This window comes from Aythya marila (assembly GCF_965140915.1).
Source record: "Aythya marila genome assembly, chromosome: 12".
Taxonomy (NCBI): Eukaryota; Metazoa; Chordata; class Aves; order Anseriformes; family Anatidae; genus Aythya; species Aythya marila.
In genome coordinates this window covers 18,358,391-18,430,479 of record NC_139053.1, presented here as the reverse complement: position 1 = coordinate 18,430,479, position 72,089 = coordinate 18,358,391, and the positions used below count along the sequence as shown (strand labels likewise).

The 72,089-nt window shown below is 42.9% G+C and overlaps 1 protein-coding gene across 1 annotated transcript; it reads right to left on the bottom strand.

Annotated features, from left to right (window-relative positions):
• Positions 1 to 41,935: 41,935 nt before the first annotated feature.
• On the bottom strand, positions 41,936 to 71,511 carry CRISPLD2 (cysteine rich secretory protein LCCL domain containing 2). Its single transcript, XM_082769749.1, has 15 exons — positions 71,279 to 71,511; positions 66,924 to 67,250; positions 61,321 to 61,439; positions 59,483 to 59,615; positions 59,261 to 59,376; positions 57,513 to 57,613; positions 55,944 to 56,102; positions 55,132 to 55,192; positions 54,467 to 54,533; positions 53,341 to 53,471; positions 53,152 to 53,195; positions 52,624 to 52,696; positions 51,948 to 52,023; positions 47,437 to 47,570; positions 41,936 to 45,315 (listed from the first exon to the last, which is right to left on the bottom strand). Exons 2-15 carry the CDS (start codon positions 67,164 to 67,166, stop codon positions 45,261 to 45,263), a joined length of 1,512 nt encoding a protein of 503 aa, XP_082625875.1. The 5' UTR covers positions 67,167 to 67,250; positions 71,279 to 71,511; the 3' UTR covers positions 41,936 to 45,260.
• Positions 71,512 to 72,089: the final 578 nt, after the last annotated feature.

The following is a 72,089-nucleotide window of genomic DNA, read 5'->3' as shown; positions in this document are numbered from 1 at the left end:
CATCACCTTGCCTGAAGCTACCTTCAGCTCCCATCAGCCAGACTTGCAGCATCATGCTAAGAGCACCCGCTGCAGGAAACAGAGAGATGTGTGTTTAGTCTGTCTTCCAATAAATGCTTCATACAAAGTATGTGAGTATCAGCTAAAACTTCTAAATCCTCAACACTGCCATACATTAAGCAACTTTAAGGTCCCGGACACAGATATTTAGCTGTTTAAGAACATTTACTGTGGAAAATAAGGCTTGTTTGGCAGCTTTGGCACTTTAATTAAGAGTGGTAAAATAGGACTAATTCTTCAGACCCAGCTTAAAGTAACTTGGCTGACCTCACCTGGGCAGTGGACAGACAAACACGGACCTTAGCATACTTCCCACACATGTTTGAAGACAAACTCCCTCATTGACCTCACTGAGTCTGTTTGTGTGCACTCCCCACATCATAACTGAGAATATTAAAGTCTCTCAGAAAACTACAGACCTCTCTGTTCTTGAGGACGATTTTTCCCATTTGACTGCCCTAAAACTTGGGACTGTATCTGCAGTTTCAAACTGGTGATTAATCTGAAACTGAATGAACTACAGCATTATTGGACCCTTGAAAACTAGACCACCATGTAAGCTTTCATTATATACTTTATTCATACTTACTCTCTAGAGAAAGTCCCCAAACTTGAATTATAACAAAAGGGAGAGTTACTGTAAGGAGAAAGTGCAAGCTAAGTGCATTCTATTTTTTACTTTCAGTTGCTGCATTATGGGCATGAAGCCAAGAACAAATTCTTCAATAAAAGCTCAGCAATGTTATGCTTTTGGTGTCTCACTGCAATGGTTTTCAGATGGACAGACATAAAATAATCCCACATCAAAGACATGTGACATGCTGTTTTTATCCCTTTTTGATGTGCCTGCCATCAGGTATGGTCCAAGAGAGGCAGATATGAAGGAAGTGGTGGAAGGATGGATAAATCATCTAGCCAAAACCCACTCCCATTTCACCCAGTTCATTCAAACGAGAAGTGAAAATTATTACAAACATCTGCACCTTGCCACTCAATGTTATTTTTCAAGATATTATTCAAACAATATTCCCAAAAGGTTGCTACTTGCAGAAGTGCCCTGTTGTAAAGCCTGCCATCGAAGAATTGCAGAACAACCGGGTTTGCCAACAGGACCAGAAATGGGATGGGGAGGAAGATGCTCTAAGAGAGACTTTTTGCACTAAAGATAGGACCACCAGTAAGAATTACTGTTATGCAGAAACACAGGGGAGGAAGCTGCACTTAGATTCAACTAACAGAGAATGACTGAGCTCCTCTGATGCTCCTCTCATTGAAATCCAATTTTTGAAGTCCAAAAGTAAGGCAGAATTGGAAAAACACCATGTAATTTTCAAGCACTTGCTTATCCCTGGAATCAAGTGTATGGCAGACCACCTAAAGACGTGGGAACTGCGTAAAGAATGAGTCCGTATTGAATTTCCTTGATTGATTTGGAATGATAATACATCTCCCTCCCACTGCCAACACAATATATGGAGTACATATGTCAGTGTGAGCTGTCATGTCACCCAGCCACAGTTCACCAGCCTCTGGAAGACACAGTGTTTGGCTTTTGACTAGTACAAATGCCCTTGAAGAGAAGCAGCATCAACCTAAAGTCTGTTTTAAAGAACAGATTGACCTGGAGGAACTGAATCAGAGGAGAGTGAATTCCAGAAAATATCAATGGAAGAACAATGTTCTTGTCCCTCCCAGCTGCAAGAGGTGAAAGCCAAATTCTGAATATTGTAGATCAACCATTTCAACACATCTAGGCAACAAGATACCCATGAAATTAAACAGAACACTCAGTCACTCACTTCCAACCTTAAAAAAAAAAAAAAAAAAAAAAAGGAATTTCTTGCCTTGTATTTCCTGAAATGTGGATCACTGTTAACAGGCCCTCGTAGCTGAACAACAAAACCACAGCCGTACCACACACAATACCTCTGGCTTCAGCAGGCAGGAAGAAGGAAGACTCTGATTTCTCTTCTGTCCCCAGAGAGGTGCCCACTTCTGACGTGTTGTTGCCAGCCACCGGATACACCATAATTCATGTTCTCTACCACTGCCCTTTTAGAAGCGAAGGAGGAAGATGTTTCTCAAAGGCTTCTGTATTCCAGGAATGAAAACATGAGATCAGATTTATTCAGGGGTTTCTTCCAGGGATGGTAAAAAGAAACAGGAGAGTTGGAAAGGAGAGAGCATTCCCAGTAGGTGAGGTCCCTTCTGAAAGGTCCAGTATAACATGTCAGTATTATCCTAGTAGTGTGGCTTGCATTGAAGATTTCCTTTTACTGATGAAAGTGAAGGCTCATACCTGAAGTCTTATGCCCCCAGTAGCTAGAATGCCAGAATAAAAACTCGTCTCCAAACCTGCTTTTTATTTTGCAGGTATAAACATGAAATACAAAAAATTGCAATTGCAGCCAGAAGTCTGACCTTGCTCTAGGTGGCCTTTTCCCTTTTGGGAGTGGAAAGAAGAAGTCACCCTGAAAACCTTCCATTGTCCTAAGTGTGCATGAAGATCAGCAGGTGGACAACATCTCTTTCTTTAGTCTGGGATTTTGTCCTATGTAGTTGTTGAACATGTCCTAGGGGAGGTCTGTTTGGATTGTTTGTCTGGAGGGTTGTTTGTCTCCAGCTGAGAGGCAGGACAGCAGTCTCATGCCTTGCATGCAATACAGGGACACATCCTCCAAGGGGTCTTGTTTAGTCCATGTCCTCTGTCTGGGGAATACGTGGGTCTCTACCCACGTATTGGGGGCGTAGATGGTGGGGCATCTTCCAGCCTGGGCATTTCTCTAACAAGAACAACAGCTTAGAAGAAGCTTTCCTTTGGGTTAAGGAGATTTTTGGAGCACAAACTGCTTCTTCTTACCATACTGTGGATAAAATGAGTCCTAGGTCTCAGCAATCTTCTGGTCACTACAGTCATGCAACACAGAACATCCTCCACGTTATTTAACCTTCCCTGTGGGATGGCAGGAGGCAGGGAACAGGAGGACCACAGTGGGTGTGCAGGAAGAATGAAATGATCTACAGCTCTTCTAATATGTGTGTTTATTACTTTCCCAATACGATAAAGCTGAGATCAGTCCCTTTCATGCCAGCACTACTGAACTGTTATTGTTTCCTGCGTGTGGAGGTGGAAATGTCGTATTTTAGCCTTGATTTACTTTTTTCTTATTTTGTGGTTTCTATGTACTAAAACTGACTAAAAGGAGTAATGCGTCCTCTGTAATGGTCAGAAGCAGCTGCCTTCATGTGATCTCACACGCCATTAAGCAATGCCAGGCTTGAAGGTGTTATTGGAGGAAGCATTTTTATTGCCAGGATTCCTCATGTCTCTGGGGCTGAGGCACCAGAGCAGGCTGATACCACTGCTCAGAGTAACAGCAAAAACCTTTGCACAGCTATTTAGACCAAAACTGGCTGAGTTCCCTGTTAAAATGGATTTCTGCACATTTATGATTTGCATGGGATTTTATCACAGCATGCAAGTCTTGGTTTTCTGTCTCAATGCTGAGAACTCAAGCTCAAGCACACAACTCTCTCTGCTTCATTTTTCTGGAACCAGCATTGGCACAAACAACTCTCTTCCAGTACTTTCCTTACCAGACCAACAAGCCATACCCTTTTTTTGAAACCAACTGGCTTTGGTTTTCATTACAGGCTGACTAATCTGGCACTCACTGCTCCTCACAGGAGGCTAGCGATGACATGCAGTAATAGTGAGAGTCACCAAAGTCAGTGCAGAAACCAACTGCCAGAGATACGATTTCAAACCTCAGATAAACCTAAACTGTTCTTCTGTAATACATGCAAGAAGTCTGGTGAATCTGAGAAATGCCAGGTAAGGGAGAGCTGGCAGACAAGGGCCCTGATCCAGTGAAAAAATCTTGAGCAACTGTGATATTATAATGATATAAGTAGCTCTCATAATTACATCATTAGTTTTATTAAGGAGATAATTTCTACCTGATGTTGTGACAGATGCAAAAGATAGACTTCAATTTTTTCTCCTTCCACTTACAAGCCCATCTAAAATGGCAAGGCATTGAGGACTGCAGTAGATATCCTAAACCGGGTATCTAGGACACGTGTAATTTGCCTAGCAAATGGTCCACAGATGTACCTTTACATAAGCAATTACACATGGCCACTGGGCAACCTGATCTAGTGGGTGGCATCTCTGCCCATGAGTTTAGAGCTAGGTGATATTTAAGGGACAGTTTTGAAACCTTTCTATGATTCTATGATCTGGCCAGCCAAATGTCAACTAGCCTGTTACGAGCACAGCTTTACTCTTGATGGCTCCCCTTTGAGCCTGACAGTATTATGAAAAGAATAAAGTGACCCAAATTGTTTCATTCTTTGTTAAGTGAGGCCATGTTTAACTTAAGAATTGTCATAAAGACTTTAGATTCTTCTAAAATTGAATTATTTTTCTGAACTATGGGATTTAGAAAAATCAGATAAAACAAGATGAGTTTAACAACATAATTTCTTTAAGTGAAGTTTGCAGTGGAGACTAGCATGCACAGGAACAAGAGGGGAGGAAAATAAAAATAAAAAAACAAACAAACAACAACAACAAAAAGGAAAACAAAATGAAGGGCTCAGCAGTGCAGCCACTCTTGTCCTCGTATACTGAGAAACCACCTAATGGAGCAGGGAAACTCAAGCCACTGAAGTCTTTTCTTGCAAAATTAATGCCTGCTTTGAGGAACTCCAGGGAGATATGACATCTCCTCTGGACAAAAAAAAAAAAAAAGAAAAGAAAAGAAAAAAGGAATTAGGAAAATCCCAGCAGAAGTTACCAGACTTCTGAAGTCATATCATGTGATTTAAAACATCTGTTGGGATACTGGGTGGGGAGAAGTCTTCCCTAAGAAATAGATCAGGAATTTCTTTTTTATTCCACTTTTCAGAACTCTCCCAAGAAAGTTTTTTTTTATTATTATTATTATTAATTTTTAAAGCACAATGTACTCTTCAAAAGCTAGAGCATTTATTCTAGATTCTTGTTTTTCTCCAAATAATTAAACTACTGCTGTTGTGTTGTGTTTTTTTTTTTTAAAAGAGGAATTTTGTCTACCTCATTCCTGGCTTCTTCAGTTCCTTTACTCTTCCTGGGAAGATATTGCAGCGTAGTCTACATGTCCTCTCCTATCTTCTTGTAGAAACACAATAAAATAAATAAATAAATTTCTTTACTTTTTTTTTTTTTTTTCTTTCTTAAAACAAAACTGGAAATATCTCCAATTTACCCTCTGTTTTTGCCAAAGTACTTCAGGACCATAAGCCTTCCTACAAACCTAGGTGAGGTGTTAAGGGCAGAACTAAATAGAAATGCGTTTATTACATTGTAAACAGAAATCAAACAGCAACTTGGTGGTTGCCAAATTGTCATTTGTGATGGGCAAATCTCATGACAGCAGCTGCACCACTCAGCTGATGCAGAGCACTCAGCATTGCACATATGGTATAGCCCAAGGGCCTGAAGCTGCGACCAGTACGGTGGTGGTGCATGGTGCATCCTTGAGCCATGGCACGAGGTTTTTGGAGGACACCAGGCAGACCGCACAGGAGGCTCCAGGTCTCAGCGCAATCCCTGCATCCCCCCCAATCACTTCTCAAACTGGGCTTCGTGCCAGCACATAGCTGAAGTCTAACCATCTAAACCACAAGGAATTCCTCTTGGTCTAGCCAGGAGAACTCAAATGTTCCTTTTTTATACATTTTCAGTCTAGAATTTCTCAAGAAAAAAAAAAAAAAAACAACTTTGCAATGACAGAATGCCTATGGGAAGAAAAAGAAAGTTACGCCTGTCTGACTGAGGGAGACCCAAGCAGCTATCTGGGCTGCGAGGGTTTCTGCATGCTCTCCATTCTCCTGCGTGGAGATGATGTTCTTTCAGGAGCCAGCTATGAGTGATACAAAATCTAAGATCAATTGTAATACAAGGAGTTTTAAAGGAAAGTCTCATTTCCACAACCAGTTAAATTAGCATCTCTTAAAGAGCAGGAGAAGGCATCACCACAGCTTCTTTAGGGAGCCAGGCTAGGGAGTATGGCTCTTTGCTGAGGCACAGCCTCTTCCCAACCTCTGCTGTTTCCCTGAAATTACACCTACCAAGCAGTAATCCATGGTTCTTCACTATCTCAAATCCTATGTGAATCTAGGAGGTAAATGATCTTTGGTTTTCCATAAATAGAAAGATAGAAAGGATGGAAACAGAGCATTTATGCTGCCATAGACACTGCCAGAAGGGTTTGCAGGTTCTCTGTGCTATAGGATTATGTTGCTCTGTGCCTAAAAACATATTTACACTGGGAACAACAGCCTCTGTGGAAATGGCATCTTTTTATACTGACAAACCACTGGAAAAATTAAGCCACAGACCTTGATAGACTTTTGGACTGCACTGAAAAATAGAACTGAGGAAAACATAAAGAAGCTTGAATTGGCATCAGTAATGGTGAAAAGCTCTGGCTTTGCTAGCAAGTGGCTTTCAAAAGCAGCTTCCACCATCTGTGTGCACCCTCCCATAGCCCACCACTTGGGTCTCCTCTCTTTCCCCCTGTGGAGATCTGGTGCTGGAAGGACAGGTCTGATCCACTTTTCTCTTGTCATTTTGTCTTTCTGGGTAATACTCAGACACATCCAGATAGTTTTTGAAGGCTGTTGAAGCAAGATTAGGTCTATTAAATACAAGTAGCCCCTTTAGTTGCTTGCAAGATAGTATTATTACTGGTTTTCTATTAAATTCATAGTTCATTCATCCCGGCTTTCTCTTAAGTTCTCCCCAGAAAAAGCCACACCACTCATTGTTTCCAGAAAATTAGATCTATCAGCAAACACCAGTGTGCATCTTTCCTTCTGCAGTTACTCATGGTATTGTTATCTACAGTATTCATCAGCTGATTTGAAAATATCAGATTAATTATATTGGCCATTAATTACCCTGACCATGGACAAAATTTCCATACAGAAATAAGCTTTTCCATACAGGGAAAAGCTTACTGAATCTAGTCTGATATTGCTCCTTTATGGGGTTGCAGTTTTTCCAAAGGGGTCAATCTTCCTCAAAGGTAGGAGAAAAATTTGGCCTGAGGACAGGAAACATGCTGGGTTTTCTTTTTATGTCACATCCTTCTCTTTGAGAACATTTTCACTTTCGAGGGTAGGTCTGACAGTATTTTCCTTCCCGGTTTCAGCTGTAAACCCTCTTTGAACAAGCTGCCATTGCCCTTCACCGGGACTATTCATCCTGACGCTAGTAACTCTTATTTGTCATGGCTGAGGAAGAGAAGTGAACTGAATCACACACATACCCATTTCTAAGAAAGGCTTTTAAAACTCTCCAAGATGCTTTCATCTAAGTGTTCGAATGTATCATCTGAACAGCTGCCAGACCACCAGCCATGAAGCACTATCAAGTGTAACAATTCTTTGTTATTTTATATATTCCTCCAGTTGGAAATCATCAAATATTGCTAGCATTCTGTGGAAAAAGTTTTGAAAAAGCAGGGACATTTTAAAAAAGAAATAGGATTTTAATCACATAATAATAGGCATGATCATCCTCAGATCTGTTATTTCTGCCACTGTTCCTAGAATACCACTGAAAGGAATCAAATTCAAATTTATCTTTCTTGGACTAGACCAACACCACCTTTACTTCCATTACTGATGGATTTGAGCAATGATTTTTCTCTTAGTGACTGGAAAGGATTAAAAAAAGTAAAAAGTTCACAACTTCTGAATGTTTTGGATCATGTTAACTCTATGACCTTAATAAAAGTGCACAGAGTTCCTATTAGCATGACAAAAACTCCATCTCTGCAAGGAAGTAGACAAAAGTAGGCAAAAAAGTAGATGGCAAAGAACATTATTTTATAAACACCTGCCCATTTTCATAGCTCTTGGTGTGCTTCCACTTGTAGACATTTTGCATACATATTTTACCATTTCCTCTGCATACCTCAGAGGCTGCAATCATAACAGCTCTTATTCTAGTGCCTCTGCTTTCAGATAACAATCAGTGACAGACTCAGTGAAATTGTCAGGAAAAGAGGTAATTTTCTTCTGCAGATATACCCTGACAGCCATTGAGGAAGTCTAAGCCAGCACAGGATGCTACCAATTCAACCCTGCATTTGCATTTTCAGGTCACTCAAGTGCTCTAAGACGACTTCTTGGATGAGGGACAAACCACAGGAGTCTCAATAGATTCAGGCAGCTGGTCTTAGCTGGTTGGGGAGATGACCACTACTTATGGCACAGAACTAATGCACAGGTAACTTCTGGCCCTGATGGGCAGTTGGAGAGCAAAAAGTGAGGAACACCAGATTCTGTAATTCTGTAATTCTCTTCTTTAGAATATAAAATACTAAAAGCCACGGCTTCCCTAAACGTGAACTTGCGTTGAACAGAAAGTACTGCCTGCTGTTTTCATTCTTGGCGATCTAACCCATATTAAGTCAATATTATCAAATGAAGGCTGCCAAAACGTAGCCCTCTTCTTCACCCTGAAGAACTTACATCTTAAACTAGATTAGGTTAAAACAAATAATAAAAAATAAGTAATAATAATAATTTTTAGAAAGACATGCATCGCTTCCTGGGGAGAACACGAGAAGGACAATTTCTCAAGATGTTATTTAGAGAGATTTGAAAGAAAGTGAGAACCTGCAAGGTATTACAGCTTTTAGGGAAATGAACTGAAAACACTTCTTCATGCTGTGGAAAAGATTGAAACTTTGTTGAAAAACACAGAGATGAAAACAAAGAACCTTTTGTTTTCAAGCTGTTTCCAAAGCATTTTTAATGGTTTTGACAACCTTTTGAAGGAAAGGGTTTGAAAAATCCCATACTCAGCCTTACAAAGAGAAACATGAGGGCAGGCTGCTGCAAAGGAGGATGGAGTTACCAGGGTACAACAAAGCCAAAGGTTCCTCACAATGTGGAGACACAAAGGTCTAAAAGTCAGTTTTGGGTGAAGATGGCCCAGTCTCTCTTTGCCCCTGACAGCCCATCATCAAAGCAACATGAGATGATAACCCATGTGAAGTGATTCTTGTGGGTTTGATGCAGAGTAGTGAGGGGATGGGCAGGCAGCATCTTGGCTGCTACAAAACCTTTGAAAAGGCCAGGTTTAATAAAATAAAAACCATAAGATAGACTGTTCCTAGGGATGGAGGCTGGGTGTGAGATAAATCAGCAGTGCCTGAAGAAAATCTGTAAGCTGCTCTCTGTGCTGCTTTTCAGGTCGTAAAAAGAAATATGCTGCACATGAGGAATTTGTTCTTAGCTCTGCTCCATGAACTGGCAGTCAAGAGCTTTAAAAAAAAAAAAAAAAAAAAAAAAAAAAAAAAAAAAAAGCCCCTGTCATTTTTATAGAAAGAAAATATTTTAACAAGATGTTCTGTCCTTGAACAGGGGCTGTTCCCCACATCCCTGGGCACTTGATTCCAGAGCCAAACTGAAGCATGTGGGGCTGGAAAACAAGCAATTGAGCAGTGGCTGCCTCCATACAACACACCAGCTGCAAACAGGAGCTGTTGAAATAGACTTTTTGTCAAACACTGTGTAAATCTCTGCTCCTGAAGCAGCTCCCTGAAAACCAGCTGCTCCTACCCCTGTTCTTGGTGAGCAGCTCCACTGGACAGGGAGCTTACTACTACTGACTTCAGGCGGGTTTTGCATTTGATGCACATTTGATGACCCATCTGCAACATCCTTCCATTGTTGCTGCCTCCAAGCATGCTCTTGGTTTAGAAAACAAGGACTACACCCAGGATAAATTGGGCACTTTGACACACTGGAAACATTTTCTGCCTCACCAACCACATAAGGTAAAACTTTGCTGAGGAGCCAGCTGTCTCCATCCAGTCACCATCCTCTAAAGGTCTGATGGACCCTTCGGGGTGCATTATTGCAGCAGGTTTCAGCAATATGCCTGTCTCTCCCCTTGCATGAAGGGTGGGAGATGGATTATTCTGCCACCAGGCTGTAACACGTCCCCCCTGCATGGCCTACTCAAGGCATTATCATTTCCTCTATCTGGTTCAGCCACTCATTTCAGGCTTGATACTGCTACCATCCTTACAACACCCAGGGGAGATGCTTATTCCTCTTTAGGGATTAATAACAAATTTCCACACTATGAGCTCAAGGGCAAGCCTGCAAAAAAAGCCACATCCTGTGTGAGTCAGGTGCAGTAATGCATGTGAAGCACACACTGACCTTGTAGTTAGATCAAGCAGTGATGTGATATCCTGGGCAGCTACCTCTTGTGTCTGCATGTCCGTGTTTATAAATATGCCAGAGGGTAACTCTGTCTTGGTAGCCTTAGTCAGACCTTGTAAGCTCTTGAGAGTGTTGGAAATGAATATAAACACACTTCTGTTTATTCAGAAATAAATATAAATAAATATAATGTTTTGCTTACCATGTCTGGCTTTGACATGTGTCAGACTTTTGGGTGGTACAGGATGATGCAAGGATAATGATGGGACCTTCCTAGGGACCCATCAAAGGCAAAGCATCAGCCAGAACTCTTGGGTAAAATCTGTACTTGTATCCAAGCCACAGAATTTATTCAAAGCCCAGTGTAAAGATTTTTCTTTCCAACAGCTCATGATTTGTTATAGGTTATTGTTGGCTACTCTGCTATTTGGAGATAGTTTCACATCTGTTAGCCTATAAAGGGCGACATTGTTCTCTCCTCTCTCTGTTTCTCTTGCCTGGATTATTTTGGAAAGGACATTTTGTAGGTTAGATAGGCTTTGCCTTGCTCTTTAATCATGTCAAAACTAAGGTGGTCAATTCAACACATATATGAGGACCTGGGTTCACTGTTGGAAGTATTGGTACCAGCCCTCATTCACAGCTATCTATCTCCAGAGTCAAAACCCTTGGTCATTTTCACCAGATTCCCTGTGATGAACAAGAGCCTTTCAAAAATGACTAGAACAAATGTACTTTGACTGCAATAAAGCTTAATTTTAACCAGCAGAAGTTTCAGGGAAAAAATAAAAATAAAGAGAACTTGTTGACATGAAGCATGTGGAGTCACTCATTTAGTATTCTGTAAGGGCTATAAATCTGTCTGGAAATGAGGCACAAAATGCATCATAAAAATGTGTAATCAAAACTATAACATCAGTTTCAAATTTATAGTAGGCAACTTATGGAGAGCATTACATGTCTAAACTTCAAATCAAATGTTCTTCAGCTGTAAATTTCAGCAAGCATTTGTATAAAATTCTGTTCTCTTCTCTCCCTTTATTTGAGAACAAGTCCAAGAATAAAGCAAACAAAAACCCACCATATTTTCTATAAATTTGGTATTAACAGGAACAACAGGGAAAAATATATGATCTGAAAAAACAACACAAACCTGCCACAGAAAGTGAGTTGCAGTAGAAAACATCACTGATTTAAACTTCGTGGATAAGTTTCATTCAATAACGTAACAGAACTCATCCTCTCCAATGATGATTTGATTCACTCAACTGATGTACGTCTTTGTTTTGCTTATTACCTTAAAATATTATTCTGCCCTCACAGTACCCCCACTATGATTATCTTGTTGGTGTTAGCTTCTTTTTTTCCTCTCCCAAAAGACTACTTTCGTGTTTCTGGGAACAAAAGCCAGCTGGGGAGGATGGGGAAGGGACACAGATATGGGCTATCTACTCAAGTTTTGCTGTGCCTGGTGAGTAAGGGGAAACACTAACCAAATTAGATCATTAAATTACTCTCTAAAACCTAGTATAAATCTTTCTTTTGGTTTTAAAATTGTGCCGAGGCAGCAGTAGTCACGATCCTTCTAAACTGCATGGGGTCAGAGCCTTATCTCATCTAAATTTCTCTGCACCATAAAGCAGCCAACAAATTACCCAGCACAAATATACAGGAGCTCTGGTAGTCTGCAATAATTACTCAAGAAAAGGTTACAGCAAACTTTGCAGGAAAGATTCTCCTACCCACAGAAGAAACACCATAGATGAGTAATGTCTAAAACAAACAAAAGGTCCATCTTTTTCTGTTGATATCTTTTGTAGCTGGACTTCTTGATATTTGCATGGTAATTCTTGAAAGAATTAAAAGTGAACCACAGTCCTTACATCCAGTATTTGGGGACATTCATAGCAGGTATACATGGCTATGGTACCATTTAATCTAAATGTTCATTGTAATATATCTGGGATGCTCTTTGACTTTTCCTTGTTTCTGGCTCACAGGGAGATGTGTTGTGCAATCTTTCATATGCAGTTATGATCGGTTGCATTTCTGCCAGTTATAGTGGAAAAGTTTTAGCAAGAAGAAGTTCCTTGGCTAGACACTAAACACACTCAAAAATGAATTTCAAGGTTTTGCTAAGGCTCAGCATTCACTATTAGAAACAGCTGATGTGTCCTAGATAACAGTGAATCAAAGCAGACTGCTGACACTTTCCTTTACCTGAACTTCCTGGGACTGTCTCACCACATGTTTCTTTGCTGGGGTTACCATCTATTTGCCCCTGTTCCCTGGAAGACTACAAGCGAAGCCTGGCTTTGGTTGAGTAGGAGTATTTCTTTACATTGACAACTAATTTGTAGTTTATAGCCTGACGTTATCCTAGGAATGAGTTTATGGTCCCATAGCCCTCATATGGTAGCATCTTCCAAGCAAGGAGAAATACTTTTTATCATCTAATCATCATGTCAAAATTAGGTTTGCAAGCCAAAGGGTAACACAGAAGCCTCCACCAGACCTCATAAAAACTCTGAGCAAGCTAAATCTATGGCCAAAAACAAATATCCATATGAATCAGACAACCAAAAACCTGCCAAAGTCTGAACAGTTATGAACATTTGACATATGAAATAAGTTCTGAATAGCTCCAGAATAAACCGGACTGTGCTGCCACTGGGCCATCCAGATAACTGATGAGCAATCCAAGAGGAGAAATCTGGAATTTATAGCTGTGTAGTAAGTCATTTGCAACCCCTGAGTAAGTGGGGTGGTGTGTAGCTGTGGTAGCTCAGGAGCTGTGTGATCCCAGGACTCACTTTGATGCCCACAGTGCCTTCCTGGACAAGGGGAAGAGACACCTTCATCCCTTGCTGAGCTGCACTAACAGGCATCTCAGTCTGGATACAGAGACAAAGATTTCCCAGCCTTCATCCACCTCCAGCTGCATATGGGAGAAAACAAGGCAGTTTCCCAGAGCCTCTTCTATCCATGACAGTGGAAAAACCTAGGCAGAAGAGAGACAAATGGCCTCATAATCCATTGCACAGTACAGACGGTTACTCTGAGACAGGCCTTACAAAGAATCTGGCATAATGAGCCAGGGCAATAACAAGTTTCGCTCTTCTTTGCAAGGCCCAGGAAATATTAGAAGAAAGTGAGGTTGAAGCACAGAAGAAGTGGCTGGTAGAGCACAGGAACACAAGCAAAAGGCAGATGCAGGGGGGGAAAAAAATCACCCACCAAATAATCTGTTATCTTAAATCATAGTGTATCTTCTTTTATAGACTTATTACATTATCCCGTTATCTGCTCTTCACACCCTATCACTCACTTTCCACAGATTTATGTGATGCATTTTCTCCTCTTTTGTGACACAGTCCTTTGGCATGTGGGCTGGCAGGACAGCAAATATTGATCTCTGAGCAACTCCCAATTCTAGCACATAATGTCCCGCGCTGCAGTCCAAGGCTCCGGCTGCCTCTTCTGCTCCACTTTATCACTGATGTCTTGGCTGCATCCTCTACTTTTTTTCCTCTGCCTTTTTTTTTTTTTTTTGTACTTTTTGTACTTTCATCTTTTTTTTTTTTTTTCAGAGCTCTCCTCCAGAAGTCTGTTGAAATAAATAATCGCCCTACTGAAACGTCAGCTGGAGTAGCAGTGAACACGGAGCTGAGATTTATATGAGCTGATTACTCAGACAGTTGTTCGGGATGGAGACTATTAACCTTCAGAGCCTGCCAGTTGATTTTAAGTGAGCCTCTGTCTAATCTATTTATACAATCCCTCTCACTGTAGCACCTTTACACGTAAATGTTGTTAACTGATTCACCAACAGGCACAAGGAGGTGGTGCAGAGAACAGCAACTAGAGCAGTGAATTTGGGCTTGAGCTCTTCACTGCTTTCACCACCTCCCAATGCCTCAGTTTCCTTCCAGAATGTCTGAACACACTTGGGACTGAACTTTGCAGAATTCAGGCCTGGTTGACACTTTACAATAACTTGTTCCGTTCTATAGGAACTCAGCACAAAGGCAGGAAGTGTTTCAGCACTTCACATCCAGATTTTGAAACGGATCTATATTCAGAATATTTTTAAGTGCCCCAATGAGAGCAAAGTCTTTTCAGTTCACCCCACCTTCACAATTAACCATCAGAACCTGCTGCATGGGGACTGCATGGACCCTTCATCTGCAGCAAACACAAGGGAGCAAACCCACCAGTGAAAAATAGGAGGGAAAGACGCCTGCTGTCATCACTTCTTAAGGTATTTCCATGTGCTTCAGGACCCCTGGCATGTTGGCGTAGGTTCTGGGAAAACTGACACTTACTGTATTCATTTGGGGTTTTTGTTTGTTTGGTTAGTTTTATTTCATTTTGTTTTCCTTTGCAGAGGGTCTTCCTTGCCTTTAAAAGAAAATAATTAAAAAATGGGAGCTATTACTTCCCCATGGAAAAGACACCATCCTGTAAGAATACAAAACTTACTAGAGTTTAAAAATGAATTACTTTTAAGCTATTCATTTGAGGGCTGGTACTTCTCTTGTTACCCTTGAAGCTGGAAACAGCAGACTCAGAAAATTCAGAGAAGAGGCAGGAGGAATAATTACTTCAGCAGCATTCTCCCAGAAGATTATCGCAAAGCCAGGTTACCTTTTCCCTTCTCCTTTCTCAATACAAAGTGCTGGAGGCCTCTTCAAAAGAGAGGATGTTTGCAGGAGAAAAGCAAGAGGAGAAAAGTTTAAGTAAACAGAAGTTATTGCTTTGCTGGGATGTGGCCGTGGGCTCTGCTGTTTTCCTTTGCAGAGGCTGGGCATTCACCCACCACTTGGCCGAGCTGTGACACGTGCCAGAGAAGGAGCACCCCTTACAATGGCATTCCCCAAAGACCTGTCATTTGTCTGTTCCCACTTCATAGCACGCAGTTCCTCGAGGTATCTCGATTTTGAATGGGAGATGCCATGGGGTTGTTCAGTGCAGGACTCTGAAGGAAAGCCTCATATTTGCAATTCCCTCTGCATGAAGTAAAAGGCATCAAGACTAACTCTGGCCCGAGCTTGGCTCTTTGCCTGTGGAAAACATAACAGTATGCAATGTTCCTCATGCCAGTGGATAGCCCAATAGCTATTTAATTACTGTTTATGGTAACTGAATCACAATAGAGAATTCAATAGCACATTTTTAGGTTTTTATCTCATAGTCAATACATTCCTTTCCTATATTCTGGGTGGGATGCTGCATTCAGGAATATACTGGTTCAGAAGCACTTACAATTATGTCTAAGGGTAGTCACGACATACTTGCTCAGTCCCCAGCGAATTCTACCCAAGATTCTCTCAAACAATTTTGGTTAGTTCGAAGGGCCAATTGGACCAGAAGTACCTTGTAACTCCAAGCTTTTTTAAAGAGCCCACAAGAAGCACCCGCAATGTGGTAACAACCAGTTGGAGATCAGCAGAAAAAGGATTTCAGAAAAGTCATGGAAAGCATGACAGCTTTTCAAAATTAAGACGTGTATGTGAAGCCTTGGTGGGGCTGGTGTAAAGAAGCTGTGGGGCAGAATCTGAAGCTCTGTCCTACTGCAGTTGACCATCAAAGCCTGCACATGACAGGTTTGTTGGCAGCATGTCAGACACCAAGGGCTCTACATTAACCACCCCTCTTCTCTTAACACTCATCCTTTTGACTGGACTCACCTCTTCTGGTTTTAAAATCATCAGTCCTTGTTTTAATTAATAACAGCCACCTATAGCACAAACTGTCCACCTGCCTCTCAGACTGAAGTGAAAAACCATTAATAACCAAAACACAGGACACATAAAAACTCTCAAACAATGAAACAAAAGCCTAGGAAATACCTTGATACTTTCGTCCCAGGGAATGCTGACTTTCATTTCTATTCATTTCTTTAACATCTGGTATGAGTTGCTGGGGAATGATGCTCCATTCAGCCTTGGACTCCTTCCACCTTGTGGATTCAGTAACAGAGTCAAGACACCTGTACCTAAAGGCAAAGCCATCCAAGTCTAATCGGATATGCTGCCTCAGAGACATTATTCTTTTCAGATGAGAAGTAATTTTTAGGCCCTCACTATACTGGAAAGACAATACTGTACTTTGGGCAAGAACTGGGATATTAATTTCTGGCACAGTCTAAAGTCAGGACATTTTTGCTCTCCTAAAATTCCCCCACCCCGAGTTTACAGTTGGTGGTATTAATCTTTATTCCCCCACCAAAAATCACAAACTGAATTTCTGTTGCCTTGCCAGCATCGTCTGGCCATACAGCCCCAGCCCACAGTTACAATGATGAAGGAATGTGCTGCAATGCGGTGCCTTGCCAAGCCTAAGGTAGGATTATTCTGGCTTTTCCACGCCTTTAAGAACTGCTGTATTTTGCTACCTACCCCGCTTTCCTGATGAAGACAGCTCTGCGGTGGACAGGAGGACACAAGCCCCCCTCAAAGAGGTTGCCAAAAAGGGGATGTGTTGCATCTCAGCTGCTGGGGTGATGGCACTGATCTCTGGAGGAGGCAGGATGGCACTGACAGGCCGCTGTGCACATTGGCACAGCTGTAAAACTCTGCACATTTTTGCAGCCGCTGTTCTGGGAGTGACCCCGGGCTGTCTGCTTACTAGCTCAGTTGCTGACTGTTGCCCAAAAAGTGTCATTGCTGTATAAATAATGGAGACTTGCACAAAGGAGACAGGCATCCTCTGTGTTACTGGTCTTTTTGCTCCCAAAAAATAAACTCCAGTGCAGGATTATCACAGGTGACCATCCAGGAGATTATAACACGGGAAACAAATGCAGACGGTATCTGGGGTTCAGCCCTGCTGGGAGTTTTGAAGCTAGCGGTGGTGAGTAGAGAAGAGACTTAACACAATAATGACAGCTCAGGTCATGGAGCAACTGTAATGGAGGAGCTCTGGCCACAGCCCTAGACAGGTGGGATCACGAGCTGACACTGCCAGAGTGGTGTATTTTACTGATGCAATATTATCACAGCATAAATAACGGTGCAAAGAGAAAACAGCTTCATTTATAACTGTCAAAAGTGACGCTCTAAATCTCAGCCTCTCTCCAAATAAAACCTCTTGATGCCACTGCTAAGATATATGCTCTCCACTGTAGGCTTTGTCTAATGGACAGCCCGGAGTGCACTCAAATCCCACTTGTGCCAAGCTCACAAAGCGTGTCTTCCCAGTCTGGGCATTGGACCACCCAGGCCAAAATGCAAAAACCGTCTCAGGTAGATCTGAACGCCTACAGGCATGAGCAAACATGCCTGTAAGAGCTCAGTGCAATAGATGGAGCTATTTATCACAGGCAAAGGCCAGAAACAAATGAAGTGACCTGTAAAACCAAACACTTTTGTGGCTCTTATTGAAAGCACACAGGATATTCATGTTCCAGGACTCAACACAATGGCTGTGTCTAGCCGGACATGCCTTTAAGTGATTGAACTCAAGCTCTGTCTGGGCAAGGTATCAAACTCCACAAATCTCTATCCAAACCTCACACCTGATGGCACATTGAGCCAGTCCAGACAATATTCTGGAGTTTATGTTCCACTTCTTCAGCCCCCTCAATCCCTGCAGTGCGCTGCCAGCCAGCTTGCCTTCCTTCAGAGAGAGCAGGAGAGATCAAATGGATATTAAGCACTTCAAAAAACAAAGGTCTGCAAAAAATCAGACTTTCAGCTTTGGTGTGAAGCTTGGACTGAGAAGGTATTAAGCCAACAAGCACCTTCAAGCACCATCTACAAGAGATACAGCAATGTGGGTTCAGAGGGACTTCTGGTAAGACCAAATCTCCACTGAAAACAGGACTAACTTCTAAACTGTATCAGGTAGCTCAGGGTCTTGTCTGGCCTAATCTTGAAGATCTCTGAAGATGTGGTTTCACAGCCTCTTTGAGACCACCTCTCATTTCTGAGGTGGTCTCAAATTCCACCATTTTTCATACAGACATGGCATGATCAGCTCCTGATGACTTTTGGTCCCCCTAGACATCACTTTGACATGTCCATACTGGCCTCTGTGCCAGTACAGAATTAGACTAAAACTCAAAGTGAGGCATTGAATGGTTTGAGTCCAACATTAAAATTTCAAACAGGGGTTGCTCTTGTCATAGCAAGTCTTTTGGGGTTTTCTTTTTCCAAGTTATTGAAGAGTTAGGATTGCTAACTCGTGGCAGTAAAACATGAAGGCTGCAAGTCAACTGAAACATCACTGCATTTGTCATGGACAAGGGACTTTAAGATGAAAGGTGGAAAACAGGATATTTTCCTGTTTCCTGTCCCATTCACCTCCGAAATATAAAGGAAAAGTTGAAGTCCTCATTCAGAAATTTATATTAAATGAGCAAAAGTTGCTTCTGAGCAACCTGCTCTCATTGACCTTTCTTTGAGCAGAGATCTCCAACCTCAACTACTGCATGTAGTTTCAGTGGAAATTAAAATAATTTCTCATGTTCTTTTGAATACAACTATATTTAAACATGCATTTAAGTACATTCCCCAAATTCATTATTAGTGGGCAGGTTGTTGATAAAACCATGCATTAAAGAAATTTTGACTATCAGATTTTTTACAACTAAGACTAGTCTGGAAATTAATTTAGTGTCTTTACTATTTTCCTGCATGAGTTCCCAACTGCTATATTTACCAGGGTGGATTTTGCAGGAGCAATGATGATTTACAGTTTCTGAGGAGCTGATTTTGCTGTTACGCTCATACGCTCGTGTTGTCGCCCCACCAAAGCCACACACCTTCTTTAATTGATTTATTGCACTGACCTCTGAAACTGCAATTCCTCTGGATTCTTTCTAAAGCCTACAGATAAACAACATAAAACAAGGAGAAAAAATAGCAAAAGTAAGAAGGGAATGGAAGAACAGCTTGTAATCGTATTATGGTGGCTTCCAACAGTTTACAATAGCAAATACTCAATATTCTAATATGCGTTACTTTCATAACTTTGGTAGTAATTACACAGCTTGATGTGAAACTCCAATGAGCCATTCTTGGTGTCCTGGCACAGCCAATTCACAGAGGAAAACCTTGTGTTTTTTCTCAGCAAAGTAAGCTTTTGAAATGTATGCAATGTTAAGCATGACATCAAGTGCTGCAAGGAGGAGAAGGCTGCGGGAAGGGTAGCATCGACATGCATATGGATGATAAAAGGGAGAGAGGACCAGAGACTGGGAAGCTTTGGGGTCTGAACGTAACTGCATATGCTGCACAGGCAGTGGTATTGCACCGGGGGACATCAGCTGCCCCATATTCTGAACCGAACATCCCACTAGTCCCACTTTTAGGTTAATTACAGACAGGAAATGCAAATATTCCCTGAACCCAAATTCTTCTGCAACACTGCTTATCTGCCATGAGCTATCTGATTAGAGACAAGAAGAAAAGGAGATGTTCTGCAAACCAAAGGCCAAGCTTCTCAGTCTTCTGAGAACTGTCATAAAGGACAACAAGGCAACAGCCTGCCCCTGAAGATAATCATGTCCTATAACTATGACAAAGAACTGGGAATAACGCTGGCAGCAGAACAGACAGTCCCTTCCTGGGGACAAAAGCCAGAATACACTGATTTATGGCATGAGGAGGAGGGAATTATTTTTTTTAACCAAGCCAATCTGAATCATCATACTTAAGTTCTGAAGTTAAGCAAGAACTTAAAAATAAAGACCAGATCCCATGTCCTCCCTCAGTTCTGCTGCAGTCACTTGAACAGGATTTTATTTGAACAAGGATGCTTGATGTTATGTCTACTCTGAAAAGAAAAAAATGTTTTTATTTCAGTTTGGTCAACCCCAATGAGCTAACTCAGGTTAAAATAGAGGTGAAAAGACAACAAGAACACAAGAACATATGGACTGGTTCAGATCAAAGGGCTGGTGATGCTCAGGGAGGAGCATATAAGCATGGGAAATAGTGACTAATTCCCATACTATATTCAGCCCTTAGAAGCCCACAGCTTTAGAAATTTCTGAAGTCAAAGGTCTCAATCAAGATGTTTAATGGGCCAGTACTCACAAGATAGGTCAGCTTCAAAATATCCCACAGAAATAAGCTCCTCAATCAGGTTATGGATTCTGGGACAAATTATTGCCTCTCAGTCGATTTAAACCTGCTGTGTGAGCACCCCAGTTTCTTCAGTTGTGAGCAACACACAAGAAGTGATCTGGGTTATAAGCTCAGCTTGAACTCAAAACTCTAAACTGAATGACAGTCCATGGTTGTTTTTTTTTTTTTCCCTTCATCCTTGTTTTCATTAACATTAATATGAATTGACTAACTGATATTTTTCAATTTGTGTATGTGCTTAAGCATATCTTAAGTTAAAAAAATAGATCAGAACATGGGAACAAACCAAGCCAGAGATCCAAGCACACTCCAGGCTTAAGGGAAGCACAAGCTTGTACTTGAAATCAAGGAGAAAAAAAAATAGAAATACTTCAGATTTTTGAGAACAGCTTATTAGTACATGAATCTAGATACTTTTTATTCTAGCTCAAGACTACCTGATTGCAACAAGGATATATGACTGATTTTTTTTTCCTATGGCTCCAGGTAGCAAACATTCCTTCATTTTTCTTTTTCTCCTTTTTCTTTTTAAAGTACTTTTGGCAAATCATATTTTCCTCTGGCTTCTCACACTGTATTTTGTATATGAAGGCTAAGGACATGCCTGGCTACATGCAGGGGTCACCATCCAGGTTACAGATTAGGAAATAGTACAGTTTGTCAACATTTGGCCTAGACAAACTTTTAAAATATAAATACAGATGGTTTTATTTAAAAGAGAAAAAGTCCAAATTCTAATAAAGGTTGAAGGTTGTTTTCTTTCCAATCACTTTTTTTTTCCCCTGAATGTTTGGTACATTGTGTTCCATTGTTATCAAATTTAATCACAATTATATAATAAAATGGAATTAGGAAATGGAAATAGAAATTGAGAATCCATTGGTTTTGTGGTTTTTCTCAAGACATTCCTAGCCCAAAATTCATATGTGTCAAGTATTTCTGGGAGCATATTCCTAAGTGAGAAGGGAATACAAGCACAAGAAGGGTGGAATATAGGAGATAACTCATCTAATTACTACTTCTGTGGACCAAATTCCCTTCATACCAATAACCTAACATACAACTTTTGATAAAATGAATGATCCAGCACTTGAACTTCAGGACATCAGTTTAACGTGTATCTGTGGTCTGACACTTTCAGTGACCTCTGGATGCTACCACCTTAAAAATACCATATGAAAACTTCATGCCCTAGGGCTAATAATCCAATAAACCCACATCTTGTCATTGCTTCCTGTTTTGGTAAAGTTTTTCATCAAAAACTTTAACTATGTAACAAAAGGAAAGGGTTTCGTTTGCTATGTGAAGCACAGAGTAGACGATAACCCTGGTTTGAATAAAATAAAAACAGCACTATTTCTCTAAAAACAGCACACTGAGAAACACAGAATCAACACTGCAAAGAAAAGGTCTGGGTTAAGACCACTGTTTTATCAAGCAAGGTGAAAAAAATCCAACATTCCTTAGCTAAGGGCTAGATAATGTTCACAGCAGGACACCAGCGAGTGCGGAGCAGAAACAAAGTTTTGGAGATTTATTTCCCTGGGAACCTCACTGCGACTCTCTCCGCATGACATTTGGATAAGCTAACATGGGGAAATCTGGTGGCAACAAAACCACTGCAACGTGAATGTGAACCTAATTAAAACATCCTGCTCGGTTTTATCAGTGCGAGGTCAGGTCCATGGGCTACCCCCCAGGAACCTGGTGTAGTTAGAAATGGCACTTGTGACTTGGGTAAAGAAACAAAGATGTGAACTTGCAAAGCCTGAGTTTGTATCACAGTAGGAAGGTTTACAAGAACTTTACCAGCCAGGATTCAATTCCAAATTTTCTTGGAAAACTGGTGAGATGGGACAAGATGAAGAAGATCAGATTCCACAAAGACAAGAGCAAAGGATCGTACTTCGAAAGGAGAAACAAAGTGTGAATGAGGAACAGGTGGCAAGGGCTGTCCATGGCTGCAGAGAACCCAGGAGCAAGATGGACTCCAAGAGTCCCTGGGACAAAGCTGCTTGAGATAAACCCAACATCCCATGCAGGGCTACAGTAATAGTGCTGCTGCAAGACTCAAGGATTACTGCATCCTGCTCATTGCTGCTGGCTTTCAAACACAACTATTTTTCAAACTCAACCATTCAGGGGTGGGAAAGATGGCGTGAATAACTTGGAAGAAGTGAGAAGAGAATGGCCAGAAAAAAAATTACTTTGGAAAACAGAGTATGAACAAGAATTTGTCTAAGCTAGAAAAGCAGCAACAGGACATAGGAAAAGTGTGTTCACAGCTTGGGACATAAACATTCTTATCAAGAAAATAGGAACCAGCAGATCTCCAAGACCACAGCCAGGAGCACATGAAGCAATCGGCTTTGCAATGAACAATAGTGAAGCTGGATACAATGAAACATCGCCAGTCCCAAGGATATGTGGGGATGGGCTCACCGAAGATGCTCCAGCACAACTTTTAAAGGCAAGACAGGTGTGTCCAAGATAACGCAGGTATACCGGCTCAGGACAGGATGCCATGGACCTTGGCAAGAATCCGAGACCAAATGTCATTCTGCTGTCCTCTCCTGCCAAAATCCTATTGCTGGAATTTCTCAGGATGAGAACCTTGAACACATCTTCAGGCTTCGACACCACATGGAACTGGTGCTTTGTTAGAAATCCCCCCAGCCTCCTTTACTCCCCGCCTCCCCCAACTTTGCGTCAAACATCCCGAACAAGCAGTAAATATATATATATTAACAACATGTTAGCTTAGTCATCTGCCCCACAGAAATGCTGTAAACATTTCAGTTTGGCACAGCTGCAAAGACACACTAACCACAAGTAAAGCGCGGGCTGTTTTGCCAGGAGGACACTGTTTGCTTTCAATGCCATTTTTGTTGTGAGCCCATAATAACTACGATACCTGTCCCCTGGGAGCAGTAGCAATTGACTCGAATAAGCAACGAGCTACGTTTTGAGTTCTCTGTCATCAGCATGCAAGGCTGGTTTGCATTAAGCATAATGCACAGTCTGAGCACATCAAGCAGCGTGAAGCCCGAGTGATACTTTTATGGCCAGATTCTGATTACATTGTGGTTTTGATCCTCTGTAGAATTCTGAGACATTTATTTTTCAGAAAATTAAGAGAAAAGTGGATCAGAAGTGGGAGGAGACAGCACTAATTAATCTGTAGCTGAAATGTCAAAGGCAAAAACTTGTGTCCTGCTAATGCACAAAGGAGTCTCGGGGCTTGCAATTCAGCTGTGATTGTGCAATCCAATCTGGAAAGAGTTATTTATATAAAAAGAAAAAAAAGTCACAGATCTAGTAGATGTGTTTGCTGCAACAAATGCCATAAGGCAGCGTTACAACCCTGCAGCACACCATGGAAACGGGCAGAAGAGGCAAGTGAGAGGCAAGTGGAGACTGCCTTCTTCATGCCCTGACCTATGGCACATCTTGCTAGCATACTTGAGGAGTGTGGTGGCATTAGGGTCACATTTGCACCCTTGTTATCTGAATAGAGACAAAATACACCACCAAGGAAAGAGCCACAACTCCCCTGAAGCCTCAGCAACCTGTAAAATTTCCTGTGCACCGGTGCAAATTTCATCAGAAAAATGCAGGTTTTGTCCCCTGCTGTATCTGTGCTTTGCAGGAGCAAAATTCTTGCAACACCTGTGCTCCTACAGTGCCAGGCAAACCTCAGGGGACATACCAAGCTCCCAGCACAGCAAAGGCTTCGCTTTTCTAAATGGGATGCAAACAATCGAGGTTTGATTACATGACACATAACTGCATTGGGCAATGTTTCCTGAAGCAATCTATCCCCCAATCCGGATGGGAGGTGCTGTAAAAACTGACAGGAGTTGGAGCTAGCAAATTGTGCCAGAGATCTGGGAGACTGTAGAAAATCTTCCCAAAGCTTTTGGCTCCGTGTGCAGCTGCAGCACAGAAGGCAAACAGGATGTCAGTTGCACTGATAGAGGAATGTAATACAATTGAGAAGATTTGGTTATTATTATATAAGGAAATAAGATCTTGTGCAGACTATGATTTGGTCAAGAAATGATATGGGAAATAAATATCAGTTCTCCAGGTTTAGGGCAGGAGAAACATTCAGGACAATGGTCTTATTCTCATTGCTAATAGACTGGTAGATGGACCAGCTATAACATTCAAGAGAATGATGCTTTGTGTCTGGCTGCTTTGTCTTGCTGCCAAATGGAAAAAACACTTCCAAGCAAGCTCTCAGCAAGTTTCCCACCTTCTGCCAGCGTGGCTCTGCAGCCACACACCAGCCTCACCAGCACTGCCAGAGCCTGCTGTGGCATGCGGCGCTGCACAGTGCCTCAACTTGGAGAAGAATTCAACACTACACTACCAGAAATAGACTCAAGGAGAACCTCAAAAAAATAAATAAAAGGAAGAAGCTACCTCTTGGCATAAGGTAACGCTCAGAGTCACCTCTGGCGACGTGACCTCAGGCAACTTGGGTTTCCATTTGTAGGTGTCACTCAAGGGACACTATCCCAAAGACCTCTGAAGCTACAAACCATGGCTTGGATTTCACTCTGAGCTATATTTCACGCTTTGCAAAACGTAACCCAAATATTTTGCAAACGACTTCAGCAACTCACCAATGAAAGAGAGAAAAAAGAACAAAACACAACTGTTATTAAATCCAGCAAACAGCATAAGGCTGCTTAACGAAAGAGATGACTGCTACCCAGTCCGCCTTTGGTGAGGTCACAACCAGAATGAGCTTGTTGATATACCTTCAAAAATAGATTTAAAAAATAAACATACTCACATTCGTGAAAATACAGTTTTGGACAGATGTCAGCTTTGCTGGGTCATCCACACAAAATGATTTGCCAACCAAGGCTCTGACAATTTTTCCTAAAAACACATTTAAATCTATACAGCAATACTAAAGGCAGAACAGCTATTAGACTTGGTTACTGAGAAGGAGAGCAGTAATGATGGCACCTGGTGATACCAAATCCCACTTCTCAGAGAGGAGGACAGGAGCTAGAGGGGCCCATGGCCTCCCTTCAGACCCTTTATCTCTCCTGGTGCTCCTCACACAGCCACCTCTAATCACTGGTGGCTGCAATTAACACCAATTAAAACTGGCTTAACCTCTTTGTTCCTTCCCAAACCCAGACTTTCCTAACTTCAATTAAGAAATGACATCTTTAGGACAACAATTCAGGCGGTCCTGTTAAAAACAAAACAAAAAAAGAGAGAGAGAGAGAGAGAGAGGTCTCATCTAAAGAAACGAGCTGTGCTCATTCTCTGGTCTCTCACAACCACTTCTTGTTTTCCAGTATTTTCAGGAAAAAGAACAAAGCAGAAACTAACTGTTTGTGATTTCTGAAATTATCCCACGTGCTCTGAGTTTGCAAAAGACCAGACCAGATTTCTACCAGAGAAAAACTCAGCAAACGGGAGAGAGATCTGAAGGAGACTTGAAAGTGGTAGTACAGAGAAAATAAATAAATTAAGGAGATTTATTTTGGTCTTTTTTTTTTTTTTTATTTCAAGTTTTATAATTGAATATTATCTGACTATAGACACAGACATAGGTCATTTTTGCCAAAATATTTAGCTGTTTATCTTTTCTGCTCAGTGTGCCATGACATTTCTGGCCAGAAAAAGGCTATGTATCAAATTCATACCTTTCTACTCATTTAATAACAAAAAAAAATCAGCTAATTGCATCATCTCCTCTCCCTGCCAAATGGAGACTGTCATTTTATTTGGCCTACTCCAACTTGTTTTCTGTAGAAGTCATAATATTTCTGGATGTTTCTGTCTCATTTCAGAAAATAAACTTTGCAAAACAGCAAAAAACCTTCCACAAACACAAGCTGATTTGAACCTTAAAAATGCTCTGCTCAGACTAGAACTTTTCTACTGAGGCCACTGGGATTATTATTCGGTGCTTGCCAGTGATAAAGGAAAAAATGTCTAAATTCTGTGTAAATCTATTCAACTTGTATTACATGGGATTTCAGTGTAGTCCTTCAAATATTCATTGAAGAAACTGAGTAAAATATATGTAAATGTTTGCTGGCTCAGTATATTTTATTTTGTAACCCCACCAGATGAATCGGTGCAGTAACAGGCGTGCTTTGGAACAGAACATCCAGCCATGGCTAAATGGCTTCTCCAATTATGCAGTCTGTTGACATCCTCTGCATGAAGAACACAGGAAATATTTTGTGTTATCACTATTACTTCTACCCTTCCAACTAGCAGAAAGTTATTTTCCTTTCTGCATCTCAAGTCTTTTAGAGAAGCCAAGCATTTGTCAGATCAAGTAGTCTTTAGAGGATGGGTTTGGTCTTGTACTGCTCTATAAATGGCATCTCAGCTATCCCTGAAGTGTTACTGCTTGAAAGACAAAGTGCTGCTGGTAGACAAGGACTTGACTGAACTTCCAAAAGCACACATTAGTTGTATGTGCAGCTTCTCCTCCTGGTTTTGCAGCCCCTGAAATCATAACCAGAAATGCAATCATTGCAACCCAGTGATATATTTCTCTTTGCACAGCCATCCTCCTTGATCTTTCAAGCTGTTTTGTTTTTGTTTTTAAATGACTTCTCTGATGCTGACACTTGCCTCACACGAAATAGGACAGATACTAGTGTTCAAGCACTTTTAAAAACCTCCAGGAAGATAAAATGAAGTCGTGTCTGCAGGTTCACTGATTCATTACATCAAGTAATTTGTTTGCAGAAGTGGACAAGTGCTAAACTCTACATCAACACTGCATGAGATAGAGCCACACAGAAATACTCTGCCTCCCTTACATCCCTTGTTCAGGCAGCTTTTTGGAGGAGCAGGGGTTGGTTGCAGTGTGTACATACATGGGTTGCCTCGTGTAATAACACAGCTAATGCAATATAATTATTTCTCACCACACTTCCAAGTCTCACTGCACATTTGTATTTGATGAATATTTATTCTGGGAGGCCTTCCCATGTCTGAAGTCTTCTGCAACTTCTATGTGAAATGGCAAGACAAGAAACGGTGGCTGTACCTCCTCTGCAAGGCGCCAAGCTTCTTTATTCAATTACACACAACTACTTTGAATAATGTGGTCCCACTTTTTCCTTCGGGAAAGTCTGGTCTGCTCATACCCAAACAGGAACCCTTTGATGCTCATGGGCTGCACTGGCTCTGAGGCTGCCAAAGCCAACTGTTGAAATGCAAACAAGAAGAGACTCATCTGTCCCACCACAGCGCACCATTTGCAGACATTGCCCTCAAAGACACTTTCTTTGGGCTGTGCTGTTCCCTCAGTTATGCAGCCTAGAGGCCAAGCTGGTTTACTCACACAAAGACTGGGTGGCAGAGGATGGGACAATCCCCCTCCGCTGCTACAGAGCTGATAGCAGCCCTATACAAGCCCCGCTTTAATTACATGGACTGCTGCTGGGATAATAGTAACGTCATATATCGGTGAATTCTTCCTGATAGTTGCTCATATCATCTCCCACAGTACTGCCTACCTCTCTGTGCTGGCATTCTGCTGACAGGAGAAGGAAATCGCAGTCTGATGATAGAAGAAGAATGAGCAAATGGCCCAACCGTGATGCTAATCTGGAAGGATGCAGCACTGGGAGAGGGCAGGGGGCTGCGCACATACGTGAGATGGATTCCCTCAAGCATCCCCAAGACTGAGCCCAACCAGACTGACACTTCTCTTAGCTCTTCTCCACACAGGAAAACACAGGAAGGATCACCACACAGCCATGAAGCATGCATTTTTTTGCAATGGAAATTTCCCATTTGTTGAGCCTTGTCTGGATCATTGCCTTGTACTTCTAAGCAAAAACTCTGCTATAACCGTATGGCGATGCTCAAAGCAAATCCCAGGCACAGGCTGAGTGGGGGTGAAGCTGCTTTTCCAGCAGTGCTGCCCTTGGGACCGCCACGCAGACATGGAGGGCTCCCACCAGGCACAGAGCCATGGTCCTCTCTGACACATCTTCTCCACATCCCTCCCTTTGGCCCTCAGCCCACCCGCCTGCATCCTGCGTCCTCACAAGCAAACCAGAGAACATCTCATTAACACTTCAGCACTGAGATGCAAACACACAGGCCCTGCTCCTGGGACTGGCTTCCTCCTAGAGGAAGATAAGATGAAGGAAGGACAAGAATTCAACCACCACTTAGCACTTCCAGAGATAACAGTTCGGGATAAAGCCTTTCTTTTCTACCTCAGCTGTTGAGAGGTTGAAAACAGTCTGCTGCTGGGAGTTTAGCTTGGTTTTCCAAGGAAACAACAAATCTGCTGTTGCAAAGGCAGTGAAGCTCAGAGCTGGGGTCATGTGGGTGTTTGGCTGCCTCTGTATTTCATCCTTCCAAGAGCCAGTGTCAGCTAACTCCAACAGTGTCCAAGGCTATCTGTCGTGGTTGCTCTTCCAGATTACATTCTGCTTGCAGATATCCTTAAATTCAGCTCTTATTGACTTGTAGAGTCTAAAAGCTAACTTTGAATTGGGGGAGTCAAACTATCCAGCAGCCCAGCATGGACAGTCCACCCCCACCAGATGCTCCAGCCGTGGAGGGTCCCAGCACTGCCTGCAGTCCTCACGCTACAACCTTTCTGTGTTGCTTGCTAGCAAAAGCATAACTGTCCTTTCAGGCCCGTTTAAAGCAAGGCAAATCTCTGCTGTTGCCCAGAGTCAGGAAAAGCCCAAATCATTGGCATTGACCTGCTGAAGTGTTGGCCATGTTGTACAACTGTACCTTTGCACATCAGGTTCCAGGAAAAAATGCAACCTTGTGCATTTTATTGCTGAAGTCAGGTTCCTGTCTTCCCAGCCCTGTTTCTCATTCTCTAATAAAATCTTTACTCTTAATACAAATCATTCCTAAGAGCCCGCTTTTCCATAAAGTGCTTTAACCTTACAATCTTAATCACTGTGACCTTAATTGAAGCATTTATTCAGACTCAATCTACAAACTTCTGTAATCAGCCAACAACTTGAGATTAGCACCAGCTCCTCGTGCTCTCAAAGTGACTTTTGAGATTAGCGTTGAAATAACTCTCTCTGGAAGTGTAGAACAAGACAGTAGAGTACAGCACAGTTAGAGAAAATCATCCTGACTGCAGCAAGACCAAAAAGCCTTTCACAAGGAAATCACCTGGATATAAAGCTAACTTAGAATACATTGATTTTGGGCCACCTCACTTTTGGACTTCATTTTTCAAGCTCTCTCATGCTGAAGTCCAGGAGAATCCCACCTCTGACCCACTTGGGAAAAGGGACCAAGTATCAAGAATGCACTCAGAAATTCTCCCAAGGAAAAAGCATGAGCTGCTACATATGAATATTTTTATGATCTTTTTGTGCTGTTGGGAGCAACAGAGCAGGACCACTGAAATGTCGTAACCAAGCTGGTCATCTGCTTCTGAGAAATGATCATCATGGGAATGTCTTACTCCAGACCACTGCAGCATGTCTGAAGGTACTGCTCTTTCCTATACATCTCAAGCTATTTGTTTATTAAACCAGACACTTTTTTGCTGAGTTTAATAAGAGAGAAAGTAGATGAAGTCTCTCATGCAAGTGGCATCATCAGGTTGCTGTGTCTTGTTACAGATCACACACCAATTCCCATATGAAAAGCACCCGACTCAGCATGAACCATTCAGCATCACGAACGATCATTCCTTCCTAGTCACAGCTTGAACTTTGCATGGTTTTCTTAAAAAAGACAAGGAGGAAAAAAAAAAAAAAAAAAAAGGCATGCCCAAACTTTCATGTTTTCTGGAAAGATTTTAATTTTCAAACTATTTGGGTATCCTAAAACAAGAAAAATACTAGACAACTAAGAGCTGTTTGTTGAAAGCATTACTGTTTCATATTTCAAAGACAGAAAGACAGAACTGAAAACACTTATGAAGGGTGTAGCTATTTACCAGTCAAGAGTGTTCTTATAAACAAAATAATGTAAAACATATCCCTTTGCTGTTTTGTTATTTAATATCTTCCAGTGTATCACCATGAAGGGAGCAGAACAGAAGAGAAAATAGAGTGCATTCCAAGAAGTATTGCAATAGATAAAATGGGTAAAGTTTAAAAAATAGATAAAAAATAGATAAAGGACGGCTGTGTGGCAGCAACGTGTCTTAGTTTCATACTCTTGAGATGGATATCAATTTTCAATCAGGAAAGATAAAGAGAGTCTCCAGATATCTACTTGTGATACCAGTTGAGCACATTAAGAAAAGTGAAGAAACTTGAACGCCCAGAGAAGAGTTGAGTTTATCCAATGGACAGATGCACACAGGAAATCCTTGAACCTGTTTGACAGTCTCTTCACCGAAATTCAGCTCTAGAAAAGATATTAGTAATGACAAAGTCAATGTCACCACTAAATTGTTTTTATTAAACAGTGTTTCCTTTTTAATTTACATACATACATTAACATTAAAAAAAAATCACACTCAGCATGATGGCTTTGCTTGTACTATTTATACCACAAAGAAGTAGGATGCTGGCTATGTAAAAGAATTAATAGCATAAATTACATTATTTTATTATTTATTTTTTTCTCATAGAGGAGAGGGACTAGATTGGGACTACTCAGTTCACATTTATGGAGACAGTTAATGAATTTTACCCCAGGCTGCTCAACACAAAGCAGTGAACTGCCCCCTGCTATAACAGGACAAGCTGGATGCTGCCCTGTACCTGCAGGGCTATAAGTTACACTGAGGCTCCAAAAACATTCCTGGGAGACTAGTAACACCATAAAAACAATTAAAAAGTAGAGAAGATGTCGTAGACATTGGCAAAAGCACAGGAAAATTGATTTGTCACCCAAACACAGACCAGTATTTGCTATTGGAATGGCTGCAGCTTGTGTGCTTCCTATGGCTTCCCTCCAGCCCTGAGCCCAACTACAAAAAATATACTCAAGTACAAAGCCTAAAAGCCATCTCTTGCAGATGGGTTTCCAACAGAGTAAGCATGTGGAGGATATTTGTTCCTTCTGGTGGGGTGGAGACGCTGTGACAACGCTTAAGAGACTGCATGGCGAAGAAGCGAAGGAGGTGATTTGTTTCAAAAAGAGCCAGAACCAAATGGATTTCTATGAGTTCACATCTGTAGAACAGCTGAATCTACCCTGTGCTTCATCCATCCCTTTTATCAGGTTTCTGTTCTTTGTTAATCAAGCAAACCTCTAGAAATAACACTATAGTAAGTGAAGAGTGATGCATTTGCTGACGCTGGTCTCTTGATACACCATATACCTCGGAGGAGCAAGCAGTCAGTCTGAAGAGATGCCGTGTGAAGTTTATTTCTGTTTCCAAGCCCATGTGATTCCCTGGGAGAGGGCAGCTCTGCCTGAATCCATGCAGGCTTTCCAACCAAAACAGGAAAACACCATCAGCAATAGCATAATTCATGGCTAAGTGTTACGAGCCCCACTAGGTCATGTTCTGGCCTTTGGACAGTGATGAGATTGCTTTTAGTCTAACTGCCCCAGAATCTGGGTTTGAGTTCAGCATGTATGACATTATATATCTTAGTCTGTTAGCAGCAGCATGTTAGCTTTTAGACTGTAAACACCTGCAGCCAAAATGTGCAGTAGGTCCACCAACTGCAGCGAGGTTGTGCCAGTTTTACACAGACTGCCGAAGATGGTTTACTGTGGCTTGACAAACTGAGTGTCCTATTCAAACCCCAAACAAGCCCTTTACAGTTTCAGCCTCAAGGACAGGTTATGGGCAAGAACACAGTGTGAGTCATGTATTCAAGTGTTGCAGTCCAAAGCAAAATATGTTTTCTTTCATTAGGGAAAAATATTGCTTTCTTAATTGAAACTCCTTTAAGATTCTCATTCATTTGGGAAAGAAGTTAAACCAGAATTGCAAATTGTATTTCCAGAATACCTGGGACCAGTTATACAGATTTCCTAAGACATTAAAACAGACCATAAGATTTATTACAGGGCAGAGAAATTGTTTCTAATAAGGACATGCCTCTATCTCAATCAGAAATACCCCAATATAGTAGTTGTCAGAGCAGAATGCAAGACCTCTCTCCTACTACCTGAAGCCATAGCACTCAATGTCAGAAGTCAGGATGATACATCTACAAGACAGGTTGGAAAGGTTTTCCATAAAGCATAAAAGCAACTCAAAGGAAACCACCCACAAGCTTCCCAGAGCACTGAAGAAGCCTTTCAAGCAATATGCAAATTTCTTTAGTATTTAGATTGAGTCTGCTCTCATTTTTCCATGAGAGAACTACCATTTTCTAGGGAAAAATAAATAAATAAATAAACCTCTTTACTTTTAAGTCATGGATTTTAGAAGTCAGAGGTTCAACTTTCCTATCAAAAAATAATTTATAATAAAAAGGTCACCCTTTAGATAATAATTACTAAAGAAGGCAGCAAACTCTTTGCTGACTTGTACTTCTATATAAAATACTACACACATTGGCTACTGTTTGCCTTGCTATCTGTTGACGAAAAACCCAGTTGTTTTCTGAGTGCAGACAATTCATGAAGGAAAACAGTTATATTTACCTGCTCTATGTTCAAAAGAATGTCCTCAGTTAAAATATTTTTTGGAAATGCTCCAGGCAATCTCATTTTACCTTCCAAAAGTAAAACTCAGAGTGATACTAATGGACATTGTACCAAAGAGGGCAAGATAGAGGTAAAGAAGAGTATAAAATTGCTGATGCTAAATATGTAATATGGAAATATTTGTTATTTGTGTCCTTTGATGACTATTCTCAACTGGGAAATTGTAGTTGGAAATCATCCACACAAGGAACTTGAGAGTCCAGCGTGGTGGTTTGGGTGTAGTTGCTAGCAGTTGGCTTTCTGAGCAGGCAACATCTAGTTCTCTCTTACCCAAAGCCATGAGTCAGGCTGTGTACAGGGACCCAGCATGAGTAAACACCAGTAAGATTTAAGCTGTAGCTATCTGTTATTTTTTCCTTTTTTCTTACTCAACTCATATTTAAGATTAGTTCCTCTGGGTGCACAAGTACCTAAGCAGGTCTTGCCTTTATGGTGATGTGGCAATAAAGGATTTGGACTGGTGAATGCCTTTCCAGACCCATTACCTGTTCTAAGGCAGGAGCAGGAGCTAGGACACCAAACCCCCATGCTTCACTGTGTAATGGTGTTACAGCATAAGGCATGACAACAACCCATAGCCCTCTGACTCACTTCTGTGAGGGTTGGTAACCACGTTTCCAACTAATAGGACTTAAAAAGGGTGATTATGTTCAGGAAGAGGCACTACTATGCCCAGAAGGGGCTGGCTGTGTAAGACACTTCATTCAGACACAGAACAACTCAATGTCACAACATTGCTCCACATCAGCTCACCAACACACTGAAGTTATTTTAACAATGGGCCTAAAGCAGAATGTAGTAAAGTAAATACGGAAATGGGCATCAAGATAATTGCAATTTAGTAAGCAGATGTTACAAAACAGTGCATCACATATATGTGAATCAGAGACTGCAGTTTGCAGACTAAGACCCCCGCAGCTGCGGTTCAAGTGTGGGGGCTTCCTGTGGCACCTGATTGTCTCTTCTTTGCCACAAAACATCCTGCAACAAATTGCAAGAACCACTCATGATCCTTTAATTAGGAAAGGGGTACGTGTCTTTGCACATTTTGCAATGCTGGGTTCCTGTCCCAGTCATAACAGATGCAGAAATCTACAGTGATTTTCAGTAGACTCATTCAGAAAATAAATTAGTGATTCATTTTCGCTTCCTCTTCTAATAGTTTTCTTGCCACCCTGCTTTCCAGGAATAAAATTCCCCAACTGTTAATGTTGTGGTACCGTCCCAGAGCATAGCCCGTGCCTAAAATTGGTAGAACTACCCTGCCTTCTGCTCTCTGCTGTCCTTGGGAAGGGGCAAAAGGTAGGGAGGGATGGAAAAGGAGGAAGCATGTGCAAGTCCTGAGGGTTTCTGTTCTGCTTTTAATTAAAAGTGGAAAACACTGTCTGCCTACAAGCACAATCTTCTGTAATGAGAAGGGATGAGAGACCTCGCCGCAAAGCCGTTGTCAGCTTTGCTCTGTGAGACTTTGATGAGAAATTCACATCCGCTGAAATTGCAGTGCCCAGAGGGCTGGTAGGTAAAAGGCGTTGGTGGGAACAGTATTTCCCTCTGATTTGCACTCCCCCAGCTTCAGGAGCAACTCCTATACCTTTCTCCAAAAACTAGGATGTTCCCAATGGTGAGATGCATCTAGACAAGCCATAAAGCCTCACTGTACCCCAACAATGGTGCCTCAACAGATGTTCAAACCAGGTCTGCAAATGGGGTAGTGACAGGGGACCATCTGTCTACTTGTCAGCAATCAAGCTCTAAACTAATGATAACTGCCATTGGCGTAACAGCAGAAGTTGGGTTTTTGTCCAGGCCTGTAATCCGTGGCAATTTTCCAGTTTGTGTGTGTCTCGGTGCTATTTGACCAGCTGAACGAGCTGTTCCACTTCATTTTCTCTGAGGAAGGCCCAGTGGGAAGCCTTCAATATGAAGGGGTAGAAACAACGGCCTTGTTGTCTGCCCACCCGCCGAGCTGGAAAGCCGCCCGTTTATTTCCAGCAGCCCAAACGTTCGTTCAGGAAGAGCTGGGCTGCTTGTGGCTCTCCTTGCCTCAGGAGAAATTTCCTTTACGTTTAGGTGAAGCAGAGAGTACTGCTGCCTGGTATCTCACAGAAAATGGTTTTCCTGCTGGGAGGCAGAGTTGATGGAGACACGCTTCCACATGCTTTCAGGGAAAAGATGAAATGTACTATTTTTACACCTTTTCAGCATTAGAAATATACCTGTGAGTCCTTTCAGTAGAAAGTGTCTGCAGCAGGTTTGGAAAACGGTTATCTCCTAAACCTCTGATAGCCCTAGGCTGAGTGAAAATAGACTCAATGTGTCCCCACTGGCCTCTCTGTGCCAGTATAGCTCTCAGCTCAGTAACACGTATATGCCCTGGAGCCACAGCGTGCCCTTTATCTTCACATTGGAACAAATCCAGGCTCAAAAAGCAAAATCTGAAGAGGAATCACCATTCCCAGAAAGGGGCCTCCACCTGCGCTGCCACACAGGACCAGGAAGCTACAACAGAGAGCTGCAGACATTGGGCTAATGGGTGTGCTAATTACTGAATCAACTGTTCGGAGTGAAAAGCTCCCAGATGTCTGCAGAGTCCTCACAAAGCTGGGTTTTGGCTCAGATGAGCTGAAGAATAAGAAACCAAGTGGGATTTGGGACCACCTAAGCAGCAGCAGGCTCCAGGCTGCTGCACTATGCCAGCCTCTGGGATGGGTGTGGAACCAGGGCATGGCACCGTGAAACTAGGCCCTGACAGTGAGACTGAGTCTTTCATAGTTGGCCGAATAAATGCTTTACTTCTGGGGAGGAAGAGGAAAATGTGTTTGTGGTGCTTCAAAGCAGCAGCAACACCTCACATCCTGACTTCCACTCACCCCTCTGGTTTTTGGGGACTGGCTTGTGTTCAACATCCATTGCAAATCTGCCCTCAGTTTGACAAAAATGAGACCTTAGACTCCAGGTTGAGCCCACGTCATAGCCCTGTGATCGTCACCACTCCTCCATTACTCCAAGTTTCTTCATCCTTCACAGTTCTGCCCTGGAATCTCTTTATTTTTATTTTAAATTTCAGCAGAAAAAATGCCCCCTCTATATAAAGACAACACCTTAGTCTTCACCATGAGCCAGCAAACACCAGCTATACACCATGGGAAATTAAATAATAATAATAATTTAAAAAAAAATACATTAATGTTGTTCAGTGACAACATTTAAGAAGTTACTCTTTCAAACATGAAAAGAAAGTGACTGAAATAACTGCAATTTCAATTATAAAACTCTGATTTTTTTGGCATTTTGATTGACAAGAAACACTTTTCTCTTAAAACTGCCTCACAGAAAAATGAAAAAAGGTGGCTCACACTCCATTTTCCTCTTTAATGCAACAAAAGTGCTTCGGGGGATCGAGTGGTTGCATAAACTTTGCTTAAATGTGGTTATTATTTTATTTTATTTTTCCCCAGAGGTCAGCCTGGCAATAAGAAACTTAATCTATCTGCAATTTGCAAGTACGGAGCCCTCTGGGACTCAGACACCAACCCACTTCTCTGACCCAAGGTCTCGGAGCAGCTCCAAGCCTGAATCTCAAACATGAAAGGTTGGCACATGCAAAACAAAAAGAGAGAGAAGAACACATACCCAATTCTGTAATATGGCACGTAAAAAAGACCTACCTTACAGATCCTGCTAATATGTCTGTCCCCAATGTAAGAAATATTAATATTTAGTACCTGTGACTCACTAATATTTACTTTAGGAAGTATTTATATATTTAAAGTTTGACCAGTTTTCTCGATATAGGAGCTAATGGAGGCTCCTGTTGTTAACAGGCAGGGAGCCCTCCCTGAACAAACTTTTCTGGTTACTGTTCAAACTGGGCTGCAGGGCTCTTTTAAGGCCTTGAACCTCTAACGCTGAGCACTGAGGCTGGCAGGCATCTCCACCGATGGCTCTGTTGAGATGCAGCTAATTTTAAATCTGGATCTCAAGGCAAAGGAAAAACCTCTCTTACTGGCAAAACTGTCACAGTTGAACGCTGTGTTCAGATTACGGGAACAGGCTGCAAGACAGCACACACAATTCCTTTTTTGGGTATTTGGCATTAATTTTATCTGAAGTCACAGATTATATAAGAGGAGAGCAGAGACCTCACACGAGTTTCTTCTCTGTCAGTATGGGACTCCCAAGGGGGCTAGGGATCCCTCCCATACTGAGCGCTTCCAGTCAGGCCATTCTGTGCATGTGGCACCCCCCAGCTGCCAGGAGACCGGGGATTGATGGCCTCTCCAGCAATTCTCCTGAAAAAATAAATAGGAGCACAAGAGTTTTCTGGAACTGTGTCCTGAGCTGTCCACACTATCAACTAGAGTTGATTTTTAAAGTCTTTATCTTCATCTAGACGAGTTTTGACCTCATCAAAACTCAAACACTTTCATGGTTGGCATCCAAACAAGCTCCAAATTAGGACTTTGCATTGTTAAAAAAATAATTAAAAAAAAAAAATCATCATTTTCTGATAAGGAAGCTGTTCCCCATAGTAATAATAATTTAAGAACAAAATTAAAAATTGACCAGGAGTAGGATACTTAGGTCTGTACATCTGTTTGCTGTAACGGTTTAAGACAGCTTGACTTCACTCGTATTTGGAAAGGCAAACGCAGCCTGCTGAGCTGGCCAGCTGCCCTCAGACATCTGAGATTATTTCATGACTCTGCAGATGAGAAAACTTCCATGGTCTCCTTCTTCCCACCAAAAGCCTGTCCTCAGACAGCTCTACATGCCTGGCACTGGTACAGGATGCCTCCACTGCATTTCAGCGGTTCACGTTGTCCATAAATCAACACACTATTTTATTAGTCCAATCGGTGACATCGCTATAGGGATGCCCTAAATCACCCCATGCTAGCATTTCAGATCAGAATGTTTCTAGTTGTTGTTTTTTTTGCCAGTACTTTACCTCAGATGTAGCAGGAGGTCCAGGGGTTCATCTGCAAACCCATCTCAGAATCCTGCGTGCTTCATTTTCCTGTCAAGAGACCTACAGGGGAATAAATAAATAAATAAATAAATAAATAAAAATCTGAATAACAGTTAGGAGAGCAATGACCGATTTTATTAACTCAATGCATACTGGCATGATGCTGCACACCCTTACCTAGACCACTTCTACAGAAGGTCTCTATCTGTATCTACACTTGTGTGCCATCCTGGTCCAAACAGTTGACACCCTTTTCCATATGTTTTCATGTTTCCTTTAAATTTGAAAATGATAGAAATCACAGCTGGGAGGGCCATCAAAACATTGCCTAGAATATCCCCCACTCAAAGATGATTTAGCAATGGCTATCTCAGTCTTAGGAGCTGCTGTCCAGCATTTTCTTAAAACCCTCAAATGTTGGCCTGAACAGACCATGCAGGTCGTCTGTTCCAGTCAGAGCTTTTTCCAATTTTCCCAGCAGTTTCAATGTTTCCCACTGCAGTTTAAGCCCACTGCTTCTCAGTGGGGTACCTTTGGACATGAAAAACAAATGTCCTCTTCTCCCCTTGTGGTACTTTTACAGACTTCAAGTCTTCCACCTTTCCTTTGTTATTCTCAGCAATCCTCCCCGCTTTCTTGGGGACTGTTTTAGCTCTCAGGTTACCCTCTGCTTTTTTCTGGACTTCCTGCAGTCACTTGCATACTTTTCAGGCAGTAATGCAGACACACACAGACCTGACACTGTGCTAGAGACCTTAACACCACAGAGCAAAGCTGAAAGGTTTCTCAATGCGTCTTGCAGCCTATATCCATCTTTGCACATCTGATAGGACATTTACTTCTTTGGCAATAAAGTGATGCTGTTGATGTGTATTTGTCTCAGTTGGGCTGAGTTACTGCCTTACTGGTTGGTCTCCATCTTTCATTATTCGTTGTAGTCCTGTCTTCTGAGTGCCAGCCTGTTTTTGCAGACTGTTTCTCCAACTTTTAGAGTAGGTTTTAATTTCTAGCCTTACCCTTCAACACTTTCTCAGTCCTTCTCAGCTCTGTGCTATCCAAACCTGTGGAGATTTAATAAGCATTTTCTTCTCTTTTTCACTGCAAAGCTTATTAATAAATACCCTGATCAGAATCATAATTATTCTTTAGACACAAGTGCTGATGCAGTTTTGGAGCTTCCTTGCATTCCTGCAAACAATATGTTGATTACCAGCACATCAAGTGAGATGGTATCAAAAAACTTTGTCCTGTCAACCTGTATCTGTTTTAGATGTTAACCTGCTCACAAGGCTGCTAAGCCAGTAGAAAAGGAAATGAGGCTGCTTTTATGATTTTTTTCTGGCAACAACGACATCAAACACCTGCCCACAGCTTTGTTGTCTCCCCAGTGCTCAACATCTCTTTATTTCCTCTAGGTTTTTTCCTTTTATAGAATAATCTCTCATTCCTCAGCCTGAGTCACTCAGTTCACACCGGCCTGCAGTGTGTGTTTTCCCGAGTTGCTGAGGAACAGCGATTTACCCTACTCAGCACAGAGGCACGGCAGGCTTGGGGGACGGCTCCTGGGGAATTCCTGGCAGAGCCTGCCCTGGCACTCCCAGCTCACAAGGGTTTCGCTTTCAAAATTGTCCGGAATGGCAGCTTTAAAAAAAAAATAATCAAAAAGTCTTCTGCATAGTTATAGATGGTTGTTGCACAACTGTAAAAGATGGATGTGCAGGAATAAGCCTTGAAGAAACAGCTTCTGAAATAAAAACCTAGCATTTGCCAAGCACTTCTCGGTGCTGTGTGTGTTGGCAGGTCCTCTCCTGGTGTCACGGTCACCACAGCCCCTAAACCAGAGGAGCTTCAAGCCTGTAAGAAGCGACCTTCCTGTGTAAGGCATTCTTAAGCACAGCATTTATTTTACGAGCTCAGGCTCCCATCTCCTTCAGTTTTTAGCTATAATATTCCACCTGAGCCTCCTGACTTTTAGCCCTCTAAAAATAGAGAATATTCAATTTGACACTTAACAGCACTGCGAAGTGCTTGGCTACGCAGCAGATGAGGAGGGAAACTGCATATAGCACTGGCCTGCTCACATGGTGCAGACAGCGAGGAGCAAACACTGCAGAGAAGAGTGCTGCATAAGAGAGACCTTGTCTGTTGATTTAACTCCCTAACCCTATTTTAACCACTGTCAACAAGATATAAGGGTGGTTTTCTGTTTGCACTGAGGCTTCTTTACACTGCTCAGTCCACACCCTAAAGTGGCATAAATGACTTCTAAGTGCCTTAAAGTAGGTCCTTAGTATAAATGCGAACCAACCCTGTCGTTTGCAAAATGGCTTTGAAAACATTGCCTGCGTCCATCCTATAAATGAATGTGGGTTTTTGGAAGAACACACAACCCAAGGTATGCTCACGTTATACGTAGCCTCTGAGGAGTTCAGCACAGGCTTAGGCAGGCAGAGGGACAGGAAACAAGAAGTGTCTCCCCAAATGGCAAGCACAGAGAGATCCCCAAGGAATACATGCTCTGGTTTCATCATGAGCTTCTGCACCATCTGTGTCCAAATGCAGCCTCAAACTTTGAGGCAGCTTTAAAAAAAAAAAAAAAAAAAAAAAAAAAAAAAAAAAAAAACTCCTAATGCTCACCTGTTTTGCACATCTAACATTTGGAAAGAAAGCACAGCTGTCTACAGTGTTGCTCACACACAGCAGTCACACCACTTTTTCTTGTTGTTGATGATGAGCACAGGAGAAAGCACACTGCTCGAATAGGAGACAACAGTGAGCTGAACCAGAAAAAGCATTGAAGAGCCAGGAGCTAGCACAGACAACCAGAATATCAACCTTAAATTGTGATCGATGTGCGGTTTTCCTCCAGAGGCCAACAAAGACCTAAATTTTGCAATAGCATTTTGGGGCTTTTTGTAGCACTACAAATAGGAAACCAAAGAGCTGTCACAATCAATGGGATGCTCTAGGCAATCCCAACATTACCATGAGTTGTAATATCCTTCTCTGCTTACTATTAAGTTCTGCTCATGAAAGTCTTCCCCAACATTTTCAGCAATGAAGGATTTTGCAGCGGTGACAGTGGAGAAATCAAGCAGAAACTGGTTCGGATAGGCAGTTTGTAATTGCAGAGCATACAGTAGCTGTGTGACTCCTTGAGCAGAAGTCATTGCCCAGCAATGAGTACTACCACGTCAATCCTTGCTTTGGGATTTACAGGTAAATACCGTTCAACCATAAGAGTATCAGGCCAGCCCTGGAGTAATGCAAACATCTCTGTATTTTATGATGATCTTGTTTTATATGTAATGGAAAATACATGTTTTTTCAACGCCTTCTTGTCAGTCAGGACTCCCTTTCTTGGCTCAGCCCTCATTTTTGGTCAAAAGCCATCTGGTGCTCATTGCCTGGAGCCTGAGCTGTAAACCTCCCTGTCATCTTGCTCCTTTAACCAAGACAGTATTGAATTAGTACGAAACAAGTTGGGTTGATTTGTGGTGCTGTTGGTAATGAGCTCAGAGAAAATTTCAAGGGGAAATTAAAAGAAAAAAAATCCATATACTTTTCACTTCCAAAATAAGGGTGCATTTAACAACAGCCTGGTCAGACAGAAAGGAGTTCACCTCAGTTGTATTTTGCAGCATTACTTCATTAAACACTTTTTTCCAACACTTTAATCTACTTCAGGGAGTTAAAGACAGACATGAATTTTCCCTTACTCCCAGGATGTAAGGAAAGAATACACCTTATTCCAAATAGGATAAAAGTTGACTTTTAATGCTGGGGTACTGGGCAGTTCTATTTATTTGTCTGTGGAATAGACTCTGAACATTTTGATCTATCTTGGGCTCTCCAGGGGATACTCTGGTCCCCAGGAGCAATCCCAAATAGCTCAGGCTCAGTCTTCTAAATACAACCCCAGCTGTAGCTGAACATTGACGACAAGGGTGGCATTCATTCTGGGAAGGTTTTATTTCACAAATAATTCGGAAATAAAAAGAAAATGGAGGAAAAAAAAAGTATTTTACAATTCTGTATTTAGAAAAAAATATATATAGTTTATAAACAAACACACAGCCCCTTGAAAAACATGCAAAGGCACACAAAAATTTACAAGAAACATTTACACATAGGAAGTAGTAAAATACATCATTTTTCATAGAAAAAAAAAAAAAAAAGAAAAAAGAAAAAGCAACTCTATGAACTGGCCCTAAATGTTTAGACTGCACAACTGACCAAGTACACAACTGGAGGTTCTTCAACCAGCTGTTGGCTGAATGGCTGCTGATGACTTAAAATGATGAAATGAATGGAGCCAGCAGACCCAAATGTGCACTGGCAGCTGGGGAAGCTAGAACAACTGCTTGGCATCAGCTTTGCCAGGGGTTTAACCTGGATTCAGCAAGGATGCACCCAGGTGCTTCAAGATGGCACGGGCTTACTAATCTGCTGAGCTAGGGTCTAAGGAGGAACGTATCTAGAGATGTAAAGACGTGCTGCATCTTTAAGCTGCATTGAAATATGTTAGGCTAAGAAATGCTTTGGTATCAGAAGTAAAATCAGGAAATATTGGGCTAAAAACTGGTACTGTCCCACCTATATATGAATAGCTAGCACACGCAATTGCAAGCCATTGATATATCTTCACTGTCTTGGAGGACCTGATCACCCCTAATTCTGGTGGAGGTATGTTTAAATTAATAGCACCCAGGACCTCAAATGATATTTGTGTAGTAAAGTCACAATTTCTCTTTTGTACAACAAATATAAAAATAAACAGACACAGACTTAAATTATGATCAGTTTCTAAAAATCCAAACCAGTTGGCTGAAGATAAAAATACACAATTGTAGCTTGAATTAAGCGTTTTAGGATATTTCTGGTGGAAGGACAATTCCTCTCTTGCTCCCTTTCCATCAGGTAGATACATCCCGAGCTGTTTGGATTTTTATGTGCTCCACAATAATCCTCTAGACTTTTCTCCAAGAGCTCTCACGTTTCTTTCCACCATTTTTACAGCATCCATGATTGTCACAGACAGCATATTAGAGGTGGGATCCTACACTAGCTTTGAGGCATGTTATGTGCTCTTGCAATCTGCATGGAATCAGTGGGAAGGAGGCCCCTGGACACCTGATGGCATCTCTTACACTTTCCAATTCAATAAATAGCACAGTGGCTACCATTTGGCCCATGATGGTCATAGACTCATACTGCAGCATTTAATGGGCTTGAACCAGACTGTGTATAGCATAATTATTTACAGTGGGCAGAAACAGGGAAGCCTTATCTCACTGCCAAGATCTCAAATGCTTCCAACCAGCAGCTTTCCTAAGATATGTCCTAGCTGTTTATAACATCAATTTACCTAATAAGAAAAAAAGTTTTTCTATCTAAAGCAACTACTGTACACCTTGGAAGACAATACCACACAAAGAAAGATGACACACAGTCATTTCTCTACGTCCCCCTCCGAAGGTAGGTTTGCTGTGCAGCACTTTTGGAGACAATTGTAATTCCAACTGACTTTACAGCAGGTCTCTTTCCAAATTTAGATTTCATAAAGAAGGAAACCCCAATGGAGACACAAGCTGAGCAATAAATGTAATTTCTTTGCTGATTTCATGGCATTTGTGGAATTAAAGAAGTGCTTCATCGTATTAACTGTTTTGATCTGTGTTTTAAAACAGCTTGAAGACATTGATTTTATAACTCTCTAGATTAAACTGAACACAGCCTGAGCATACGAGTGGCTATGAGACATCTGCCAAATAGAGTGAAAATTTTCCCATTTGTTATAGAATATTACAATCTATTTAGTGAGCTGCAGGATTGTATTTTACAGGAACTGAAGAACTAAAGTTTGTGTTGCCTTCTCATGATTAATGAAGTTACTGGATGGGTGTGTAAAAGACAACCAGACTTGTGTTTAGACCGAGCCTAAAATTAATTTCCAATATGAAGTAGAGAATAATCTCCTGCCTTAAAGAGCAGCTCAGACCAGGCTATTCTCTTGGCTTTGAAGTGCTTTGGATGCATGTTGAGACATAAATAACAAAACATTAAATAGCATCACTGCAACATCTATAGGTTTTGCAAAACAGCATCCTGGATATCAAATGCTCAAGGGTACAGCATTTACACTAAAAGTTGGGATCCATTGCTGTCAAAAAAAAACAATGGGGAAAAAAAATCTATCCCAATTTATGCTGTATCTTTTTAAGTATCAGAACTGTGCACACAACAAAGATCTTTATGAAGGTAAAGTGAACATGCTTCCTATGGATGCAATGATTCCTAGCAAAAATAAGATTAACTTTATCACTACTTAACTACTACAGATAAAACAACCAGCACTGCTGTATAAAACAATACACTGCATTTAACTGAAGTTTTATTTTAAATGGCATGTAATATAGAATGAGATGTGCCAGCACAGGAGCCCCAGTTCATTGACTTCTCATGGGTTATGAGACTTGCAAAGTACCTGTGAATGTTTGACCAGCAAACACTAAACCTGCTGTTTTGATGATCTGGTGGCTTCATTTTCTGCAGCGTGGGTCTCTGCCACCATCTCGAGCCCTACTCCAGTCCCCAGAAATCCTCGATATCCAGTCGGCAGAAACATCCTCTCCCCCACAGTACAACTTAGCCTAGTGCAATGCCCACACAGCAGCGCTGATGCATCTCAACTTGTTTCAAAAATACCAAATATTCTCTTCTTTAGCACACAAATCAAACATGCACAAGCACACCTTATCACAGCCCAAACTCTCCCCAAATGATGTGTCTTTTAAAACAGTTTCTTATATCAAAGGGCCCAGCATCTGGACTGTCACTCAGTTCTGAGTCTGTATATCACCACATCCATTGGAGAAGATGCTTCACCTCCCAGAAAAGCCATCCAGAGCCATGCTGAGATCCCTACAGCTGCTGTACATTGAGCCACCACAGTTCTGTGCAGCACACCTCTCTTGTAAATTGAAAGTTAGAATGGTTTATCATTGCTGAATGCCCCTAGAGAAACAAAAACACAAAACAAAAAGATACAACGCTGAACAGGTGCGATGAGATGCAAACAGCTGAGTCAGAACCTGTTGTCTTTTTTTTTTTTTTTTGGTCTTTTTTTTTTCCCTTTTCTTTTTTTCTTTTCTTTTCTAATTCCCTGAAAGAGATTGGCAAGGAGGGTATGTTCAGAGCTGATGCCATCAGAGGAGCCTTCCTGTCTCTGGAGATCAGCGGAGCGCTCTCCGAAAGAAACTTGCACCTTCCTTGGGAATTTACTGCTTCACAGCAAAAATTCGGAAAGCATTTCCATCTGAAGGATTAATCAACCTGGAGAAAAAAAAAATAAAAAGAAAATGCAATCAACCAGATGTAGGCACTGCAGGACTCATGGTGCAAAAGAGCTACAGGAAGCTCCAAATTTCTCTGGGGTGCACCAATTCAGCATGCTGGGTCTGTGCTGATGTAGCCCCACCAGGAGCAGCTGCAGGACAGGAGAAAGACAAAGGATGAAAGAGAAGAGGCAGAAATTCATGAGTTCACTTTTTTTTTTTTTCATGCTTATGATCCAGATCTATGTCCTAATGTCAACAGAAGGAACTGGGAAATAAAAGCCCCTTTTACAACTCTGGCTTTTGTCTGGGGAACACTGTGCTCCCTTTTACAGAGATTTGTGCATAAAGAGAACATGTTCCCTAAAACCAGTTGTCAAATAGGCTGGCAGGCTCCCAGGGCCCATCTGGCCCATCTCCAGGTGCTGGCAATGGGAGCAGACAGATCAGCACATGTTAAGTGACAATCTATAGGTATATCCATTTTCCACCTTCAGAGGTGCTCCCAACAGCTCTGACTGAGCACAGGGCAAGAGCCCTCCCTGTTCCCAGCCCTGCTATGCTGCAAATCCCCAAGAGAAAAGCAAAATATCATATTCTCCTGTAAAGCACATGTTCCAACAAGGGTGAAGTCTCAGTAAATTTTAAAGGCAACCTTATCCTGTACCTGTTTGTACATGTATCTTCATAAAAGTTTGTTTCCAGTGTCCTAAAGGATAAGGTTTTCACCTTGATTTTTGAAAAGCTATTCCACCATCTCACAGCTCAGAGGTGCTCCTTCTTGCTGAGTGTAAATAACACTTTCCAAACCTTCATACTCATCCCTGCTGCTATAGCGTCTTTGGTTTCCCTCACCTCCTAGATCAGCACCTGGTGCTCATATTACATGTCACTGCCAGTGGGAGAGTTTATTCTTAGCTTGGCTAGAGTTTGTCATGCAAGAAAAAAGTTCTCTGTCAGTATAAAAGATAAATTAAAGGAAGACAGAGGTAGAAGAAAACTGGTATGAGCAGGAGATTCTGTGATATTAATCCAAAATGAAAGTAAATCTGCCAAATTACAGATCACACAGGTACAAAAAGCTGATTCTGGTAAATCTGTACCAAAGAATCTCATATTTAATGTCTTAGCTTTCCTGTTTGTTTTTTTTTGTTTGTTTGTTTTTTAAATTATTATTATTATTATTTTCCTCTGCAGCAGTGTTTTGGAATATTCATTGTTAGAATATAAATATCAAAACTCAGTTGGATTTCTTATTATAACAAAGGAACCTCACAGAGCAGATAGACATGTCAGTAATAACCAAAACCCACCACAATAGTGATTAATGTTATTTTTTCAAATATAAGTTTGAGAACTCAGTACCATCACACCGATGTGTGAAAAAAATACATCACAAACTGAACCAGAAGTAGCAAATTAGAAAGGACTGAATGAGCTGCAACTCAATCACTGTGATCGTGTGCAGGTGGAAGGTTTTGGAAACACTGATTTGCAATTGTTCACAGAAACCAGCAAGGTTAGACCAAAAGAAGTCATGCAGAAGTACAAGGGTGGAAAACCCATCTTAAAAAACTGTTTGATCTTCTCTCTAGAGGTTAATTTGCTAATGTCTTTCAATAAGAATAGAGAAATTAAATTAATGAGTACAAACACATCCTACACACCGAAATTCAATGGAAATCTCATTAAACCTCAAACCAAACTGAAAGCTGAAGAAATACCCATACTTATCTTTCAGACAAGCAAGTTTGGGAACTTTCTTCTTCATTAAAATTTAATTCCAAAAGATTATCCAATAATCATTGATGTAATAATTACAACAGTGGATTTTTAATGATATACGTATATAGCAAAATGTTTTAATATGGATTCATCTCTTTAAAAAAATATCTTAATGGTATTTCATACCTTTTGCACTGGTCTGAAAGTAGCTATTGACTTGTGGAAGGTAAGAGCAGGACAACACGCTCTATTTGTTTGCATCTTCAAATTCACAGTGACACTGTTAAGTCATATTTCCAACTCACCAACCTTTCTAGCTGATATCTGCTGACTTTGACACACAACTGAACTTAAAATCAAGAATAAGAGGAAAGTACAAAGCAAAATATCCCACCTCTCAGACTGGACTCCATTCTTTAAGGAGCCAACATAAATTTTCTTCTTTTCTACCGGCATCACATCTACAAAGCCACCTTCTTCATCTGGAATGACTCCTGCATGCACGGCGCTTTTGCAGATACTGGAGCTCTGAAAAATATTGAGTTATTTTGACTTACAACCCATCTCTATTTTACATCTGGAGATTTACCTTCTCCACCAGAATCAAGGAAAAAAAAAATCAACAGAATAAAAGAGAGTGGAGTCAAAAGCTATGAAACAATTTTGTCATTCTTATGGACAGACTGGGGATGGTCATGGACCAGATCTGGGGATGTGATAAGCCCAGGTATCAAATGCAGAGGTGAAATAGCTGTAAGACCCAGTGCTGCCACGACATACAAGCAGCTGGTCCACTGAACAGAGAAACCGTGGTGGTGCAAACTCCTTGCTAGTGACCAGCCACTGTGCCAAAGCTTATTCACCCAGCTGCTTGCAAAGCAGATGCTTTTCCTGAATTAAGCTAAATGGCCACCAGCTATCTGGGAGAGTTCACATGCTCCTGTCTAGGAAAAAAAAAAAAAAAAAAAAAAAAAAAAAACAGGAGGACTGCACCCCCAGAGTGGTGTAGCTTTGGGGCAGTTGGATATCCCATTACCCTGTAAGACTACACTGAGTACAGAAAGAGATTAACGCTTCTGAAAAAAAAAAAAAACTAAAGCTTCTCCATTGCGCATCACTGTTACCCTGTTCTCCTTGATGTGCAGAGTCAGAAGAGCAAGAGGAACACAAAACACTGACAAATGATGACTAAGCTCTCAAAGAATCCAGGAAACAGAGCAAAAGCAGAGGAGGCTTAAGTGTAGTATAAACTTGGCCATCAACCCTCTAAAGGATTTACATACAGCAAGCTGGAACAACAACAAACAGATCAGTTTTGCGCAGGGAACTGCAGCAGGTGAAAATCCCAGCCCCATAAACTCCCTGATGGCTAAAACCCAAACTACTACAAAACCAGTGCCAAGGGCAAACATTCCCATCATGTACGTACAATACAGATCGTGCTCTTTCCTTCTCACAGCCATATATGGCAGGTTTGCCTTGTCCCCTATATATTTATCACTTTGGATCGACTATCTCTTGGCAGCTCCCTGGGTTTTTGAGAGTCAATTTGGTATTTTGCTTCTATATAAGGGCAAGGGAACGCTCTGTTTGGAAGATACGCTGTGAATTTGCCCTACTATGCAGTGGGAAATCTGTAAATCTAAAATTGGCTCATAAAATTAAACTGTCCTGAATCAATTTGCAACACTCTCCACTGGGAGACATCCTAAACGATGTTCTTCTCAAGGCATTCCTGCTTTTTCCAGGACTTGCTGTTCTGCTGCTTACTGAAAGCTTTGACCAGAAGGCTTTTTATTGCCTTACCCAAATCCTCCCCCTATCACTCTGTTGGATTACTGCTTTCTTCTATCACAGTCCAAGCTTTGCTTTGATGGATTGCTCACAGAGCTTTTGGAGGATGAGACATTTCAAGAATCAAGGCCATTCCTCTTGAACTCTGAAGTAGAGCAGCTGCCCAGACCACGCAATGGCTTTCCATGGCTTAGCCCCTTCACGTCTGCCTCAGCACCACACAGGTCTCTTGGGATGCTCTGAGAGCATTTCCTGATGAAATGGACTCTGAGGCATACCCCAATAAGATGACAGCACTTTTTTATAGTTGGCCATTAGCAATGATCCATGACTATGAATTTAATCATCCATAATTTCTTCATTAGCGTGACTGGTTTAATCATTGAGTTCCTATCTCATGAGGGCTGAGCTACCCAGCTTGGATTACTCTGATGATAAAGGTCTCCTTCATTAAGTGATCTGTCCTCCTCCAACTAATTGCAGCACAGTTGTGGATAAAGGACCTTATCTCAAGAGTAGAGAGCCATTTCCTCTCCCAGCTCCGTCGGGCTCCTAAGCAGGGATGAGGAAGTGTTTCCCTTGCAGTGTTGCACACTAAGAGCCAGGCAAGTGACAGCATAAGTGACATAAAAGCTTTTGTATGGTCTCAATAAAAATCCCTAGGTGTTCACACAGCTCCAGCATCCCCCAGATCTGTCTCTGTTCACATCAGAAAGAGCTGAGCTACCTCCTCAGCACAGTCATGTGTTCAGAGACATTTTTTTCTCTAATTTTTCCAATTCAGAAACCTCACAGTGAGGTTGACCATGCGAGGTCAAAAGTAATTGACCCCAGAGAAGTAACTCTGAGCGTCCCACTACTGATGGTACCTCTGTGCATTCCAGAGACACGCCCACCATCTTCAGTGACATTACTGATGATTATAATCCAGAGATCCCTACAGACCCATAAAGCCACAACATGGGAACATGAGCAAGATTTTCTGTTCCCTAGCAGCTTGCTTGTCGCCGCTAATTTCAGCCCTGGGAGGATGCCATTCAGTGGATAGACCTGGGATTTGGGCATGAACTTTTCCTGTGGCATATCTGAGTGCATTTTTTTTCCATTTACCCCAGATTTCAAGGCTCCTCTATATCCCCATTCCACAAACCCTTTGTGGTTCTGACTGCTGTGCCTTGTCATTCTGCCACTGCTCCCCAGTATCCCGGCTTTTTGGACGCCTCAGTCCACCTAGACCTCACCTCTTCTAAACGCACTTCCCTAGACCAGCCAAGCATTTTTGTCACCACTTCTTGGACTACGGACTCCTTAGCTGTCAGAGCATTTAGCAAATCAGTGCTTTGGCAAGTTTGCTAAGAAGCCATTTTCTTTTAGAGCACTTATTTAAGAAGACATGGTTGGGACACAATTCCCCCAGGGCCATGAAGGCCCTACACTCCAGATGCGTAGCTGTGCAAACCTCCCAGAAGACTTGCACTTGTCTCATCCAGCTCATTTTCTGCTTTAATTATTTCTCAGCCATAGGCTTGGGTTAATTCACAGCATCCCCCCCCCAGAGGGCATCTCGCACAGTCCATGCCCAGCAGAAAAGGACATTGCTCAAATTCTCCCTGCATTTCATGCCTGTGTATATGGTAAACTTTCCAGCCTGAGCATATATCACCATCAATACCTCCCCTTTGCAACATGTTTCACACCCTCCTCTTTTCCCCGGCTAGATTCTTTTAACCTTTTTTGCTACCAACCACTGATTCTGCTAAAATCCAAAGTGTTTTTCCTATTAGACGTGCAGCACACTATTAGCACAGCAGCCCAAAAAAAAGGTTAACCAAGCCTTCTAAGAGGTGGCCAAAAACGTTTTCCTTTTTTTTTTTTTTTCCCCCCTCAAATCATGGTCCATACCCCAGTTTATGAAACACAATAACCAGAGGGGATGGTAGGAAATGGAGTTTATCCTTCATTAAAAGACACTAATCCTTTTGCGTCAGTACAAATAAGGAAGCAATGAAGCAATGCCAGCCCAAGATGCTGGTCCTCACCTAAAACCTTGTAATTGTATACCCCATTCAGGAGTAATCCAAGGTAGTTTTGTCTTCAGTAAAAGAAAAGGAAAACTATTTCCCATTTCCTGCAGGTCAGAGCACGCATAGAGGCAGATACCACGGGGCAACAGCTGTGCAATGGATTTGCATATGAGCTTGTCTAGGCTAACTTGTTTATGTTTCTATTTAAAAATAAATAAATATTAAATAATGGTCCCAAGTAAAATAAAAAATAATTATTTAAAAATCACTTCTCTCAATGGCTTTCCCCAAACTGTTGTATGATTTTCCCAGGGTGTTTTTCTCAGGAGTCTGCAATGCTCCATGTGGACCCTGAGCTGGGGATACTGGGACCCACGATCAGCCCCAAAGCATGTTCCTACAGGCTAGACACAAGCCCTGAAGAGCTGGCATTTCTGAAGACAATCTCTGACAGGAAAAAAAGAGACACCCACAAATGGAAAAATGTTGAAACCCAGTTTTCAGAGGCCTAATATTAAGAGATTTCAAGAAAATGACTCTCTGCCTAGTTTTAGCATCAAGTCTCTGCTCATCCCCACGAGCAGAGTTTAGAAAAACAAACCGATAAAACCAACTCGCATGTTTTCTTTCCACTGCTCCGTGCTGTGTCCCAATTGCTCAAAAACACTGTTCAGCTCCCAGAAAGAGGAGAGGGGAGGGAGAAGACAGACTCCTTGTGCCAAAAACATAGTGTGGTTGTATATGCAGCATATATAAGCCCTTTGGTGTTCATCTGTAGATCTCCAAACCAAGGCAGTGCTTTACCAACACAAGCAAACATTACTGCTGTCTCGTGTCCATCACCCCAAAGTCCAGAAGAAGTCAGCACCAGAAACTGGAGGGGCTCCCCAAGCCCATTGACCCCAGCCTGTTGTCCACCACTGCTGCACTTTGTTGGTGCCACTTATTCCTTCATCCCCATCTACCCCAACCCCACGCTGCAGCGGTCATGGGGAGCTTTAATCCCTTCCTAAATCACAGAGAAAACCCCGCTCTGCAATACAGACATCGTGTTACATGGGGTCATCAGGGAAAGGAGCATACTCACATCTGCATAGATGTTTGTGCCAAACACCGGTGCCCAGTACGATGGCTCATCTTTACAGTGGGCTGGACAATAAATCCTAGAAAACAATTTATTCAGATTTATTCTCTATACCAAGGCTCAACAGGAAAGCAAGCTGCATTCTTCGGAGATTTCAAGTGCCTGCATCTGGTCTGCAGGTGGCAACAGTGAATCTAATTATTTGTTCCCCTCAGATGACTTTTTGTCGTTACTACAGAACTGCAAACACAAGGGTTTAGACCAGTAAAAGAGGGATTAGTCTTTTATGAGTTTTTCAGAGGGGAGTGCTTGTATTTTTGCAGAATGCTGTGCACATTATGATTTGCATGAATTTTGCCCCTGTCCTCTACTGCGACTGACACCTGCACAAGGCAGCTTTCAGCATTCCAGGCGTGGGCTCACTGAAACACGATCCCGTAGCCTGACTTCTGTATTACTGTAGCAGCCCAAAAGCTCATCGTGTTTTCCACCACACTGCCCATGTGCCTGCTCGTGCTGAAAACACACTTTGGGGCAAAACACAGTGGCAGGAGGAAGTACACCGTTCCCAAAAGCTCTCAGATTTGGGGCTCTCACCATCCCTCCTCCGTTCACCTGTCCCTGCCCCAAGCAGTGCAGATTTAAGCTGAGCACAAATTTGCTCGAGGCACGCAGTTACCTTGGGCAATGGGTCGCAGGTTTCTTGAACTTGCACAGCTCAGCTACCGTGGTGTAGCAATCCAGTGTCTGTGCTGCGGAAATAAACACAGAGAAGGAAATAAACACAGAGAAGGAAATTACTAGACCCAATAGCCAAGCAGCTGTAGAAAACACTAGTCACAGGCATGCAGCACCCCTGGGGAGACCCACATCCAGGTGAGGGCACCAGGATTAAAGTCACTCACTCCTTCACCAGGAGCATGCACCCAGGAGAGGGCTGAGCAGCTCTCCCACAGAAGTCCTGCTGCCTTACTACAAGGTGGTTTTCAAAAGGTCAAAGCTCTCAGAAGAGAAAAGCAGCTGACCCACAAAACAGGGTATTTTTGTTACAGCCATGTAGCTATGTAGTTTCCAGACCCGTGGTATGGAGCCATTGGACATGATCACATAAAATTAAAAAGAGCACTGCATGGAATGGTATTTTCAACCATCTCATAAAACTGTAGTAAATATGGTTTCTTCTCAACTTCACAAACTTAAAACTTACTTGTGACTTTGGAAACCATGAATGCATTTGAAGGTTTACTTTTCCTGCAAAACAAGAAAAAATATGTATTAAAAAAATAAGCATACTAAAATTACTTGAATCACTATGTCTGTGTATGTGTAAAAAAGATGACTGAACATCTGCATATATTTAAAGCAAATATGAACACTTTTTTCACAGAGGCAGTACCTGAAAGACTCCACACCATTCCTGGTAGACTTCACAAAAGCTGGTGTCCTCCCCTTCCTCGTGATATCCACCAGCCCTCCTTTATTGTCCAGGATGCCGTAATGAATTGCAGCACGACATATGCTTGATGACTGGGAAGAGCACAACAAACAGTATGTGAAATAAATCTCATTCACAGAACAGCACTGAGCAACTGCTGTGCAAAAAAGCAATGAAGAAACGAACCACCACCAAAGTGCCAAATGGAAAATAAACTGAATACACCCCTTTGGAATCTAACTCTTCCTCTCCCAACATAACCTTACTTTTTTGCTATTCTTACTATTATTTTAAGCACTGCTTGGTTGAATGACATTTATTTTATTTTTTTTTTTAAGTATCAAAACCATACGCTTAGATACAGCTTAGGAAAAAAAAAAAAAAAAAAAAGATAAAAATAAAAAGCAGCTTGGGAAGTTAACAACCAGTATGAAATATTTCCAGTTCTCAACAAAATAATCAAACCCAAAATATTTCTGCTGAAACCACTTAGAGGAGGAGGCTGTCTGCAGTCACAGAGGTTGCAGGGCAAAGATGTATCGTGGACGATGTAGTCACACATAAGGAGCAAATGGGGAAGCAAGCATGCTTTACAGAAATACCCTTTCATCTTCAACATTCCTTCACTCCAACAGGAGTTTTCATGGGGAAACAGTGCCATGCCTTATTTGTAAACTATTGTGCTAGTTCAAAATCCAACAAATCTTCCCAAAATATTTAGTTACAACATTTTTACAGTGTTTGTAGTATGAAGTTTCTGTTCAGCATGACAGCTGCCCACACTAAAGAGGAACACTTTGTAAGAGCTGTCTATTGATCCTTATCCCTCACTTTCCATGGGTTTTATTGTGCATTAAGGGCATTTATGACAAAATCAAGCCTGGAGTCCCTTTGCCTTTCCAGACTGCTTCTTTTTTCATCACTAAGATGAGGAAAATACAGATAATCTTTATTAGCACCCGTTTACAGCACCACAACTGGAGAATATGGAAAGCCAAATTACACTAGAATTGTTGGCATTTCCCATTTCTGTTATTACCACTAACTCCCCACAAATTGCATCTATGAGCTATTAAAAGGTACTTACACTCTCATAATAAAATGTTCCAAAGATCTTTCCCTTACTGTACAAGCAGCCAGCTGGGCACAAATACCTAGTAAAGATATATATCTTTGAGAGTGGCGAAAAAACAATTCAAGAAAAACAGACTTTGACTCTATTTCATTTAATAGTCATTCCATTCATTTCACGTAACTCTTCCAATTTAAAAACAAGATTGCAAAATAGCTACTTTTTAAGACAGTTTCTCCACCCTCCTTAAAAACCCAACCAATATTTAGATTCTGTGGATTTGTTTTTTCTCCAAGTGATAAACTGTCCCGTTCTTTGCAGAAGCCTTAACCAGAAGTTCTTGACTGCCTGGGAGGGGACAAGCTATGAATTATTGGTCTGGCTTGGACAGTGGTGGAATGCACACGAAAGGCTCAAAAGTGACTCTGCCAAGATTTATTAAATGATTCTAGACACCTGGAACTGTGGGTCATGATAGCTGCATAAGAAAACTGAGTCACCTTACTGCTAGGCTTTGCTGAAAGCTTCGAACTGAGAGAAATGAAGGCTTTTTGCAAAGAGACCTGCCTAGACAGTTGCAAAAATATATATAGTATAGACTACACCTTGTTTGCAAGAACCTGCCAGTTTTGAGACCACTTTTCCCTGCACTGATCCATGAGGTATCAATAAAACATTACCTGTTGCACGTTGAGCCTCTGCATTTGTCTCTCATCTTGGTCTCACAGGTAATGACTTGTGCTGGAAGAAAAAAAGAAAAAAAAAAAAAAGTGAAAATAAAGCTATGCTGTAAGATGAAAGAGACAGCCACTGCCTGCTCTTGGGCTGCAGTGAGGGGCAGCCACTGTACATCTTTCCTGGAGGTCTTTAGTGCAGTAAGATAAAATCTTATTGCAGACTGAGCAGCCTGGAGCTGTTGCCTCTTGAACTGTTCGCCCAAGACAGGTGTCTTTGGGAATATTAACAGGGAAGAAACATTTGACAGCCAAAGGCTTTGATTTACAGCCCGAGGTCTGCAGCCAGAGCTCTAATTCTCCATTTAATTACAGACTAGCAAGATGTTAGTAGATAAACTTGAAAAGGATGCATTTGCTTGCCTCGCCTTGTTTTCAGAGTAACTCTCTTTTAATTAACAGCGATTAGAAAACAACCGAGGAAATACTACCAACTCCACAAACAACTTCAGAAAGCTTCCCAAGCAAGACATAAAAAGGAAACCAATCAAAATCCCCAGAAAAGATGCAAAGAGGGTAACTGCTGAATTTAGAGACTTTTGAATGGGAAACCAAACCAATATTTCCTAAATTGTCTACTGACCTGGGGGCCTTCAGTTCATTGGTACTTTCTTAAGATGTCTTAACGGGCAGACTTTAAAGAACAGACAGGTATTGCAGATTGACATGCAGAAGGCACAAGGGGCTTTTGAAAGCTTTGCTCCCTGTTTTTGGTAGAAAAAAAAAAAAAAAAAAAAAAAAAAAAGAGGCTGCCTTACTCATATAGGTCTCTGGGGAGGTTTTCTTGGGCTTGACAGGTTTGCTGGGCTTCTTCTCCGGAGGGTGGAACCACACGGGTTTCTGCTCTGAAATTTGTGGAGTCTCCACTTCGTTAGTCTCGTCTGTCTCAGTGATGAAGGTGTCCTCGTAACGGTAATCTTGTTAGAAAGGAGGATTAAAAATAATTACAGAGTGTTCACAACAACAAGGAAGTCAGGTTCCTTTTTGGAGGGAGAAGATTTGGTTTGACAAGGATCTGCTTTTAAACAGTGAGAAACCTAAAAACAGAAGTTAAATGCAGCACAGGACCATTGCCAGGGCAGGTACAGCACCAGGAGAGGAGATGTGCTTCTCCAGTGAGCTCCACATGAAGCGGAATTTATAGCATCTCGCAATAAAGGTTTGCAATGATCTAGACTAATTAATGAACAAGAGTGCTGAACACCTTGCAAAAAGAGGGCATTTGGGAAGGTGGCTAACACTTTTCTGCTCTTCAAACTGACCCCATCAGCACAGCTTCAGCTGGTTCTCTGGTAAAGCTCCTGCAGTGCCCCCCTGCTCCTGCAGAACAAGCTACTGGTGCAGCCAGGCAGAGGGATTTGGGACACGATGCCAGCAAAATTAATTCTGCTCAGCTGGCCCTCCACAAAACCTGACCCTGCTTTCATCCTCAGCAATAGGGAGGGGGGGGCGATGGATGGTGGCTCTGCAGGGGCTTTGAGGAAAAACAGCAGGGAGAAAGGGAGCTCTCCAGCTCCCACCTGCTCCCCAAGGGCTCCTCCCAACCCCAGGCAAAAAGTGATAAATGCAGCAACAGAAGCTTCTGCTCTGGGCAAGCCTCCAGGGAGCTTGCCTGTTTCTGAAATCCCAGTTCTTCATGAAGGAAAACACATGGGAAGGGATTAAAAAAAAAAAAGAAAGAAAAAAAAGGCTCTTGATGCATGACCCAAGAAAATCCTGCATGCTAAGGGAGCAGCACTGCTTCATTGGACATTTCACAGCAATAAAAATATTTTTCGCTTTCTGTCCATCAAACTATTCCAAGAGAGCTCCTCCTCTCCTCCAAGAGACACAAATCGCTGTGTTCATTTGGCAGCCGTGAAAACCAAGGTGGGGAGGTAAAAGAAATGGAGAGGGAAGCACTGCGTCCCTGGCCCCTGAAGGAGCTGGGTGGGCAGCCAAGCTCTGCCCACCCACATCGCCTCCGGTAAGCGCTGGAGAACATTCCCTTCCCAAACAAACCCTGCGAGGACAGGGCCAGCCACCGAAATCCCGCCCCAGGTCCCCAGCCAAACCCACGCAAACACTGAGCCACTTCCCTCCATCCCAGTGCTCGCTCACATTTTCACGCTGAATCCGAGCTGGGAACTCTAAACAGCTCAGAGCCTTTCTGTGTCAGCCACAGCCGGTGATTTACCATTACGCTGAGATGTCTAAATAGTAAGGGTGGGTAATTGAAAGCTGTGACTGCTTCCAATTAAAAGTTTCCAGGTGAAAGCTGGCTCCAGCTTCTCCCCCAGGCAGGAGGGTGCTGGGAGCAAAGCATCCCGTCCCCAAACCCCACACACCTTTGTAGCAGAGGTTGTTCTGGCAGCCTCCTCCATAGCTGGGGGGGCACTCGGAGCAGGGGCGGCCGGTCTTGTATGGGGCCTCACCGATCCAGTTGCCTCTGCAAGGATGGGAGAAACGTATGCCCGTCAGACAACCAAATACCCATCCAAGCCCTGGCCCCAAATCTTTCAGCCACCAGCACTATGGGTGTGGGATAAGCAAGTGTTTCTGCTCTACTTGCAAAGGAAAATGTGGAAAAGACAGCCTGTCTCATCTCTTTCCATCCCACACTTGACTTCAGCTTTCTTGTGCATCAAAGCCACCGTTCTGCCAGCATTTTCTGCAACCCCCCCATGCAGCTGCACAGGCCAGGCAGGAGCACGGCTCTTGCCATGTAAAAGCTGCTCTGTTTTCCATCTGGAACCATTTCCAAACAGCAAACTGCAGAAATCTGTGCCTCCCCCTGCCCAGTTCCAGATCATCTGGGAATCAGAGCAGCACTTTGCGCTTCCCCCTCACCCAGCCCTACCAGCAATTTTGCCTCTGAAGCTGCAGAAACTTTACCCCAGTCCAGAGCAACTAAGCAAAGACTAACCTGCTAGACCAGGAAAGCCTCGTGAGAAAAATGTTCCTTCTCATTTCACCTCCAGGACGATGATTTTAAGGGTTTACTTAATGAATTGTATGCAATATCATCTTTATATTAAACTCTACTTCAAATACTGTGATTTAGTACACAGGAGTAAATCAATGGGTTACCACAGTTTCTCGAGAAACTACCCAGAAGCAAAAAGCCCTCTTTGGCCCTATTATTTCCGCATATTTCCAGTGCCTCTATTGCAACTATTAGGGGCTGAGAAGGGTCAAGGAGCTGGAGTTCAGTCCATGGCTCCGAACTCTTTGGTTATTGCTCTTTCAACTGTCTCCACCTATGAGGCTAGATGAGGACAATGCACACAAATGCCAGAGAAAAGAGATTAAGCAGAAACGGCAGAACTAGAGTATTTTTCCATCCAGCAGTGCTGAAAGGATGATGCACAAAGGAGCCCAGCCCGCGAGGGGCACTCCATGGGGATGGCACAATCCTGTGCATGGAGCAGGTTATTAAATCCCACCAAACTTCCCAGGAGCATCACGTGCTCAGTAACTTATGTAGCGACAGGGGCTTACACAACACACCCACAGGATGCTGCGGCCCAGATCGTGCTACAAACTCCTTGCAAAGCTCTAAGTTTGACTGCCAGCTTTGTACCCACACACCTTTTTTCTTAGTGCTGTTCTACCCTATAAACAGATGTTCTCCAAGCCATTACATTTGCATGTAGAGATTACCCTATTTCATTCGTTTGCTGTTTTAATCATAAGCAAGCCTACTTCTCCTGTACCAGCAGTAGGGCTGGGGTACAGAGGCTATTGCTGGAAAGGAGGTCAGCAGCGTTAATCACCAGCTCTGTCCTCTCCCAGCTGCAAAGAGAGCAAGCCTCGCTTGGCAGTGCTCTCCAGCTCCGTCCTTGCCATCTCCTGCTCCTCCTTCCCATGGCAGCAACATCAAAGCTCCGGCCTGGCCCCAGCCCCTCATTCAGTTTTCCAGGCAATGCTCAGAAGTCTTGAACCAGCCCTGTGCTGCAGTCTAAAGAGAAAATTTAAAGCCACAACCACCAGTCTAGACTGCCTGAAATCTCTTCCCCAGATCCTGGGCTAGTTAAGCAACCTGCCAGCGCAGGGTTTTAGGAGAGCTGGAGGGAACCCAGCCCATCCGTCTTACTTGGGCGAGTAGTTGCAGACCAGGTAGACAGCGTTCTCCCAGATCTCTCCCCAGACATTCATCCTCTTGCAGACGTTCACGGCACAGCCGATCCTGTTTGTTGTAGCCCAGACTATCTGCAAGGCAAGGCACACATTGAAAAGAAGCAAGCTTTGGGCACATTGCAGTGACAATGGGACATGGAGGGGCTGCAGAGAGGATAAATACAAATCCATCTCTTACCTGGGTGTAATGCGTGCACATGGAGCCAGTGCATTTATCCGGGCACCATGGGTTGCACTCGTGAGGATATGGGTACGTGTAGTCCTTGACTTCATCATACCAAGACTGGACATGGAAAGCTGGAGAGCGATACCTGAAGGAGCAAAGGCCAGGCAGAGCTTAGATCACCAACCTCTGTTACAAGTTTTCAAACAGCACCTGTAGCCTCCCAGCATATTGCATTGCAAAGTCAATTTTTTTTTAAAAAACACGACTGCTAATTTTATATAAAAATTTATTAAGACAAGTTCCACTCATTGCGAAGGCGTTGCTTAAAAAAACAAAACCACCAATATCATGATCTGAAAATCAGGGAAAAAAATCTCACTGAAAACGTTAAAGGTAATTTCTTCCCCAAAATTCACATCCCAGTCTGACTTTCTGTATTATTTATAGGTTTAACATGTTCTTCAAATGTTGCTGACCTGAAATGTCCTCCTGGCTTTTCCACCCAACTACAAAAAACGTCTAGTTTGGCAGAAAGTTGTATTTTGAAAGTAAACAGAAGTTAAGGTTTGCCAACCAACTTAAACCAAAAGCCATCGTGTACCTATTTTACCACCAGGCAATTTGCTAAATCTGGAAGTCCATTAGGAGATCCTACTGTAAGACCTTTGAAAGCGAGTGAGCTTTTCACACTCACATCACACCAAAGGTTAATGCAGAGCACTTGGATCTCTGCACGCCTACCCCGCTGTCATTGCAGCAACTCCCCAGGCACACACTGCGTGTACTTTGTGCAAACTGTGCACGAGACCTTGCAGCACTGAGCTACTTGTGCCATTTAGGGGAACGTGAATGTTTTTAAAATTATCTGGAGGAATTCATTTGCATTTTGCACGTTGTGTACACAGTGAGCAAACAGCACTCTGCAAACTCTATATAAAAGCAGAAGAGCGCTTCAAACCCACTACTTTTTATTGCTTTCAACAGCTCACATGAAGCAGGCAGTCAGAAATACAAATGACATCATTACCAACTGTAGTTTGTTCTTTCAGCCAACTCTTCATTAAAAATCATTCATTAGAAGTATTTTAAAAACATTAATCTCCTGATGTCATTAAGTGAATACTTTCCGAGTCCTATTTCAGAGAAGAGGAAATTGAGGCAATCAAGTTATGGCCCGTTCCTGAAAAAACTGAGATAAATCTGATTTCTTTTTCCTCTCAGTGATTGCAATGGGAGCAAGATTGGATCTACCTCCATCAATAACCCATGGCCATCTTGAGTGCTTGTAGGGGAGCCAAGAACAGCCTGATCTTTTGACTGTTTCCAATGGATTAACCACTCGACTTTCCAATCATTATTTAATTTCTGCCAACAAAAACGGGCCCAATTTCTATATCAGGCCAATTTCACACAAGCAAATTTCCATTGCTTTCAACCAAGTTCTACCTGATTTACAAGCATAACAGCATTTTGTCCCATTAAGGTAGCTGAGCACATACAAAATATTGGCTTTATAAAGCAGTCTTAGCCTACAACAGGCCTGATTACAGGGGCATAACAATAAGAAAATTTCACCATCAGATGGAGTGACAGATCCATTTGGAAGCATTAACTTCATCTCTCCTAGCTGGATTAACAACTCTCAGTTAAAAATCTTCCACAGGAAGATGAAAAAAAAAATTGCAGAGTGGTTTCAGTAAAGAGAAATTAGGAGTTGAGTAAATATTTATGGGACACACAGTAAGAGTAAACCTAAAGAATTACATCAGGAGCAAGGCAGACCTTTCACACTGGCTGGGAGGGCCCATAAGTTGCCCTTTGCAATTAGTGAGGAGCTTCCCAGTTCTTACCTGCCCCAGTGAACCGCCAGGTTCTGTCCAATTGACCGGATGAGGTCACTCGGCCCATGCTCCCACTCGCACTTCTGAGCCCAAGAGTGGGCTGATCTTTCCAGCTCTTCATCCCAGGTCTGCAGCAAGTGCGAAAAAAAAAAAAAAAAAAAAGGTCAGTTTCTCCTCAGTTTGTTAGATCAAGAGAGCCAATCAACGGCAATTAGTAGAAAAAGAGACTACATTACAGCTCACTCCTGGGGTCTGGTCTGTCCTTCTGAGGTTGGCACATTTTAATGATGTGCTGTGACCTAAGAGCAAGCTTCTCAAAACGTCCCCCTGCCATGGAAATGCAAGGCATTTTTTGTCCTTGATGCCATGCTTCTTAAGAGAAGGTCTGGATAGGTCAAGAGAAAACAGACCTGGCAAGACGTCAAGAACACACCTGGACTCTCCACCCTAAAATACAGTAAGACATTCTTGACAGGTGTTTTCCTAATCAGTCAACAAAAAGTAATAATAAAAAAATCTGAGATCTCAATGCTTATTCATGACACCTATATTTGAGGTCTTTAATACATAATATGCAGTAAGTGCCCCAACATATGATTTTCCATCCATTGTCCTTAATACCAGGACATTCCCTGGCTTTCCCATCAGCTGGGACTCCAGCTGTGGATGTGCACCTGCCCTCCACTATGAGCACAGCTGAAGTTTTTTGAACCAGTCCCCCAAGCAAGGGATGGATTATGTAGCTGCTGTGCCAGCGTGGGTCTGAGGCTCTTACTCCTTCCTCCCCTTCTCCTTCCTGAATAACTGCTGCGTGCACCAATGGATGCAGTCAAGCTCCCAGAGGTAGCTAACCCCCAGAGCTGTTAAGCTCTTGTTAAAACAGGCATTAGGTTAGAAGTGACAAATTAACACTGCCACTGAGGGAAAGACATCAGACCTCACTGAATACCACTCAGTTACAAGCCAAACGAGAGCTCAAATACAATCCAATGGCAAATAGGAAAACAGCCTTCATTGGCTTCACTGCCCAGGAGTATATTTGTTACAAAGGCCAGAGTTGCTGGATCCAGTAGATAATGCCCTGAATTCATTGTGTGATAGCTGATCTGTTCAGAACAGTCCTAAGCAGAATTCACTGGGATGAAAATATTATTGCACATCTCTTCAAATAAAACCAGAGAGAAGAGAGGCCCTGCAATGTGTTTCCAGCCCATTCCAGCCCAGAGTGAGATCACATCCTCGTTGAACATCATAAACAAATCTTCCTCAGTCCTAACTTCTCCATAAGAAGAGTGACTTCTGATCTCAGACACACCAAAGGACCTGTCAGAGCCCACCTGGGAGGACTTTAGGCTCCCGGACATTTGAAACCCAAAAATTGTTTATGCTGAGCAACCATTTGAACACAGTCTTGGGCAGTTACAGTGGGATGGGGAGGGACTGCATGTCCCTGGTTAAAAGGACAGGAAAACAGCGTGTCTCTCAGAACCTGGTGCATCCACACTATCTTTGTAAAGGAAAAGTGAACTGATTGAACCGAGCTTACAGCCCAGAGCTCTGAGAACAGCTTATCATTACATAGCACAGCCAGCAACATCCCAGGGGTGCTCTGAGCTCTCCAGCTTGGCTTTGAACTGAGCAGTGGCTGAGCAAGTTCATGTCACTCTGCAAACCCCCTTGCGGGCACAGCTCTGACAGAGGGAATTAAACCATTTTCCACCTCAGCCCTCCAACACCTCAAAGGTGCGTGGTATCTGACCCACCACGTACACATTTCCAGACCTCTGTTTGGAGCAGACTATTGCGGTCGTGCCTAGACACACAGCTTTTTGTGGTCTCCCACTTTCTGCAGCAGGCAGTGACCAGCCACAGCCCGCCTTCCTATCCAACACATAAGCCACAGAAACTCTCCCAAGACACTGCTCCTACTTCTGACTTTCTAGCAGAGCATTATTCTTTGCAGCCCAAAAGGCAGAGACATTCCAAATCTCCTAATTTAATGCAGAGACGTTATGAGCAATAGGCCATTAAATGGAAATTGATGTGAACATGTGTGTTACATCTTCCTTTGATGCCTATGGATAAAATAAATGAACTCGGACAAAAGACACTCAACAGGCAATTGGGAATGAGCTACATCTTTGCATGGCTTTGTGCTTGATGAGTAGAGAAGCTCGTTTCTGCAGGCATCAGATTACAAAGCCGTCCCATTTAAATTAGAGCAGTTATTTGCCTATTTCTCCTCAGACATGAATGCGGTCGGGAGCCTGGAATAATTTCAGAGCAATAAACATATCAAAAAAAAAAAAAAAAGATTTCAGACTTTCCCAGCTATGCTTGCAAGAATTCTTTATGCCAATATTCAAAGCAGTACCTAGGAAGACTACTGAAGCCAGAGGGGCATTGTTTGCCTATGCTCAGTTTCTTAAATCCACTCTAACAATCTGGCAAAGCTGCTTTTCACCGTTTGGAGGACAACAAGCACGTGGCATGAAAATATTCCAAGCACCAGGCTAAGTCTGTATTCAGATTTCCCCCCTTCACATTGATGTTTTCTGTTATCAGACCGCTGTAAGGACAGGCAGCTACCTTGTTTTGAAAACACCCGTCTAGTCCATAGGAGGGAATTCTCAAGCAGAGGTTTTTAAAAGCCTTTGGGTATATAGGATTCCAAGTAATTTAGTACATGGACCCTCTTTCTTATTCCTGCAAATCTGGAGTGGCCTTTCAAAATACAGTACACTCCGGACATGAAAAATACAAGCATTGCACAGGTATCTTACAATGCAAACTGTAGGTTCAGATTTGGGAAGAACATATCCCATAAGGAGTTATATACTCAGCCTAACTAGCTTGTAGGTTTACACACTACAAGTATGCTATCTTAACTCACCTCTCTCATCTTTCTCCCCAGCTAAGACTTCTTCCAGCACTGGCAGTTTACTCCTACAAGTGGCATGAGAGTCCAGGACTGACAACAGCTGGCAGAAGCTGGAAGTGCTTTGCTAATCCACACAGAAATACTATCCCATCCCAACAAGAAAAGTCACCGCCCTACAGTTCAGAGGAAGGATGGATACCTTTTACATGAAAACAAACTATTTTCCTTCCCACAATCCTTACTGAGAACAGTTTTGTTTTATCCATCTGTCTTTGAGCTTCCACAAGAGGAAGGATTTCTGCCTTTCGTCACTGCTGAAAGCCATCTGACTAAGCCATCTTAAAAGGTCAAGATGCCTGAGGAATTGTTATGTTCTTTTTACTCTGGGCTCATTAATAAGGAGTTTGTTTTGGTCTTGGCTCTTACCCACTGCTATGACTGCTGTTATATGCTCTATATGCACAATGAAAGTGCCGCTCATAAAGCTCCTAGAGGGTTAAGGTGATTCTGTATTTGAGCAACTTCATCAAGAAGATGAACACTGCTCGTGCCTGGTCTATGTCAGAGTCTACAATTCATTTTCCATTAATAGTCAATATACGTGCTAGCTTTCAATTAATTACACAAACCCAGCAGCAGAACGGTTCCTTTCTTCACTTCTTCACTCCACTTTACCTTTATCCTATATGCATACTCAGCAGTTCTTTTGATCTCCAGATAAGTCATGGTACTCACTGTGCTATTGCTTTCTTATTAATAGCCTTTACTGACTAAAGTTCATGCTGTAGTAGATAAATGTCTTTTTTCCTGGTATATATTAGCTGCCTCTGCCGCTCCAGATCACTTAAGTACATCAGATATGGAGCTGGGAGAGAGGACGTTCACTAGGCAGGGTTTGGAGGCTGGTGGCCAAGAACACATGTTCTACCTCCTTATCCACAAATTAGTGCCACACGTCGCCTGTGACGCTCCCCACTGGCACCAAAGGAGAAGGGAAAAGTTTATGTACAGTACTGAAGACAGACCATCCTCTTAAGCAAGTCCAAATGAGAAATGTCCTATGTAGAACAAAGGATTAAAGTGAAATTCACGTTCAGAATACACACTGCATTTCCAAGTAATATTGGGTAAACACGAATACTTGAAAGACTGATTATAGCCTTTCCAAGTAGCACCATCTTATACTCAGCTTCTTTCTTCGCAGCATATAAGGCCCTTTCATTTGCCCTCAATCGCCCATAAAACCACTAGAAAAGCACACTGAGCAAAGACAAACATAAAAGCGCAACCACGCTGCAAGCGTAAATAGCAGTCGGCCAGTGGACACTCCGCAACTGCAGCCCTCTCAGATCCTCAGAGCCAACCAAAACACATTTGGCTTTCTCATGCTTTGTGTTTACTCTCTGGAAATTAATCAAATCATCTCTTCCCTGGCAGCATCCTACAGGCTGCCTGCAGGAGAATGAGAGCCCGCTGAGAAAGAGATACAAAGCACCGGTTCTTAGAAAGGCGTGTGCTTTCTGACAGAAGCGGGATGCAACACCAGCAGTGTGACTGCTAGGAGGATGCAACCAAAGAACAATTGCCCTTCCTTACTGTCCTCTGTTCTCCCTTCCCTTTTCCTTTCCCCTGCAATCAGAAAAGGCAGAATTTTCCAATTGCAGTATTCATTTCAGCACAGCTGGCAAACAATTTTGCATTACATTCAGTGTACTATTCCTTCTACCCTTTTAAACGTGGTCTTAACAAATCATTAGTCGTCGAATCTGTCAGCAAGAGCACACAGTTGAAGTCAGGCTACTTTCAGTCATAATTATATTTGCACACCGGGAAAAGGCACAAAAAAATTATTTGCCTACATCATTTTCTGGCCCCACAATATTTTGAAGGCTTGTCAAAAATAGCTCCAAGTAGGGTCTCTGGCATCAGGTGAAGAAAAACTATTCATCTGGATTGTTGATGGTAAAGGCATATTTCATACCAATACTTTTAAGTTCTCCCTCTGAAGTGGGGGAATACATTGACCAAACTTTTATTTCGGTTTCCTGAGCTGCAGAAAGCCAACAGCATTGACCCATCCACCTCTGAACTCCCCAGAGCCTTTCCAGCAATTTCCAGGGACTGAACTTCTCTGCAGATAGAGACACATTCCTTGAGCCCAGCTCGTCTAAGGAGCTGAGCAGATTCCCAGCAGTGTCGTGAACATCACAGCCATAATCTCTGGTGATCAGCATATAATGAAAGGGCAGGTGCTATCTGCTGTGCTAGGTGGTAGCTGATGGCAACCATCAGAGGTTTCTCTGAGCAGACTGTGTCATCCCAAAACACTACCAGAAGGGTATGAAAGCTGGGGCAGGGTATACATGGGTTAAACACTAGGGAAAATTTGATGCTTTTATGACATTAAGGTAATGGAAGAACCTGCTGAGGCAGGCTGTGGAATTGCCATCACTGGATATGTGTCCAGGGCTGGGCTAGACGCTCGTTTATGAATAATGGAACCAGTCCTGAAGCTATGCAGCGGATGGACTAGATGACCCGTTAGTGGCCCTTTCCAACCAAAACAGTCCAATAATCTGAAGCCTCGTTCACTCTGGTATTAAACTGCTCCAGGAAACCTCTTGAGAAAAACTTACTTTAGAGGAAATTTGCTGCACCTCTTGCACCATAAGGAATTTTTTATTTTTATTTTTAAGTAAAAATTAAGCTAGGTATCAGAAGCTGTACTCACCATATATTCCATATTGGAGGCTGATGGATACACTTGACCTCTTAATTTATTGTGGAGCATCAATATCTCCTGTCTGTCTGAAAATAAAATGGCTCTCTTGGATCTGGAGTGAGCTTCCCCATCCTGATATTTACTCAAGATTCTCTCTAGGTGACTTGAGTTGGTCAAGACGAAGCATTTGGCTGCGGTGGCCAGGAGCAGTACACATCCAAGAGGCAGGATCCAGGGCAGGGCAAGATTCATGGCTCCTCCTCTACAGCTGGCAGAAGCGGTGATGAAGACAACAGTAGGGTTTCCTTTCGGGGATTTCTAAGGCTCAGCACGGATCTGGGTTTGGGGGAGAAACAGGCAGTGAGAGCAGTGCCAGAGAAGCTCTTGGCAAGTATGACCCCCGCCAAAGAAGCCACACAACCCAGATTTTTGCTTGAAAATGAATGTTTCTTAGAGCCTAAGCTGTTATTGCTCCCCGCAAGGATGGGAGGACCTAAGCACCAACCTCAGATGATGGGAACTCAGCTTATTACACCAGGGAGCTCCACTGGCATTGGTCTGGGAGTGAGAATTAGCTGGGCACAGTGACGAGTGCCTTCTGCACCGAGGGTGCCAGGGGTGCAGGTGTCACCCAGAAATGCCCAGCAGCTCCGAATAATCCCACCTGTGCCTCTTAAAAATGGGAGAGGGAGCCATTTGCAGCCACTTTCCCCCAAAGGGTCGTTAAAGTGGAGAACGGATATGAGTAAAAGGGAAAGTAAAATTCCCAGCAAGCCAGATCGTCGAGGTCAGACATGAGCAGGAGCTATTTCGGAGGCCCCGCTCTGCCAATAGACATCCAGCTGAGCAGCAGCCAGACTCCGTGAAGGCAGCTGTTTATGTGAAATGTCATCGTAACGTCGAACAATCAAAATTCCTACTGGTGAATGACGCACTGGGGTGTTCTCACTGACGCTGCCCCAGCGCCTTACGGCGGGTGGGTGCGCAGCCAGGCAGATGAATTATGGCAGGCGAGGAGAGGAGCCGGAGCACCCGGCCTCCCCCAGCCAGAAGATTAGGCGTTCCCAAGCACGCTCGCTGGGCACCAGCTCCAAGGGCTGACCCACTCAGAGATGATCTCGTTTTGGTCATTTGCATGGCTCCACTTAATCCCCGTCCCCTCCCTGTGAGACGCTTGCTCCGTGGTGCTCCCTCTCCACCTGCTATTTCCTAGCAATTCCTCCCTTCCTCTCCCCCCCTCCCTGACTTCTTGGTCCAACGAGCCATGTGCGTCTCAGCTGGCTTTATTTGGATCGTGAGCTGTTCAGGGAAGGGAAGATGGGCTGCTGCAGGGCTCTGCAACATCTAGTCCTCTTTAGGTGGGATCCGAGAGCTACCAGAACGGAGTCAACCCATAAGAGGCAATAAATATCCATGCAGACAGTGCAAGCACAAAGTCTCCCTCCTTAAGGCTATAGTTTGGAATAAAGCTTCCCCATCTCTGCCATTAACACAAGGTTAGGATTTAGTTTTGACAATGCTGTTAAAAAGAGATGCTGAAAGTGTACCTACAAAGGAAACAAGCTGCAGATGTGCAGGAGCTTCAGCCCCACAACACGGGGCTGGACACAGTGAGACAGGATGAGTCGGAAGCTGGCCAAGGCAGGGATTTCCAGCTGGAAAAATTTCTCAAATATGAAGTCCCAAAACCCCCTGTTCCCCAGAACCAACAGCATCTGTGGAGGAGAGCGGCAAGCACAAAAGTGCTTTGCAGAGGCGGGGAACCCCCAAAACTCCCACCAGGAAACCCAGAAAAAGCACAGGGTGTCTACACAATAAAAGCAAGTCCCTGTTTGGGAATTCTTACTGTAATAAGGCAGGATGAAAACCAGCTGCTATCTGTCACCCTCCAGGCAGAGCATTAAGCCTTTGCCTTGGTAGAACAATGCAGGGATATAATTTGTTAAGTTTAGGTAACGGCTTCTCATCATTCCTGGCTCTGCAAAGCAAGCCGAACACACGTGCCATGTCCCCAGCCCCGGGCACACGTGAAAGACAGGGCTCTTGGTGGCCCGGGGAGAAACCCTGCTGTAACCTCATCCTCTTCCCAGCCCTCTTTGCTGGCATTTGCCTCCCCCAGAGCAGGAGCCCAGCTTTCTAACCCGGCTAAAGAGAGGTAGGGGAGGCAAAACGAGCTGTTGCTTTTGTAGACTGTCTGACCCAAATTCAGGCAACAATTCCTACTTTGAGGCACTTCCCTACGAGTTTAAAAATAGATGCGCTGCCACGGCCCTTCACAATGCAGCCATTTAGTGTGAGCAATTTTAACTGCAGCCTGCCCTGTAGGTAGAGCGGGCAGAAACAGACGGCCAACATAGGCTGCAGTTGTACCCCTTCATTTGGCTGGGTGCCCTCCGCTAAATAGGAGCCCGTATCCACCACCCATCTAAGGCAAACACTGAACTTACAGAAAGTGCAGCTTGAAAAATCAGCCGGGCCATCCGGAAAGCCCAAAGGATCTGCCCCACTCACGGCTCCGCGACCAAGCCAACGCGCCTGGAGCCCTGCAACAGATGGTGCTTTATGCCCCAGGATGGTCCTCCCTCTATCTCCCTTGCAGGCGCAGGGGTGTTTTGCACCTCTCTAAAATTAAATAATTTTAGTGTTTCTTTCACTTTGGGTGTTCGAGCCCCCTCGCCTGCTTTGGGTCCAGGTGGGGAGCGCTCAGCACCGAGCATCCAAAGGAAAGGTGATGTGATGGGAGCGGGACAGGGAGCAAAGAGCTCCCCTCCCGGAGATTAATTGGAAGCAGCAGATAGATGCTCACATTTCAGAAAGCCCTCATTGATTTCAGATGTCCATCTGCTTGCCTCCCCTAATATCCTCATGCCCAGGTGCAACAAAACACTGGGCCATGTGTTAGAGCTCAGCCAGCTCAAATGCCCTGCAGAGCTGGGGCACAGCCTCAGGGGCTGCACTCAAAACTCCTCATTAGGGAAGATTGAAAGCATATTTGAGTTGGGATTTGATATTATTCAAGGAGAATTATCAGCTGACGGTCAGCTGAGCAAGCCTCTGTTGTTGTTTTCAAAGGTTCGAGAGAAGAATTAGCACAGCCTCCTTTCAAACGCATCAGGCCCCTGATGCTGGTGCCAGGTAAACATCTGGGAGCAATCAGAAACCAGTGAGTCGGCAGAAAGCGACTCCCGAATACGCTGCAAGGCACGGCCGAGCTGGGGACAAAGGGGAGGCCTTCCTCTGGGGGCTGAGGAAGTTAAAAAGCAGCTCCGGACTTTGGAAGAGATTATTTTCAGAAAGCTATTTCCCCAGCTCAGGGACAGTGCCTGCATGTCACAGAAAGCAGAAGGGCTGGCAGCGTTTGGAGGCTGGCATGCAGTGCTGCCTCCTGCATTTCCTTACGTCCTCGCCTCCCCTTAGCACCGCACGGCTGTTGATCTTTAGCTGCCTCCCTGGGGAAGTGCACAAATGTGTCTCTACTCCTCATTATGGGTAAAGCCTGCAGCCAAAACACCCTGACACCTGTGGGATTATACCTGGGGCAAGCTGACACTGCAGGGTAATGCAAGAGTTAGCACAAGATGCCAGCAGAGCATCTGAAATAGCAAAGCAGCAGGGAGTTCGCCTAGGATCAGCTTTTAACCTGTGCAAAGCAGTCCAGTGACAAAGCCACAGTGTGCTCCATGCATTGCATGCCAGGTCATCCACTTAACAGAGATCCACACATTTCATGCTTTAAAATATTGCCCTGGCTTCAAAAGAAAAGTGGGATGACAAGTTCCTTGACACAGGACATAACACAGTCTGCACAGAGCACACCACAAATCCCGCATCTTCAAGGCCATGGGTAAAAACATCTGGATCTGTCATTACAATCCTTCCCACAGAACTCAAGTGGGTGAGTTTCTATGCAAAACCACACAGAAAACCCACTGGTAACAGACACAACATGTGACAACACCGTGAAATTCCTTCTAGACAGGGCTTTGGAGCAGAGTTGCACAAACACAGGCTTCCTGGAGCAGACTAGATATGCCTATGGGTTGCCAAGTCATGGAAGCTGCTACAGCATCCCTTAGATAATTTTTAAATATTATTTCAAATAAAAAGTATCTATCTAATTATCTGTGGTAATCTTCTCCTCTACTTGCAACCTCTTCCCATTCATTCGAGATTAATGCGTATAAACCTTGCGTTACCCTGCAAAGCACCCCTCAGTACAGCTCAGAGGGCATCGCGTTGTTTTATACCATGCAGGGAGCAATTTGGAGAAGTTATGAAAATTGTGCCCACTTGACAAAGCCGTTTCTCCCCCACACACACACCCAAACCACATTTCAGAAGCCGGGACCAAAGCTTACACTCACCTTGCCGAGCACTTCCAAGTCCCCACGAAGTTGTAGCTCCTCCAAGCCTGCTTGTGGAAAATAAATTATAGAGCTGAACTATTTAAATGAGGAGGGGGAAAAGGATGAAATAAGCCCAAGGAGGTGCAGGGAATGCAAGGTCTCAGCTCAGCAGCTAGAACCAACTGTGGTCTCGCAGAGCTCCCCAGTGGTATTTATGCACTCCAGGCAAAGAGGACAACTCTGGAACATCCTGTTTGGCAATCAGCCTGGTTAAAAAAAAAAAAAAAAAAAAAAAAAAAAAAAAAAAAGGGAAGAAAAGGAGGCAGGAGCAAGGAGCTGAGTGGTGTCACTTCAGATCTCTCAGCGGTTTGAAGAGTCACCGGGGCTAGGAAAATTAGGACCATCCTCCCAAAGGCTGTAACACAACACGCGGGAGGGGGGGTGAAGGAGGAGAAGGAGGCGGAGAAGGAGTGCGAGCAGACTGGGATATAAAAAGGGTTTTCTTTGCTCTCCCTGCAGGCAGTTTTCAAGCAGAGCTGTGGGCGCATCCTCCCTGCTGCGATGGGGAGACCGCGATGGCTCGGTGAGGACTGATGATGAGTTTTAGGGCAGAAACCCAAAATAGGGGTTTTCTGCAAGGGACAAGGGCCAGCTATCTCCCGGATCAGCCTTTCCCAGCTCTCCATGGGAAAAGCCCACGGGTGGCCTTGGGGATGTCCTGTGCCAGGAGCAGGGTCCCCGAGCTGGCAGCAGCACTCCTCTGTCCCACAGCTAGGCATTTGCTGGGAAAAGGGAGATTTATTTCCCTCTGTGGTTCATTCCCAGAGCT

What these genes read in the sequence shown, in the direction of transcription:
- CRISPLD2 (XM_082769749.1), bottom strand. Translation starts at nt 67,166, where the DNA reads ATGAATCTTGCCCTGCCCTGGATCCTGCCTCTTGGATGTGTACTGCTC. An exon ending in GTCTGCAACTACTCGCCCAA is followed by an intron (nt 57,614 to 59,260) that starts GTAAGACGGATG and finishes CCATCCTTGCAG; the next exon opens with AGGCAACTGGATCGGTGAGG. An exon ending in GAACAACCTCTGCTACAAAG is followed by an intron (nt 56,103 to 57,512) that starts GTGTGTGGGGTT and finishes CTTTCTAACAAG; the next exon opens with ATTACCGTTACGAGGACACC.